At 41.3% G+C, this 72,089-nt stretch overlaps 2 protein-coding genes and 3 pseudogenes across 4 annotated transcripts; 1 reads left to right on the forward strand and 4 right to left on the reverse strand.

The window, feature by feature from the left end:
- Positions 1-7,772: 7,772 nt before the first annotated feature.
- Positions 7,773-8,281, reverse strand: LOC149447881 (syncollin pseudogene; annotated as a pseudogene).
- Positions 8,282-18,108: 9,827 nt separating this feature from the next.
- LOC149447882 (uncharacterized) lies at positions 18,109-20,630 on the forward strand. Its single transcript, XM_089651913.1, has 2 exons — positions 18,109-18,749; positions 20,521-20,630. Exons 1-2 carry the CDS (start codon positions 18,191-18,193, stop codon positions 20,628-20,630), a joined length of 669 nt encoding a protein of 222 aa, XP_089508039.1. The 5' UTR covers positions 18,109-18,190.
- Positions 20,631-23,286: 2,656 nt separating this feature from the next.
- Positions 23,287-23,725, reverse strand: LOC149447884 (syncollin pseudogene; annotated as a pseudogene).
- DHX34 (DExH-box helicase 34) lies at positions 23,287-52,260 on the reverse strand. 3 transcript variants are annotated; one of them, XM_089652005.1, is made up of 18 exons: positions 52,220-52,260; positions 49,533-49,695; positions 48,607-49,307; positions 47,324-47,635; positions 46,993-47,247; positions 44,430-44,532; positions 42,706-42,923; positions 41,051-41,225; positions 40,602-40,795; positions 38,727-38,828; positions 37,055-37,288; positions 36,325-36,498; positions 35,890-36,001; positions 32,627-32,736; positions 32,109-32,378; positions 29,482-29,658; positions 27,353-27,482; positions 23,287-24,066 (listed from the first exon to the last, which is right to left on the reverse strand). In XM_089652005.1, the coding sequence occupies exons 3-18, from the start codon at positions 49,288-49,290 to the stop codon at positions 23,930-23,932; spliced, it is 3,387 nt and encodes a 1,128-aa protein (XP_089508131.1). In that variant the 5' UTR covers positions 49,291-49,307; positions 49,533-49,695; positions 52,220-52,260; the 3' UTR covers positions 23,287-23,929. The 3 variants fall into 3 exon arrangements, with proteins under 3 accessions (XP_089508131.1, XP_089508129.1, XP_089508130.1); XM_089652003.1 differs by having other exon boundaries at positions 48,607-49,312; XM_089652004.1 differs by lacking the exon at positions 49,533-49,695 and having other exon boundaries at positions 48,607-49,312; positions 52,220-52,254.
- A 13,869-nt stretch (positions 52,261-66,129) lies between these two features.
- LOC149447885 (C5a anaphylatoxin chemotactic receptor 1-like) lies at positions 66,130-67,105 on the reverse strand (annotated as a pseudogene).
- Positions 67,106-72,089: the final 4,984 nt, after the last annotated feature.

Raw genomic sequence — 72,089 nt, forward strand, 5'->3', positions numbered from 1 at the left:
TGTAAACAGTGTTCGCACCACAGATGTGAAGTATTGCCGCAAACATTATAGTGGGAGCAATATTTCTAGTGCTAGGCCTCATCTGTAACTTTACACTAGTAACCTGTAAAAATTTTAAAGTGTTACATTTGGAGATTTTTTAAGTACTTTTTTGCACCATTCCACAAGCGTGCACAATTTTAAAGTGTGACATGTAATTTTACACGTATTTTATATTTTACAAAAAAATTGGGTTATATATTGTGTTTTTTGCATTAAAATTAATTAAAGTGTATTTTTTCCCAAATATGCTCTTGTTCAATATCCATTAGGACATTCGCAACCCCATAGTTGCATACACACAATGGGACAGAAATGCTCATGACATCATTGAACTAATAGGGCCACATTATGGGTCAACAATATGGTCACATATTATGTCCAACCAAATCTGACCAAACCTGAGCTCATCCCTAGTCACAGGGCAGGAAGTGAGGGAAAATCTTGCTAACAGATCCCTGGATAGCAGTAAAAACCTGACTGGAGTTCTAATCCTTCCCCACTGTATCCTGAACTAGAAAAAAAATTGTTTGACTTACCTTTTAAGGTTAAACACGTTTTAGCACACATTATCAATGCGTAGGGGGCCTAAAGTTTTTTTTATACTTGTTCTCCATGTGTGTCTCAGTTTGATAACTTCCATTAGAAAAAAAGGGAGAGGTCTTGCACTGATTGGCAGGTCTATAAAATGTTAAAGTATATCTAGATTCTAGAGTAGATTCTAGAACATTAAATAAAGTATATCTAGAACATTTTCTGCAAGCACGGAAAAATGCCTGTTGATCCTTAAAGAAATCTTGTGTCTCTGAAATGTCCTATATACATGCAATGTTATCAGCTTTCCCAGCTATCTGCGGTGAATTATAGAACACCTCCTCCTATGTAATAGAGATGGGGAACAGTTGTCGTCCAAATCCAGAGAGCAATCTATGATGATAATGCTATCCCTCCATAGATACGATATATGGACTAAAAAAGGGAGAGGTCTTACACTGATTGGCAGACTTATAAAAGTTAAAGTATATCTAATCCCAAGAGCAAAAATAGTAATATAGCAGCTTACCAGACCTTATATGTGGTGTCCTTCTTTTTTTTAATTTTTTTTTTTTTTTAGACTAAGAACATTTTCTGCAAGTACAGAAAAATACCTGTTGATTTTTAAATGAAATCTTTTGTCTCAGAAACTTCCCATATACATGCAATGTTATCAGCTTTCCAAGCTTTTTTCGGTGGATTACAGAATACCTCCTCCTATGTAATAGAGATAGGGGACATTTGTGGTCCAAATCAGGAAAGCCACTTATGAAGATAATACTACTCCTCCATAAATACAATATATGGACTAAGCATTGTCAACCTAAAACAAGAAGCATGTTACTAGCAGAATCACTATGTGAAAACAAAGGAGAAAACTCCACAAAAAAGAACACTAATGAAGCCACCGCATCAAAGGATTGGTAAACTGCAATATATAAAATTCTTGCTCTTGGATTTGGATACACTTTAACTGATTTGTCTTTTTTCAGCCAGGCTAACTATGAAAAAACTATGAAAAACTCAAAAGTCCATCCAGTTCACCCATTAAAAAAAAAAAAAAGTGATAACCCTATCCCCACAGTTGATCCAGAAGAAGGCAAAAAAACCCAGCAAAGCATGATCCAATTTGCTCCTGCAGGGGAAAAAATTCCTTCCTGATCCCCTGAGAGGCAATCGGATATTCCCTGGATCAACTTTACCTATAAATGTTAGTATCCAGTTATATTCTGTGTATCTAAGAAAGAATCCAGGCCTCTTTTAAAGCAATTCACTGAGCTGGCCAGAACCAACTCTTGAGGGAGTCTATTCCACATTTTCTATATAAAAAAATGTATATATATTCAAATACATATACAGGTGCCACGCTCCATAATATAAACATAAAATCATATACAAGTGATCATATAAAATAGTGATGTGAAAAACTTTTGTGCTTCAAATCAGTGCAGTGTTTCGTGCTTTTCAAATATATTACTACTTAAACACTCAAAAATAAATTCATAAATAGTCCTCTTTGTGCTTTAATCCTTTTCAGTGACAAATACAGTGTTGTGCCACACTCCCCGTGCTCTATAGATAGGTGTGCGCTCACCTCCTTAATTAGCCAAACAAAGTGGCTAACAACACTTTTGTCCTATCAGGACTGGGTGGTAATCTTCATGCTATATATATATTTCCATCCATGCCGTGTGAAAGTATTAAATGGAATATAACTGAATCCATTTTGTATACACTAATACAAGATGCTAGTTTAACATACATATATGAGATATGTGCACACTAACAAAACTGTCTATGTCAGCTTCATGTAGAAATGAGTGTTTTTGCAAACCGTACAAAAAAGCAGATAAGGTTTACTCTCACTTCTGAAAAGTTTTAACCACAACTTGGGTGTTAGGTCAGATTAGAGCCATGGTCTGGGCGTTGGGTCAGATTAAAGCCATGGTCTGGGCTTTAGCGCAGATATGGTATGATAGATAAAGCAGAAGAGTGAAAATGCAAACCTCATACAAATAATTGTTGAGTTAAGGTAAAACAATGTACATGTATTTGATTGGAAGGTCTGAGGGTGTGTTTGCCTAAAGACTACAGTATAATAACCCTGATGTTATGCCAATAAAACTGAAGTGTTTGCAATCGCAACTGAGGTGATTTGAGTGCATTCACTTTCCGAGATCTCGTAGCTGTGTCCAGGTGTGACCGTTGGTATCTTGAGGGGGCCCCCAAGGAACAGGAAAAAGACCACCTACCTACTTTCACCGTGGATTTATATTGCCATTCTCCTGCCACCAGAGGTCTCCCTTATTCCTCCTTCCACACTGAGCCTCAATGGATAGTTAGGGATGGTTTGAGTGGTATTTCATTATACAGTGTCCAACAGAGCTGTGCCCAGATCCTGTGCTTGTAAATGCCGCTCGTCCACCGCGGCGTCGTGACGTCAGAGCCCCTCCCCTACGCGTTACGCCACAGGGTCACGTGGCTTCATCAGGGGGAAAACAATTGGACGTCACTACACTCTGCTCTATTTATATAGGCAGTCGGCGCCATTTTCTTGTAGACCGCATGTGCGCGGCCATTTTCCTGGGGTCTATATATGCTAATCAACTTCTGATATGTATTTGAATATATATACATTTTTTTATATACTTTATGTTTCACACAGATAATGAGTATTGTGTAAAGTGTTGATGCACCATAATTTGATGAAATAGTTTGTTAATTAATTTATTGCACAAGGAGAGTATCACATTTTGGCTCACGAGTACTATTAATTTCATCTATTCCACAGTTTCACAACTCTCACTGTGAAGAAGCCTTTCTGTGTTTGGAGATTACATTTCTTTTCCTCCAGACGTAAAGAGTGCCCCTTTGTCCTCTGTGATTACCTCAGTTTGAATAACTCTACACCGAGTTCACTATATGAACCACTGATGTATTTATACATGTTCATCATATCCCTCTTCATCTCCTCTTCTCAAGAGAGAATAAATTCAGTTCCTCTAATCTTTGCTGATCTCCTCCATGCCTACTATCAGTTTGGTTGCCCTTCTCTGTACTTTCACCAGTTCCCCAATGCTCTTTTTGTGAATTGGTGCCCAAAACTGAACTGCATATTCCAGATGAGGTCTTACTAATGATTTGTACAGGGGTAAAATGATATCTCTCTCTCTGGAGTCTATACCTCTTTTAATACAAGAGAGGATTTTGCTCACTTTAGAAACCGCAGCTTGCCATTATTAAGCTTGTGATCTACCAGAACTCCCAGATCCTTCTCCACCATTGATTCTCCCAGTTGTACCCCCCCCCCCCCCAGTATGTATGATGCATGCATATTCTTAGCCCTCAAGTGCAGAACCTTACATTTATCAACATTAAACAGTGCATTGAGGTCGGCTTGTGAGTTGAAGATATCCTCTAAGGACGTTATTCCACTGTACAGCTTGGTGTCATCTGCAAAGACTGTATTAGTATATTTATTATGAAATTGTATTTTTAATCCCAGACCCTATATTGTTTATAAATATATTAAAAAGTAAGGGTCCCAACACTGAACTTTGGAGTACACCACTGACAACCCTAGACTATTCAGAGTATAAATCATTAACCACTACTCTTTGAATACGATCTTTTAGCCAGTTTTCTATCCATTTACATACAGATTTTTCCAAGCCCATAGACTTTACCTTACACATTAGCCGTGTGTGGGGAAATGTGTCAAACGCTTTTGCAAAATCCAAGTATACCACGTACACAGCCACCACTCTGTCCAAGGTTTTGCCCACCTCCTCATAAAAAAAAATCAGATTTGTTTGACAACTTCTGTCTTTCATGAATCCATGCTGTCTGTTGCTTAAAAACTTATACCCCCTTCTTTACCAGGCCAGTTTTCAGCGCTGTCGCACTTTGATTGACAATTGCGCGGTTATGCAAGATTGTACCCATATGAAATTTATATCATTTATTCTCACAAATAGAGCTTTCTTTTGGTGGTATTTAATCGCCGCTGGGTGTTTTACTTTTTGCGCTATAAACAAAAAAAGTGCAAACAATTTGAAAAAAAAAAGTTTCTTTGTTTCTATTATAAAATTTTGCAAACAGGTAATTTTTCTCCTTCACTGATGTGCGGTGATGAGGCAGCACTGATAGGCAGCACTGATGGGCACTGAGAGGCAGCACTCATAGGCAGCACTAATGAGGTGGCACGGATAGCCGGCACTGATAGGTGGCACTGATCATGGGTACTGATAGACAGCACTGATAGGTGGCACTGACTGGCATCACTGCTGGGCACTGACTGGCGGCACTGTTAGGCATTGGCTGGCGCAACTGCTGGGCACTGACTGACACAACCACTGGGCACTGACTGGCAGCACTGCTGGGCTGCACTGATGGGCACAGGTGGGTGGCACTGGTGGGCACAGGTGGGTGGGCAGAGGTGGGTGGCACTGCTGGGCATAGGTATGTGGCACTTCTGGGTGGCACTGGTGGGCACTGCTAGGTACAGGTGTGTGGTACTGCTGGGCACAGGTGAATGCACTGCTGGGCACACATGGGTGCACTGCTGGGCACAAGTGGGTGGAACTGGTGGGTGGCACTGCTGGGCACCGATCATCAGGGCACTGATCATCAGTGCCCTGATGATCGGTGCCGATCCCTGCTCTGACAACTGCCAGTTCTTGGCAGCACTTTCCTCACGATCTGACAGCGTGAGGAAAGTGCAGCCGAGAACCGGCATTTTCATTTCCCTGTGATCAGCATGTCATTGGACACAGCTGATCACGTGGTAAAAGCCCGCTGTGATTGGCCTTTCACCACATCCCATGATCAGCTGTGTCCGTAGGACACAGCGATCATGGAGATCTCCAGGGGGTGTGCAGAAGAGCACATTCTGGGAGGACATCATATGACGCCCTCCCAGAACTGACCGGCCACAGTGTAGCCGTCATTCGGCAACTGGTTAAAATATTTTTTTCCAGCAAGAACTCATCTATGTGGTCTTTTATTAAACTCTCCAGTATTTTCCCAACTATAGAAGTTAAAATAACAGATCTGTAATTACTTGGTAAAGATTTTGACCCCTTTTTAAATATTGGCCCCACATTGGCCTTATGCCAATCCAGTGATACTATGCCAGTCATTAAAGAGTCCCTAAAAATTAGAAACAATGGCTTTGAAATGACAGAGCTCAATTCTTTAAGGACCCATGGGTGTATGCCATCTGGTCCAGGTGCTTTATTCACCTTTATACTGTCTAAATATTTCTGGATCATATCTGTTGTGAGCCAATGTGGATCCTCTGGAGCTGTGTCAATACCATGCCCATTATAGACAAGAACTCCTTTGTATACACAGAGCTGAAGAAGGTATTTAATATATTTGCGTTCTCTTTGTCCCCAGTCACCCACTCTAGATTATTTTGTAAAGGGCCTACATGATCAGACCAGACCTTTTTACTATTAATATATTTGAAGAATTTTTGGGGGTTGGTCCTGCTATCTTTTGCAATCTGTTGTCCATTTTCAATTCTTGCGGCCTTTATTTCCTTTTTGAATTTTCTGTTATATTCTTTTTAATGTTTAAATGATGATTCCGTTCCTTCATTTTTATATTTATTATTATTATAGCTTTTTTTAACTTTTGCCATAAGCCACATAGGTTTGATTTTTAGCCTTTTAAACTTGTTGCCCATGGGAATATATTCTGCAGTGTGTTCATATACAGTCTTTTTGAAGAACTCTCATTTCTGTGTTGTGTTCATTGATGCCAATATTCCCTCCCTGGTTTTACACTTGTCATATAGTCTCTGGCTTGCAAAAGTTAATAGCACAGATATGAATGAAGTGTTCGCTTTCTTCTCTTTTGGTGTTTTAACTGAAATTGTATGAATACAACAACAGAAAAAATTGAATATTTGACATTGATGCATCTACCTGCTGTTGTTTACTGATGCTACAACATTGGAGTTTTCTCTTTGCAGCCTAAAAAGCATTGAAAACTCACGAGTGTTCAGAATCTTCATCTGCCAGCCAAAACACATGGCTAAAAATAAAGGATAATACAATGAGCTGGGAATGCTTTCTCCTGGCAAAGACAGTTTATAAACCACTTAAACATAGTGTTTCCAAGCAGATAGGAAAACAACAAAGGAGCCTAGAAATGCTAATACCAATAAAAAGAAGAAAGCATTTGCTAAGTCAGTGTAAAAGGCACTTAAGAAAATACTCTTAAATTTACAGTTTACTTTCAATTACAGCTCACTCCATAGAATGTAAACACAATTTAAATTCTGACCCAATAAAAAGTCAATTTGGTGGTAGCTCACTACCATCTAGTGGTCAGTAAGAGTAACACTTTAAACTTCACAAAGTACATGGAATGCAATTTGTTAAAGGAAATGTACAGTATATGGTGTGTGTTATATGTGAAATGTGTATATGAGCCAGTCACTGGCTCTCTGCTCTGCCCCTCCAGTGCTCACTGAAGTGCCAGGCTGTGGAGGTGGTGGGAGCTTCTAACTCAGGCTTTCAGTGGTGTGCTGAGAATCTGAGACAGCTGTCGGTCAAGGCATCTAGTTGGATCCCAACTTTCCAGAGCATGGACCAGCTAAGTGACATCGGCCAACAGAAGGCTTTAGCCCACTGTCAGCTGAAAACCAGTCACAGGGGTGTAGAAGGGGGTGCACTCCTGCGACCTACAGGAGAAGGAGGACCAAAATAGCTTTGGTCCTACTTCTCCTTTAAACCAAAAAATACAGCATTTGGCCACTATATTGTGCAAAGCATCCCAGGAAATTCCTAATATACTTGATGCAACCTAGTGGTCGGGTACAGTATTTTACTTTTTGAATTAAAAAAATCATTATTCTAACCCAGTAAATAGCCTAATAACATTTGGGGTTTTTTTTCCCCCATTTGCACAAAAGAAATGTACATGCACTTCTACTAGGCAAATTGCTCTGCAAATGGTTTAAAAATGAATCCCTTAGTGGTTGATCATTAGTAATTTTCGTAGCCTGACTGAATCAATAAAATGTATGCACTCATAGGATCATGAACTACTTTCCTCAAACTCTTGTATATATCACTAAACAGTAGTGTAAACTAGCATATACAAACCCCCAGTTGTTAATAAAAATAGTATACTCCTGTGCACCATCAAACATCTGGCAAAACAAAAGCTAGAAAGAGATTAGAACATCATGAATAAGTAGATGAATTTTAATAGGAAACATTCATTCTGGCATTGGTTATTACACCACCAGAGTCTACTTATGTGCAGGTACAGTAATAAGAGCTGATGGCATCATTCCAGTTTCCAAATAGTCCATTGGTATAGTCCTTTAACTGGTAGACCACTCCAGCGTTGAAGGAACGGTTGTTTCCAGTTTTACCAGACTTGCTCCATATCTTCAGGGTGCAGCGGTTGCCTACAACTAGAGATGAAATCTTGTTACCCCATCCAGTTGGCATGTAGGGGAAGTCATCTCCATTTTTGACATCGAGGGAGACCCCTCCACAGGACTGATCAAAGTAAATGTTGCTGTGTTCATACATGCGTGCACAGAGCTTTTCCCCCGCATCATTCACCAGTTCAGAGGTTGCAGGGCATTGAGCCATGAGGCCCTCAAGGAACAGAGGGAGAAGAAGCACAGAAAAGAGCAGCTTCATAGTGACAGCTGAGTGTTGTAGACACTGAGTTTAGTAAACCAACCCACCCTTGGGTTTATATATATTGAAGTTTTCCATCCAAGGCTGTTGCAGCCTTGATGTAGTCAACATGCTGATATCAGGTTAAATAATAACATCTGGGAAAGTACACGTGTCTTGTATGTGGAGAAATAATTAGGTGTGACAATTCCCAAAATATGGTTTTCTAACGGTTCAGATTAGGCCTCATGTGTTATATATCTTAGCGGTTGTGATGTCCTTGCACAGAAGAATGATTTATTCCTGTTCAGCCTTCATATTGTAATACGTGTTTAAAGTAGAATTGTAGGTAAAAATAAAAGTGGGCAGATAGGCAGGATTGTTAATGCAGAAGGGACAGTGTAGGGACTTTACACCTGAGCTGCTACCTTGAACCTCCTTTCTTCTGCCTCTCGAGTGCCTTTGTCATCACACCACCTACCAGTCACCTACTAATGTATTTCCTATCATATTGAGGATATGTACTACGAGTTCTTCTGTAAGATACGTCCGTACTGGGGTTGGCCATGACACTCAGGCCCTGTTTCCACCTTGTTGGAAATTTGAGTTAATACATTGTGATGCCATCATTGGCTCCATGTGCATTTATCCAACTTTGGGTACCAAACATCTGGCCCCTCGTACACTCTTACTACTTTTTTTAGTGTTGTATGTAGTTTCTATTGGTTGACCTAGATGGACTTGTGTCTTTTTTTAACCTATGTAACTATGCCAAAATTCGGACATTTCACAAATGATGCAGTAAATTTAAGGTAAATTTGCTCTGTCCATCTGCAAGCATGGCTACCAAGAAGCCAGTGGTAATTGTCTTTGTCTTCCAATCAAGACATTTGTCCAGTACTTGTACTCTGGTATAGGCGAAGACACATTGGGGATTATTTACTAAAACTGCATGGTGCAATATCTGGTGACGCTCTGCATAAAAACCAGGTTTTATTTTAGATGCTGATTGGCAACCATGCACAGCTGCACCAGATTCTGAGTGCAACAGTTTTAGTAAATCTTCCTCATTGAATTAATATACAGTCACCAGCTTAAAATTCAGCAGATACTGTACTTTTAAAGTGACCATGTGAGTCACTTAATAGGACAATATATAAATGTTTTCACAGGAATTTGGGATTTTGTCAGGGCTCCATCCTCGGCAGAGGTATTAGGAGACCTGGCACCCCTGCCAGTACCTTGCATGGCCGCAGAAGTTCACATTGGCTCAAATTTTGCACCAAATGGTCTTTATAAGGAAGCCCTGCACTACTCTCAGGTGCTGGTTGATCTCTGGCTCCCCAGTATCTTGTTCCTGTTCCTGTGTTACTGTGACCTGTGATTTTCTGCTCCTGTGATCTGTGATTTCCTGTTATCGACTCGGCTTGCTCCTGGACCTGTCTTCTCTGCTTGAACCCTGACCTGACCTCTGTTTGGCTAATGGATATTCTCTCTTGCTCCTCTGTGTATGACCTCGGCTTGGCTAACAGATATTCTCTCTTGCTCCTCTGTGTATGACCTCAGCTATCCCATCTGACTACGTCTGCTCTGATCTCCACCCAGTACCAGACCTTGGCTTTGAACCTGCTATCCAGTAATCCTCTGTTCCCCAGAAGGGCTTGCATACCTCTCACAGGCGCCACTTGTCTGCAGACCTCATCTCAGTGCATCAGCTGTGCTCCTGGATGGACCACCAACAAGCACCCCTCCAGGTGACCTGTGCCACTTTGGGCCTGCCTCCTGCTGTCCCACTCTCAGGGTAGTCTGGAACTTAGCCGCAAGGGAAGCCCTCTCTCCAGTACGTGACAGATTTGCTTCTGATGTTGGTTTGACAGCATTTTTTGAATAGTCTTGAAAACAGTGTTGTTTAGTTTTTGTAAATTATGCATGCCAAGGGGGCAGATATTGACAATGTTTCCAGGTATAGGTAGTGTGCATGCTTAGAGCTAATTAAAAGGGGTGATCCAGGGAAGATAGGCTGCTGCAAAACTTTGCCTCTGGATGCGGCAGTATCTTCTGTGGGCGCATACAAACTGGAAAATTAGCTGCACCCAAAAACATCATCCCTTAATGCAAACTGTTTGTATCCAAGGTCAGTCAGAATCCCAAATGGCTGTTCACATAAACTGGGGGAAATTCAATAAAGTTGCTGTGCCACTTTTCTGGCGTTAATTCCTCTTGTTAATGGCCCTCTGGTGAAATGGAAGAAGCAGGGATTGCCTATAATGTGATCCTGTGTAACAGAACCCTGTGCAATTGTAATCTGACCAAGGTGCTTTCCAGCAGGTTGCTATGCAGAACCAAGGCAGAGGCACCAGGGAGGGATAGAGGACCTAGTCCTTGAGGGTTTTTTATGACAATGCCCGCCATGATGGGTGAAGATTGGACTCTTGGTTTATGAACAAGAATCCTGTACTGAGGATTGGTAAGTTGCTCCCTCTTCTCTTTAAAGGAAAAATATATACATATATGGGTGTATAGTAAGAGGGGTGCTGGTTTCAGCGTGTTCACATTCTGGTCACCAGAGGGCAGGAAGCTGACATTGTGTATTCTGTACAGAGTGCTTGTTGTGTGAGACACTGTTAGGGCGGTCCCGCTTGCTCTTGTCTTTCCACTCGTGAGTTATCAGTGGCCCCACCTCCATTGCCGGCGGTTGCAGCATTCCTGTCCCCATGAGGCCTCTCCTGTCAGTATGAAGGGATGCAGAGTTTCCAGCTGGTTGCTTGGGCAACAGAGCACATGCAGGAAATTGTGCGCACAACTGGCATGCCTGGAGCGCAGCCACGCTTGCGCAGGAGTGGGTGGGCAGCTATCTTTTTTAAGGATGTGTGTTTACATGTGGATTCTGGTTGGCTATAGGAGGGGGAACCAGAGCAGGCTATTGCTGGGACATGTACTGTAAGTGCATGATACTGGTGGCCAGGTGGACTGAGGGCTTGTCTAGTACACTTTTGGCAATTAGGCTGTGATAGCTGCTATTGCTGAATCACAGTCTAGCCGGGTGGTACCCTGCTAGGAGAGCAATTGTGATTTTTTACAAGCAGTTGGGTCTGTTTCTAACAGGTGATGTCTTCCAGAAAGTGGAGTGGGGGAAACGCAGCAGGAAGGGGAGCAAGTGGTTCCTCTGAGATCAGAAGGTAAAACCAGTCTGAGCTGCTACATTTGTCTGGCATTGTGGCAATGTCTGGCGTATCCACCTCAGCATACGTTACTAAAGACTATTTAACATCAGCGTTGGCTGGTTTAGAAAGTAAGATTGCTGGTATGGTTGCTTCTGTAACACAGGCATTGGATTATTGTGTCTCTGACCCACGAGGTTCTACGGAGTCTGAAGTGGTGGTTAGGGATTCCGGATCTGGAGAAACGGAAGGCTTTTCTTTGGGTAGTTTGGAAAATAGTGACTATGGATGCCAGTTTTCAGGGTTGGTGGGCTGTTCTGGAAGGAGCCACTGTCCGGGGAAGGTGGTCTCATAGAGAGAACAGACTGCCTATCAATGTCTTAGAGCTATGGGCGGTACACATTACTCTGGAATTTTCACAGTTGCCAGCAGTTGGCTCCAGGGGAGTGGTCTCTGCACTTGCAATTTGCCAGCAATGGGGTACCCCGGATGTAGATCTGTTGGAATCCAGGTTCAACAACAAGTTGGGAAATTTGTGTCCAGGACAAGGGAGCAGCTTGCGATCGGAGCAGATGCCCTGGTGGTCCCTTGAGACCAATTTTCCCTGATTTATGCTTTTCCCCCTGATTCAGCTGCTTCCTCATCTCTTATGCAGGATTCAAGAGGAAGTGAGTTAGGTGATATTGATTGCTCCAGCTTGGCCCAGGAGAGCTTAGTATGCAGTCATTGTGAGGATGGCAGTAGATGGGCAATGGACTCTTCTGGTCCAGCCAGACCTACTGTCTCGATGACCAATATTCCACCCTGCTTTATGTTGGCTAAATTTGACGGTATGGCTGTTGAAGCCCAGAACTTCAGGGACTGGGGAATTTCAGGTTGAGTAGTCTCTACACTTTTGAATGCCAGGAAAGCACCTATTATAGAGTGTGGAAATCTTACATTACCTGGTGTGAGGCCAGGAAATGGAATCCCAGGGATTATGGGATTGGGAAAATTCTCTAGTTTCTCCAGTCAGGGGTGGACATGAATTTGGCCTTAGGAACTATCAAAGGTCAGATTTCAGCCTTGGCTGTATTTTTTCAAAGACTGATTGCATCAGATTCTTTGATTCAGACATTTTTTCAGAGGGTACTACATATGGTCCCGCCCTGTAAGACCACCCTTGTGTCCTTGGGACGTGAATTTAATTTTGGGAGTCCTGTGAAAACTGCCCTTTGAATCTAATGGCAACACTTCACTAGTCCTTTTAACAAGAAAAGTGGTCTTATTCATTGTAATCACTTTGGCCAGGAGGGTGTTGGAGCTGGTGGCTCTTGCCTGTAAGGAACCGTTTTTTATTCCACATCATGATAGTGTGGTCTTGCGGCCTCATCCATCCTTTTTGCCTAAGGTGGTTTCTAAATTGGGACATTGCCCTACCTTCTTTTTTTTCTCGAATCCTTGCACGGCAAGAGAAAGGTCCCTGCATTCCTAGTATAAGCCATGAGGGTTTATTTAACCGCTTCCATACAGGACACGTTTACCCCCTTCCTGCCCAGGCCAAGTTTCAGGTTTCAGCGCTCTCACACTTTGAATGACAATTGCGCAGTCATACAACATTGTACCCAAACTAAAATTTTATCATTTTCTTCACACAACTAGAGCTTTCTTTTGGTGGTATTTAATCACCGCTAGGGTTTTTACTTTTTGCTAAATTAACAAAAAAAGACAACATTTTGAAAAAAAAAAACACTTTTTCTTTGTTTCTGTTATAAAAGTTTGCAAATAAATAATTGTTCATAAATTTAGGCTAAAATGTATTCTACTACATGTCTTTGGTGAAAATAACCCAAGTTAGCATTTATTATTTAGTTTGTAGGAAAGGTATAGAGCTCACAAACTATGGTATATATCTGAAAATTGATCAATCCTGAAGTACTGACAGCCAATCTAATTTCTTGAGGTCCAAGAACGTCAGAACAGTACAGATATCCCCCAAATGACCCCTTTTTTTAGTGTTTTGAAGTTGTCAATTTTTTGTCATAATTTTTTGGAAATGAATAAAAAAAATGATTTTCACTATTTTTTTTTTTACATACTGTCACCAGTGCAGTACAGCGTCATCATATAACTGGCATGGCGGTGATCAGGGACACTGACTGGTGTCAGTCCGAAAAAAAAAATTGATAATTTTTTATTACTTTTTTTAAGATTTTTTTTCATATTTCACTATGACCAAAGTAGTATAATGTTACCATAATAACATTGTACTACTTTGGGGAAGTGATCTATATATATATATTTTTTTTTTTACACAATTTGCTTATAGCAAAGAATTACTTTGCTATAAGCAAGCATTTACCTGAATGACATCGATTAATTCAGGATTTTTTTTTTTCCTAACTGTGATTTGGCCAAAGCTAATCACATGACACAGCTGGGCTGTGATTGGCCCAGCTTGTGCATGTGATCGCTGTGACCATTCACAGCTAGCCACACTTGTATACAATGGATGTCATGATAGGAAGCTGTCATGTGCCCTGCTGTGATTGGTCACAGCAGGTCACATGGTACCGGCAACGGGGCCGGTACACAGCTCTGTTATCGGCCGTGTCCGAGGTACATGGCCGGTGACAGATCGCGCCGCTGCGCTGCTCTGCTGGCATGCAAACTACGCATGCCTGAAAGGACGCCATATGGCGTCCACCCAGAGGGACAAGGGTTTTTGCCAGTCGCCATTCGGCCATAGGCCGGGTGGGAACCGGTTAAATAGGTCAGCACAGTTCAGAAGATCAGATTCCTTGCTTGTGCTACTGGAAAGACCCAGAAAGGGGCAGGTAGCATCCAAGACAACTATTTCTCATTGGATCCACCAGGTAACAGTTCAGGCTAATGGATTGAAGAAGAAAACTCCACCCTTTCAGGTAAGGGCACATTCGACCAGAGGTGTAGGAACCTCTTGGGCAATTCAGCCTCAGGCATCAGTGGCTCAGGTTTGCAAAGCAGCTACCTGATTTTCATTGCATGCATTCACAAGGTTGTACTAGGTGGATGTTGAAGCTACAGAGGATACCGCCTTTGGCCGCAGTGTGTTACGGGCAGCAGAGTACGTCACTGGTGATGGTTTTTCTGAGATATGTGTCTCTCCCCTCAAGGGCACTGTTTTGAAACATCCCAGATAGTAATGAATATAGCCTGCTCTGTTTCCCATGATGTTTGATAAAGAAAAGTGGATTTTTTTCTACTTACAGGTAAAATCAATTTCTTTGAGTACATCACGGGACACAGAGGTCCCTTCCCTCTTTCTGGAATGTTATTGCTTGCTACATGGCTGAGGGACTGCCTTTAAGGGGTGGGCTTCCTCAGGTTCACCTGCCCTCAGCCTATCCATTAAACACATGTGCCTCTACTATGGGGGCTCTCAAAATTTGTTGCGAACTAAACCCGTTTTTAATGCATACTGTTAGACAGATTAATTAGGTTTGTTTGCAAGCTGGCTGGTAAGTTGAGCTGGGAATTTTTTCCTTTTATTGTTTGACATGCATCATCCTTCCATGTGCTCCTTGCTTTGTGAAGGCCAATTACAGACAGGGGCAGTGGCCATTTTTTGTACTGTTGACTTGTTGGTGAGGGGGTGCACTGGACACTTTGGCTGCCATTGTGTTATATTCTCGGTGTCCAGTGCACTCATGTACCTATAAAGAGGGGTAGGCTCCCTCAGGTTCACCTGCCCTCAGTCTATCCATTAAATAAATGTGCCTCTACTATGGGGGCTCTCAAAGTTTGTAGTTAGGAACTGCAGAATACCGGGGTGCCATGACGAGGCTCTGCAGATTACTCATGTATTTGGAAATGTGTGCACTCATACTGTTAAGACAGGTTAATTCTGTTTGTTTGCAAGCTGGTTGGTAAGTTGACCTGGGAATTATTTTTCCTTTATTGTTTGACATGCGTAGCACTTCCATGTATTCCATGCTGTGAAGGCCAGTTATAGACTGGGGCAGTGGCCATTTTTTGTATGGTTTTCGTCTTACTTACCTGTAAAATCCATTTCTTTGAGTACATCACGGGACACAGAGGTTTCTCCCCTCTTTCTGGAATTTCATTGCTTTGCTACAAAACTGAGGGACTTCCTGTGTAGGAGGGGTTATATAGGGGAGGACTTTGTCTGTGTGTCCATTCACCTATAGGTGGCACATAACCCAGATAGTAATGAATATAGCCTGCTCTGTGTCCCGTGATGTACTCAAAGAAATGGACTTAACAGGTAAGTAAGTAGAAAAAAAAATACAATCTTTAGACATCATTCGTAAAATCCCTAATGGTCATTGTATAAAGCAGCCCTCCAAGGTATACAGAGGTAGCTCTATTTCTCTATACATTATATAGTATATTGATCAGCTCTATATGCCAGATCTTCAGAACAAAACCTTAGTAACAATGGGCTCCATTCACTAAAGCAGATCGCATGTGGCATTTAGGTGATCTGACACATTTTCCCCAAATATCACGTGATGCAGAAAATATCAATTCACTATCACCAATATGCGGTATTTATCTCTAAAAGCAAAAAGGCTCGGTAAATACCTCATGAAATGGTGTTAAATTCAGTTCAGTAAAGGAAATAAATAAATAAATGCACAAGTTAAATAAGTAGTGGTCTAGGCATGTGGTATTTAAGGAATGTAAAAGTATATTAGCCATTTTGAATTGTCTCTACCTTTTTGGATCAGTCCCTCAACATAACAATGGCTATTCTCTAACAAGACAAAAAATACTTTTCCAATGATATAGCAATGACTTCACCAAATATCACAGCAAAAATTACTTTAAAGTGTAACTAATGGCAAAACTTTCCTTTTCATTAAGGATATAGTAAGGGAGGGTTAGAACCCCTGTCCATTTTTATTGCTAATAAAGAGGTAAAATAGTTTAAACCGTAGAAATATGCCAGATCACCAAGTCCTTGCAGCAGGAGTATTATTACAAAAGAAAAAAGGTTACTGGAATACTAGTCAAATGGAAGCTGTTTTCACAGCTACAGTTGTGACCAAAATTATTCAACCCCCAATGCTGTAAAGGGGTTTAGGGACTATAGTGTACATTTGGAATTGTATTCAGAATCAAATCCTACAAGGACGTTGTAACTACCCAAATGCAACTAAAATGACATCAATTGTTTATGTAATACAGTAGTAAATGGTTCTTATGTGGTTTCTTCATTGCCACAATTATTCAACCCCTTAAAGACTACCACTCTGAAGAACAGAGGTTCATACAGGTGCTTTCCATCAGGTATTGAAAACACCTGTGGATGTCACCGAGCAGCAATCAAGCATAATAAGCACCAATTAGGCAGCTTTAAAATGACTGTGATACTCAGCTCCTTCTAGACATTTACTGGTGTGGTTACAAACATGGTGAAGGCAAGAGAATGGTCCAGGAAGACAAGAGAAGAGGTGATTTCTCTTCACAGGAAGGGCAATGGCTATAAGAAGATTGCAAAGATGTTAAACATACCAAGAGACACCTTAGGAAGCATCATTCGCAAATTCAAGGCAAAGGGCACTGTTGAAACGCTACCTGGTCGTGGCAGAAAGAAGATGCTGACTTCGACTGCTGTGCGCTACCTGAAGCGTAGAGTGGAGAGAAGTCCCCGTGTGACTGCTGAGGAACTGAGAAAAGATTTGTCAGATGTGGGTACAGAAGTTTCAGCCCAGACAATAAGACGCACACTGCGTAATGAAGGCCTCCGTGCCAGAACTCCCAGGCGTACCCCCTTGCTGTCTCCAAAGAATAAGAAGAGTATGCCAAAAGCCATGTGGACAAACCACAAAAGTTGTGGGATAGTGTTCTGTGGACTGATGAAACAAAATTAGAACTGTTTGGGCCCATGGATCAACGCTATGTTTGGAGGAGGAAGAACAAGGCCTTTGATGAAAAGAACACCTTGCCTACTGTGAAGCATGGTGGAGGGTCAATCATGCTTTGGGGCTGTTTTGCTTCTGCAGGTACAGGGAAGCTTCAGCGTGTGCAAGGTACCATGAATTCTCTTCAGTACCAGGAGATATTGGATGGAAACGTGATGCAGTCCGTCACACACCTGAGGCTTGGGAGACGTTGGACCTTTCAACAGGACAATGATCCCAAGCATACCTCCAAGTCCACTAGAGCATGGTTGCAGAGGAAAGGCTGGAACATTTTGGAGTGGCCATCGCAGTCACCAGACTTAAATCCGATTGAGAACCTCTGGTGGGACTTAAAGAAAGCAGTTGCAGTGCGCAAGCCTAAGAATGTGACTGAACTGGAGGCCTTTGCCCATGAAGAATGGGCGAAGATACCCGTAGATCGCTGCAAGACACTTGTGTCAAGCTATGCTTCACGTTTAAAAGCTGTTATAACTGTAAAAGGATGCTGTACTAAGTACTAAGATTGAATGTCACTTGGGGGTTGAATAAAACTGATAATGCTGTGAGCACAGAAAAGACATTTGTGGTTATTTCATTATAACTGTTATGTTATATTTGTCTGACCTACAAGTGCCTCTTTAATGTAAATGTAAGCAAGATGACTGAATGATCAAAAGCAATGTCAAACTGGCCAAAACACTCAATTTCAGTGGGGGTTGAATAATTTTGGTCACAACTGTATATAGGTACCCTTCTTCCACATGAATGTGGCTTGAGATCGGCTTTTTATTTCCTTGATAAAACATACCCCACTTTGGGAGGACAGAATGAATTTATTAGTGAGTTGCTGGACTTTGCGTTACGACATAATTTTTTCCAATTTAATAATACCTTTTATCAACAGATCAGAGGTACTAGTATGGGAGCACCGTGGGCTCCAGCCTATGCATGTTTGCATCTAGGTTTTTGGGAGGAGCAGGTCGTTTTCAGATCAACAAGGTTCCGTGTTAATGTCCAGATGTGGTTAAGATACATAGACGATGTGTTCCTCGTATGGAGAGGAACATCAGAGGAATTAAAACTTTTTATGGAGGAGTTAAATCAAAATCCCTTTAACATTAGACTCACGTATGTGTTTGATGAAAGGTGTATTTCCTTCCTGGACTTGGAAATTAGACTTGAGAACGGAAGACTCCTCACAAAAACATTTAGGAAACCTACTGCTGCCAATACTTTACTAGAGGCCAGAAGCTATCATCCACGTTCACTGATTTCAGGAATTCCAGTGGGACAGTTTCTGAGATGTCGGAGAAATTGTTCGAACATTCATGACTTTAGGATGGAAGCACAGGATCTCTATAGAAGATTTAGGGAACGGGGATACTCTCACTCTCAAATCAGAAAAGCTCGGAGACGGGCATATCAAACTGACTGTAAGGATTTATTATCTCCTAAAAAGGAGGAGAAGGTCAAATTAAGTGAGCAACCTGTTAGAATGATAACTCAGTTTGGAGCCCAATGGCAAGCGGTAAAACAAATATTAGAAAAACATTGGAAGATCTTAACTCAATGTCCCAAATTGAATAAAATTGTAGGTGAGCGCCCCCAAATGGTAGCAAGAAGAGCACCAAATCTTGGTGACCTCCTTATTCATTCTGACTATCAACCATTAAAACAGACAACATGGTTAAAATTACGTACTAAAGGGATGTTTAAATGTGGAAAATGTCAAATCTGTAAATATGTGGATCGTACAGACTCTTTTTTTGATTCAAGGAATAGCACTCATTATAAAATTCAAAGCCTTATAAATTGTTCTACAGTGAGAGTACTATACATTTTGACTTGTCCCTGCAAGAAGATGTATATTGGTAAGACCAAAAGACAACTTAAAGTACGAATAGGTGAACATTTCAGAGATATTTGATCTAATGACCCTGAAAGTTATCTTGCCCAGCACTATGCTAAATCTCATGGAGGTAAATTGGATGGTACAAAAGTGAAAGGTTTCTATGCACTGCATTTTCCTCAAAGGAGAGGTGATTTTGACAGAGAACTGTTAAAAAAGGAGAAATATTGGATATATAAACTTGATACATTGTACCCTAAGGGGTTAAATGTGGAATGTGATCTCCAAGTATTTTTGGATAAATAGATCTGTATGGATATATTTTCTTATATTGCCACATGTTGGTTAATCTGTGGTTACTCCTCACTCCTGTTAATGGCTGGACAAAGTGTTAATGGAATTATTGAGGATAATATGTTAAGTAAATAATTAAGGTAAACCTTCTCTGGGGAGATATTTAATGACCTGATGGTACACATTGGAATATAGGTCTAGAAATGTAGAAGGGTTTAATTTTTGAATCATTTTCCCCTCCTTTGAGATTAAATGTACACTAATAAGTGGTTAATTTGAAGTTTAGGAACCCTGGGTAAAATAACCCATAGAGGGATTTGTTAATTAACATCGCCATCTTGTGGTGGTTTTGCGGTAATTGTGACTGTGTTCCTGTGCATCTTTGACCTAATTAATATATTTGAAGACTTTTTCATTAATACTGCCATCTTCTGGTGAAAGTGTGGTAATTTTCAATTGAATATAATTTTTGTTTTCTACTTTTGGGTGCATTGCTGCAATTGTCAAGTCTTTCCTCTCTCTGATATTTCCAGCCACCTCTCTTTTTAATTTTAATTTAACTATGACCAGCGGTTGTGCTAAGTATTTAGCCTTTTTCTTCCATTGGGGATAACTGCAATGTAATTTTTGCATAAGTGGGTGGGTCTTAATCCACTATAAATAGAGGGTTGAAATGCAGGAATCCCATTGGTCCTGACGAAGCTGAGTGAGATACGCCCATCGGCGAAACGCGTTGACGTCATACGTCAGATACGTCACTTCCGGTCATGCGCACTAGGTGGAACGCACGCTGACCTACAAGGAGGTAGCCATCTTCACATGCTATGAGGCATGCTTAGGCGGCACAGGCGCCATGGAGAGGTCGGAACCCGCGGTATGTCGGCTGATGTAAGCGGTGGTTCCCTGGTTCCATATAGCAGTACGTTTTGAAGGGCAGTACTCATGAAGGATATCCTTTTTCTTTCCTACTACCCATTGCACAGGTGGTGAGTGGACTGTTACAGGACATTAGATTAAAGGTCCCTTGTGACCTATATGGCATTAACGACCATTATAGAGTGAAAGCTCTTACAGTGACTTCCCTCATATTGTTTGTCTCACTACAGGATGGGGACATCATGGTGTTTTCTATAGGAAACAAGGCATGCCACATATATTTCAACGGGCGGAGGAGCCGCTGGGCTTTATCTTGTTTTCAACAAAAAGTGATGTGTAGTCCACATGCTGTGGTGAAGAAATCACTTAAAGCAGTGTTCTGCTACTTGCATCTGTTTCTCCATCCAGGCGACAATTGGGGCGTTATTTACATCTAAGAGTCCTAAGAATCAGTCATTTATATTACAGATGAATGGGCCCCAACCACACGTGCCGGCATGGGACTGTACTGTATTTCATATGTGATATCCTTTTGCTGCCTAACATAGGCTTATGGCTTTGCCTCTCTTTTGACGCACACTGTGCTCGCTGCATTGCATACATGTGATATTTCATACCTTTGGTATAATTTTTGGGAATTCCCTTCTATGGGATAGAACCTATATGGTTATGACACAGGTCTTTATATTCATTACATGTGACACTGTATACCTATGGTATAGTTTTTGTGTACACCTCCTTCGGGAAGTGTTAACCTATGTGCCAGTGCTGCAAAGACTTTAGACTTCTTGTGGTCATTGTCTTTGCAGCACATCTATTCAGACCGGTTTTGGTGTTATTTTATATGGTTTTAGGTCTGTGTGTATTGTCTCATACTGAGGTGATGGTAAACCAGGGCGATTGCCCATATGTCAAATATTTATATGTAATAAAGCATAATTTTTGGAAATTTTTCTGAGTATCACATTCTGTTCATAATGTAGCCGCTTTCCTGTGAATTCCTTTTCACAAACCCTTCTTTTTTGTATGCCTTTTTGGGCAACTGAATGGAAGCCATATATTGAGTGATACAGTAATTTATTTTGTAACCTCTTAAAAACTATCTTTAGTCAACCCTTCTTCCACTGCCCTGTGTGCCCTATGAAAGCAGCTTCCCTTTGACTGGTATGCCAGTCACCTTTTTTTTTTTAATGCATCTGCTGCACTGACCTCACTGACTTAGTGAGTTGGCATATTTCTATGGTTTCAACCATTTTACCTCTTTATTAGCAATAAAAACTGACTGGGGTTTTAATCCTACTCCACTGTATCCATCCCACTGGATACTACATCATGATTTAAAATACAGAAAGATTTCATAAGATAAATACCACATGCAACATTTTAGAAGAGTTTTTTAATGAATGGCAAAAAAAAATGTTTGAAAAACACTAAGGGGTACTGCAGTTCTTAAAGCGGTACTGCTTGTGAATCAAGGTTATAACCCAGAATTCTCAACTAAACAGGTTGAGAGGCTCCAGAGGGTTTGCTTAATGCAGAGGAAACTGGCTTTTCAGTTTGCTCATTTGTTTGTAAAGTCCATTTTGGGACCTGGAGCTTTGAGATTTCAAGGTGATTTGGGAGGGATGAAGGCGCTGCTAGCTGTGTACACAGAGCCATTTAGAAAAGTCTGCAGAAGACAGCTGTGAGCCTGAAGTGGAAGGCCAGAGTGGCAGAATTGTATGTACAAGCCAGGAGGCTAAATATCTGTGTTTGGAAGAGTAAAATACTGAAAACCCTTGTGAGGGAAATCTAGGGTTTAGGACTTATGGAACTTTCTTTTAAAGAAAATTGGGCAAAAATGGCCCTTAAAAAAAAAATTGAGTGGCTGTGTACTTTAAAGCTCTACCCTTGATGCTAGTTCTCACAATACACACACACAGTACTGTGCAAATGTTTTAGGCATGTGTGTAGAAATGTTGTAAAGTAAGAATGTTTTCAGAAATATATATTTTTATGATTTATTTTTATCAATTTAAAAAATGAAAAGTGAGAGGACAGAAGAAAAACCTAAATCAAAATTTGGTATTTTGGCTTCAGACAGCATCAATTCTTACACTTGCACAAAGTTAGGCATGTTGTAGGCTTAGAGTCAAGTGTATGATTAACCAATTATTCCAATCAGGTGCTAATGATCATCAATTTCATATGTCGGTTGAAACGCAGGCATTAACTGACCTGGCTGTATAGGAGTCTGAAAACTGGGCAAGAACAGCCAAACTCTGCTACTAAGGTGAGGTTGTGGCAGACAGTTTAATGTCACGGGTCATATACCATGGTGTGACTGAGCACAGCATCAAGACACAAGGTACTGCACACAGTAGTTTATACTGCATCAGTAACATTTTTCCCAGGCAAAGATTTCAAAGCAGACTGGGGTTTCAAGATATGCTGTTCAATCTCTTCTAAAGAACAAAGAAACAGGCAATGTTGAGGACAATAGACACAGTGGTGAGCCAAGGAACTTAATGCAGCAGATGAAGGACACATTATGCTTACTTCCCTTCAACATTGGAGGATGTCCAGCAGTGCCATCAGCACGAAACTGGCAGAAACCAGTGGGACCCAGGTACACCCATCTTCTGACCAGAGAGGTCTGGCCAGAAGTGCTCTTCATGGAAGAATTGTGGCTAAAAAGTCATATCACCTATGTGGAAACAAGGCTAAATGACTCAATTATGCATGAAAACATTGGAACTGTGCTGCAGAAATATGGCAGCAAAGTGCTCTGGACTGATGAGTTAAAACTTTAAATATTTGGCTGTAACAGGAGGCAGGGTGTTCACACCAAATATTGATTAGGATTTCTCTTTTGTTCATTTACTTTCCATTTTGTTAAATTATAAAAAATAAGCTATTTCTGAAATCATTATATATACGGGTCTCAGTACTAAATAGTAACATAATGCTCCCCATAAAACATATGCCAAACCTGAAAGTTGGAATGAGACAAAATATTGAATGCTTAAATTACCTTTTATTGACAAGCAAGCATTCTGGCTTGAGTCAGTACACCTGCAGGGTCTACTTATGTGCAGGTACAGTAGTACGCATTGACAGAATCATTCCAGTTTTCAAACAGTCCATTGCACTGAAGGAACGGTTATTTCATTTCTGCCCGACTTACTCCACAATTTCAGGGTGCAGCAGTTGGCCACAACCATAGAGAAAATCTTTTTACCCCATCCAGATGGCATTTGGGGGAAGTCATCTCTATTCTTGACACCAAGGTAGGCCCCTTCACAGGACTGATCAAAGTACAGTACATGTTGTGTTCAAACATGCGAGAACAGAGCTTCTCCCCTGCGCCATTCAAAGATCAGAGCATGCAGGGCATTGAGCCAGGAAACCATCAAAGAACAGAGGCAGCAGAAGTACAGAAAACAGCATGTTCATGACGACAGATGGTGTGAGTCCCGTAGACCACCCATCCTCTCAGCTATTTATATATTTAAGATATACTTGAGGAAACCCAGCAAGGCTGTGCTGATATTGATGTTTTTTCAGGTGACAAAATGCCTTGATTATAGCTAGGACAGTAAATATATGCAATGTAGGTGCAGGTACACTCAGGTGTGTCAATTCCCAGTACGTGTTTTTCTAAGAGTTTAGATGCAGCCTCTTGTGTTTGAGAATCTCAGTGGGGGTCAGGGAGAAGTCCTTGTCACATACATCACAGTGATATTTCTTGTGTAGAGAAGTCAGTGAAGAGGGCTTCATTCCTTGTTCTTCAGTCTCTGTAGAAGAACAATATTAATACAGTTAAAATGGTTCTAAAGGGTAAACGTGTTTTACCTTAATGCATTCCCTGCTTTATGCTAAAAGCATTTTGCTACTTACTGTGCACTTCCCCCCCTATGTAAATACTTCCCTGAGCTCTGTATCGATCCAGCGCTGTGCCCATCTATCGTTCTTCTCTCCTCTCTCCCTGCTCTCACAAGCTTGGCTGACAGCAGTGGGAGCCATTGTCAGTCAAATCCCGTTAGTAAAGAGCGGGAGGCGGGGCTGAGCTGCTCTGTGTGTGTCAATAGACGCACACAGTCTGGCTCAGAATTCAGCCCGCACATTTGCCCCATAGGAAGCACCTGCTATAGAGGCAGACATAAACGAGGAAGAGCCAAGACTGATGGTGATGGCAGGGGCCCCAGAAGAAGAGGATAGGGGCTGTCCTGTACAATATCATTGCACAAAGCAGGTCAGTATAAAATGTTTATTATTTTACTTTTTAAAGCACTTTAACAATTTTCAGTGTAACGTACATATGTGGACATTGTCAAGTCCTGTCTAGCGATGAAATATAGCCAATATAGCATGCATGTCTTTAGGATTACAGTGTGGCCAGAAGAAACTGTCACCTCTGCCCAAGCAAAATATATGTTCAGTTTTGATCATATGTTATCGCAGGGGTTGTCAGCAGCTTTTAAGGAGCCAGGTAGCATGAGGTTTCATGGAAACAAAATATAAGACTCTGAATCTATCCAGTGTACTTTTCCGAAAGACTAGGGTAACCAACAATTACAAGGAAAATTATAAATGGTACCAGGACAGTAATTTCTTTTTTTTAAGATTTTGAACCTGAACTCCAGGCAGATGTAAAAGGCAAAAATTATGCAGCGCTGTATTCATTAATACATCATAAAAGTGGAATTATTCATGTCTTGTCCCCAGCACTGCGATGTCCCAGCATGTACCTGAATCTGACTCTTGCAGTTTCCTGTACAGCAGGGCTCTGACTGGAAGAGGGAAAAGAAGCCCAAGAAGTGAATCAGTTGTGCTTCAGTGCGTATGTGCTAACAAGAGACATGCTGGTTGGAGGAGAAAGCAAACGGACAGGAACAACCATAATTTGGGCTTAAAGTGTTACTAAACCCAGGACCCTGTATTCGCTATATCTGGTCTCCCACAGTACACAGAACATGGAAGTGCAATTATTTTAGTAAATATAAACTGCAAAATACCTTTTCTCATCAGCAGTTAGAGAAGTCTTGTGACTTCTATCAGTGTTCAGCAGAGCACATCAAAGCTTATAGGAGGAGTTTTCATTCTGCTCTAGGAGGATGCAGAACCCCTGGCCTCTGTCTGGACAGTGCTGATTGGCCCTGTGCTGATCACATGCACTCTCCCAAGAAAAAAAAAGCTTTCTAGCAATACACACCAAATAAAGCATATGGTGTGGAGTCATTCTGCAAATGCCCAATCAGGAGATAAGAGGGGGGGCACTGGAAGGAGGGGAGGATCAGAGAAGTCAGGATCAAACAGCCTTTTTACACAATGCAGAGGATTAACCCCTTAGGTTCCACAGTGAGTATAACAAGCATGCTTTACTGCATATACAAACTGATTTTACTGTTATGGATTTAGTAACACTTTAAGAATGGGCTGGAGCTACTGTCAGAAAAAATGCAATATGCAATTGGTCCCCTTGAGGATTAATTAAAAATTAAAAATATGAGAGTTCTTTTTTACATGAAGCCTGTCACTTAAAAAAAGATGATAAATACTTACCTTTTCAGTAAGCAGTATATTAAATTATACTTCTCTTTCTGAACTACAACCACCACTGCTATCCAACGCTTCCAGAGTTGTGTCAGATGTGTGTCCCTTGCTGCGTGCTGTGGTTCCTTCCACCAAACCCCAACAACAACCCCCTACTGTGTCCTGTAGTAAACTAGGGGTCAATAGGAGGAGCTGTAGCATGCGGCAAAGAACACATATCTGACACATCCCCAGAAGTGTTGGATAGTAGTGGTGGCCATACCTCAAAAACCTTTAACCTAATGCCTTTTGCAAGGGTAAGTATTCCTTTTCTTCTTTTACAGGGTTATTCTTGTATCAATTCTGCAAGCTAACATCAGGGTCACTCCTTTACCATTTCTTCGCTCTTCCACCATGCTGTTTATCTGCTGGGAGTGAAGAAAATGCTCCTAGGTTTGAAAAAGCATGTGATTAACCCCGTGTGACAACGCAAGTGCTTAACGATTGACCCAGTGCTGTCACAAGGAGTGTCCAAAAGGAGCTTACACAAGGCTGCTTTCCTTCACTTTTGATAACTTAGGAAAACCATGGAGGAACAAAGGAAAGGTGAGTATGGGCTGATGGGGGGCACTGAAATAAGCCTGCAGCTTTGACTCTTAAATTCTCTGCTAGCAAGTTTTTCTCAAAGGTCTTTGTGTCTCTACCACTTCAGAGAAATTACCAAAACAAAAGGTGTCACTCCCATGTATCAGGATTTTATATATACAAGTGTACCTCGTTTTACGAATTTAATGTGTTCTCCGGGACGTTTCGTATTGCGAAACATTTGTAAACTGAAACGTGGTTTCCCATAGGAATGCATTGAAAACCAATTAATCTGTTCCAGAGGTCAGAAAAAAGTAAAAAAAAAAGTTGCTGTCACTATAGGACAGTGCTGGTTTTTAAATGTAATTACCGGCTTTTTTTTTTAATCACTATAGCTCAGAGAATCAGCTGGTACTTTCCCCCCAGCTAAAAGAGAGAAAGTTTCCTTTTAGTTTATTTCCCCAAGTTAAAAGAAACAATGTTTCCTTTTAGTTTGTTTTCGGAGATAAAAGAAACAAAGTATCCTTTAGCTCCAGGGAAAGTGACAGCTAATTCTGTGAGCTATAGTGAAGAAAAAAAAAGCCGGCAATTGCATTTAAAAATTGGAACTGACATACACTTCGTATCGCACAAACAATTCATTAAAAATTTGTCAACAGAGGCATTATTTTCATTCGTAAACTAAAAATTATGTTAACCGAGGCAAACCTGTGTGTGTGTGTGTGATGTATATATATATATATATATATATATATATATATACACACACATACATATACACACACTGTATATATTCTCAACATTCTCAGATGACTGTGACACAAACACTTGGCATTGGGATGGACACAGCAGTTGCATAGAGTCCGAAAGCTTGAAGGGAAGATATCAGAGTGTGTTTCAACAGTTGTGAAAACTGAAACTCTATTATATACTACTACTACTGATTTTCCAATGTTAACTTACCAGTTTTCTCTTCTTCTATACAGCTGTTCTGATGTGCCATGCGTTCTAAAGGTGTAAATGGCATGTATAGGCCACAGCGAGGACAGGTCCAGAATGTGCGCAAACAATCACTGTACAAATCAGCATCGCTCTGCATGAAACAAACACAGTATTTGCCACATACTGAAAACTTCATGAAAGCTGCTATATAAAAAAAATTTGATTTTATTTTTTTAAAAGAAAAAACATGAGAAGGTTATGAGCATTTAAAATGAGGGTGGCATAGTGCGGAAAGGAACAGACTGTAGAATGGGCCCATGGGCACATTTCCTGCAGAAGGCCAAAACCTGGTAACTTTTGTTTTGTACCCCTTCCTGCCTCCATTAACGTAAGCAGCAACTAATCTAAAGTAAATAGCTGCAAGAATACTAACCAATATCAAATATCTAATTTTCTAAACATGAACATTTTAAAGTGTTGGTTCAGCTTTTCAGGAAAAATGGAAAGGTGAGCACCATATACCCTTCCAATGTATTGTAACTCTGTGGATGCTGTGCCCATGCAGTCAGTGTAGCAATCCAGGGATGTGAAATCCCTGTTCTCCCCCCCTTCTCTCTGCAGTGCTTCCAGGATGGATAAGAGCTATTCTGATTGGTCAATGGTGGCACAGAGCATCACTCTGATCCATTCCAGAAGTGCTGCAGAATTAAGAGGGAGAAGAGCAGCGGTTTCAAATCCCTGGATCAACTAAGTGGGCACTGACAGCTTAACATCCACAGAGGACCGGGGAGGTTGTATGATGTTAGTTCACCTTTTCAGTTTTTCTGTTAAAGGTGAACTAACACTTAAAATATATTAAGTTGAATATAACAAATAGCTATTTCATTATAGTTACCTTTTTGTTTTACATTTACCATTCTTTTAATTTAATAACTTTGTACCTGAAATAACTCTGCAAAGGAAGAGGCAGGTTTGTTGGATTTCACTTTGGCGTGTTGCATAGTACCATACACAATGCAGCAGTCTATCTTTCTTTCTTCCCAATACCTAGAGGCACTAACCTACTTTGTTTCTTAACTTGCAGTAAAGGAGATTTTTAAAAAAAAAACATAAAAGAGCTTTAAAACAAGCCATCGCTGAGCTCTCTAGCTGAATACACTGTAATTCATTCTCTAAGATCCTCCAAGATCAAAAATCAGTTTCCAACAGCTTAGAAACACCGACGGTGTGTTTATATTAGGCTGCCACAATTCTGCTGCAACAGAAAATTAGGGGAAAGGAGCCTCTCTTGTGAACTTTGAAGATTAATTTTCCCACAATGTATACATGTACATAGTTGAAAAAGGGCTCGTATTAAAAGGCTTTTACTGGTTAATCAGGCTATGTAAAAACTTTAGTGTGCACAGGTTCATTTTAAGAGTAAAAGTGGTAAAAGGTATTTTTATTTTTGGTGTTAAACTGGTGTGTAACTTTTGGCCTAGGACCTTATTAACCTCTCCTGTGCTACATTTGGAGATACTCCTGACCTTTAAATAATTATTTATTTCCTGTTAGCTGCTGGGAAATAATACTGTAAATTATGCCCTTAGAATAAAATCCATAATTCCACAGCTCTGCATTTGGTAAGAGGAAGAAAAAGGTCCCTTTCACACAGGTGATCCAATCAGGTCAGCCTGTCAGTATTTCAGGAAGACCTAATCAGATGGTCCATGTATCCCTATGGACCAGCAGGTGTAAATGGACTTGTGGTCATTTACACCCACCTACCTCCAATCCGATCTGGTTCACTAAGAAAAAAACAGAAGGGGATCTGTTCCCCTCTGTCTAGGTGGATCAGATCAGAGGGCAGATGGGTGTAAACAGACAGCTGGTCCATTTACACCCGACTGCTCATAGAGCAGGGCAGGCATGGTCCATGTCAGCTCTGCATAAACCGAGTGGACATGGACCGGTTATCTGCCTTCTCTTGTCTGCTCAGCAAGGAATCAGTTGACAGATCGCCTACTGAGCAAAGAAGATTCTGCCCTGTGTGAAAGGCCTAAGAAATAAGCAATGATGCCTTCACCATTACCTATAAATGTAGGGAGATTGTATGTAACTATTCTAAATCTGGGTGCAAATGTCTGATGCATATCAGTATACCCACTTACCCTCAAACAGTTGTAAGTCAGGAAGTTGGTCACAGTATATCCACCTTTCACATTATCAGGCATCACATCATCATTGCCGAACACACCCTTTAAGCTGATGGTATCAGTGACTGGCTGAGGACCGACGTACAGGTTCTGCATTTCTAAAACTGCCAGGCGCCTCATACTATACCTTATCTGTCAAGGAATGTAAACACAACATGATCAGAGAACTATAGAGTCTACAAAAGGTTTATGTGATGTGATTTGATGTATTGCAGGTTTTTGCTGCTATCCAGGGCTCCATTAAAAAGATTTTCCATCACTTCTTGCCCCATTGACAGCAATTTCATCAGAGTAAGGATACATTTCTAACAACAAGGCTAGAATCCCTGTCAGCTTTTTACTGCTGACTTGTTACAGGAAGGAAATGATCCTGGGTATAGGTACTTGATCATTTTCAATCACATGTTTGGGTAGCAAGCGGCAAGGGGGAGGTCTGAAGTGTAAATACAGCTTTTTTTTTCTTGCTTTAGCACAGTATAAAACCCAAAAGCAAACATTTAATTATATTGCTGCTTACCAATTCTTAGATGTGATGACTGCATTTGTCTTCTTTTTATACTCTCTTTACCTTATTTTCACCTGGTGATCTAGCCAGTAGGTCTGTTATTTTTCAAAAGAACAAGCTCTCTTGCAGATATATCAGTTACCAAACCATTTAACACCAACAGGGGTCCTTACAATGGTCAGCCTTTATTTATGTAAAATCTTTATCTTAAAAAGGAAAAAAACTGCTGCTGTAACTGCTTATAAAGTGTGTGCTTGAGTTTGGCTTCAATATGTAGTGTATCTAAATTTGCCAATACATCTAAAATTACCCTCCTCCCAGACTGACAATGCTGCTGTCCAAAAGGTGTCCATGTGCTCATTCTAAAAGAGTGGAAGCACTCTAATACAGGCCAGATCATCAAGTGAAAACAGAGGGAAAAAACGTACAAAAATAAAACAAATGCAACCAGCACATCTAATGATTGGTAAGCTGCAATATATTACATTTTTGGGTTTGTGTTTAATACTGCTTTAGGTTAGCTACAATCCCTGCATTCTCACTGCAACTATGTAACATTAGACCTCTATGCCTGACATCTCTGCAGCAGTATCATAGTTTTGAACTAAACAGCATGCAATTATGTTAACATGGATCATGATGATATGAAGAGAGAGAGCAGAGGGATGACCTTTTCAGTCTACTGCTGCTATTTTTTCACTGCTCAGTCAGCAGGCATGGGGTGTAGAGAAGACAGCATTGTATTTATTTTACAGCAGAGTTAGAAAACCTTTGAGAGGTAGAGATCTACCCAAGGCCCTTTTTTTTTTAAGAAATTAACCAGCAAGAAAACAATAAAAAGAATGGCATGAAGAAAACCTATAAAAATCTAAATAAACAAATGTCATTGTTAAAAAAACAAAAAATCTATAAGAATGCGTATACTTACCCATTTTCATCTTGCCCCAGACCGGTCATGTGCTCTTCCCTGTGATGGCCAGCGGCGGCTGTAGAGGAGAGAGTGCTTGACAACAGTTGGTAAAACCTGGAGTGGTGGTGTCACCCATAGGCTCCTGTGTCTCAGCTGTTGTTAGTACTCCCTCTTCTCCCCTACTGGCTCACACAGATGAGATAACGTGACCAGATTGAAACAGCCTGAAAACAGGTTAGACACCATAGGTGTTAGGAGGGGAATTTTTAAGGCTAGTTAGGTTTGAGCTCAAAATTCCCTTAACACTGGCTAACATACATTTACATTGCCAGTTTAGAGTGGAATACCAGGATGATGCCTGCAGCTACAGAAATCATCCTGGTATTGGTTTTTCAGGCAGGTGAAGCTTTTTGTAAAAGCAACCCTAGTGGCTAATTAGCTGCTGGATTGCTTTTACAGGTAGCGGAAGGGGATCCCTTCCACTCCCACCGCCCTCTGGTGCCTCTATGCACTGATGGTCAGCGGTAGTGTTATTTCAAACTACCCACCCTGTTGGTGGGAAGTGACAGTTAATTAATACCTTTGTGCTGCTTTAGCAGCCAGTGGCACTGTTTAATAACCCCTTCATGCTGAACCATAAAGGACTTAATGAACACTGACACTGGTGCCACTAATGCAGCATAAAGGGGTTAATTAACTGCCACTGGTCACTAATGCATCAGTGACTAGTGGCAGCACATTAACCCCTTCATGCTGCACATTGCTAATTTCATTAACCCCTTCATGGCCCTCTCTTCATCTCCCGCCTCCCGGCCTCTGAATGACAGCAAGTCAGAGGCGGGGACTAGAAAACATCTGTCGGGTGGAGATCACTCCGCCAGACAGAATGTATTCCTTCTACACTATTGCGAGTCCAGGACACAAGTTAGCCAAAAACAAAGGAACTCTAAGTAAGAATGGGCAGTAAGAGATTTGCTCACCTTCATTTAACTCTGGATAAAGAAGAAATAGATGTTGATCAATGCCAGAGATCATAGATAATGCCAGAGATCATAGATAAGCTAAGGAAGGCCAGGTCATCAGAAGTGACACTGAAAACAGCAAACAGTAAGACATATAAGGCCACCCCTGCACCTGAAATACATCTTATAGTAGTACCTGACCTACCTCTGAGCGCACATAGTCAACCAGACGCTGCCCTAAGCCATCAATCTCTCGCCTCCATCGACGCTTGTCATCTTCATCAAAATCACGTCTGTTCGATTTTTCAAGCCTGGAGCGCAATACCTTTTCCCACGCCAGACGCACTTTTACAGCCTCAGAAATAAGATGCAGGGTATTTTCAGGATCTTCCATGTTCATTTCTATCCAGCCATCACACACAATGCGGCAGCAGTCAGTGTTGGTGTCCAAGGAACGAGCCAAAAGTAGAAGACCCTACCACATAGACAATGAAGATACAATGACAGCTGTATCTATCCACTTGTCACTTGGTTTATGCACTCAATACCCTACCGCTTCTCTATCCTTCCCTAATAAATAACTCCAATACTCAAGTAGACAAGTAAGCAGCAGATAGCTGTGATCCCTTGGACAGTGCTTTACTGTTAAAGATTGATAATGTATTATGGAGATAGAAAATCAATGAAGTTCTCTGTTTGCATTCTGAGTAATAGGCAACTTACCTGCAAAGCTGGCAGTCTCACACAATTCACCAAATAAGGTTTGTTGGTCTCTAGTAGTGACACAAATCCTACAATCTGGTGCTTACTGCTCAGCCCCCGATTCTTTGAATCTGTAGATCAATGAAAACATGAAACTAGTTAAAATTTTACCATTGTGCTTGCAGGAAACAAACATTTTTTTTATATAATTCTTTATTTAAAGCTGAACTCCACAATTTTTGGTCTTGCAATGGTCCAGCTTGGCACAATGTAAATATGCATATCTCACATACCTGATGAGTTGCTAGGAAGCTGTAAACTACTGTAGTAGTTGGTGCTACTATAGTGCTAGCTGCAGTCATCCAGATCCTGCTACGGTTCTATGCAAGCAGCTGCCCCACTGTACAATGACCACAGGGGGATTGCTTGCTCTGTACATCCATAGAACACCTTGTGTTTTTTTCAATAAATACAAGGTGTTCCCTGATTGGACAAGGTGGAGAGGACGGACAAAGACATCACAATCCCCACCAAACGCAATCACTGTACTTCTTGACATTGAGAAAAATGCAGGGCATTCTACAATGTTGAGAGTGCTGAGCAAACATGGGTCCTCCGCATGTGTGAAATTTAACACACTTCTGCCTCTGACTGTTCACCTCAGGAGATTCAGAGTAAAATTTGGCGATGCCACTACTGTACTGCTCACTATTGTTCTTACTTAAGCTTTGACATGAGGAAGCAACAGCCCTGCCTCTACCAAGATAGCCACTTCCACACAAAGATGCAATGCACAACAAATCATATTAAGTCAGTAAGGAGAAAACCAGCTGCAGGGAGACCACAGGCAATACCAGTAACTACTTCCTTGCCTTCTAACTGCTTTTTTGTGGTTACAGCTTACATAGTTCATTTTATCTTTAGGACCAACATATATCATTTGGACCAATACAGTTTTCTCTGTTACTAAGCCACTACTATTTTTTCCTTCGGTATCTGAGGAGGCACAAAGCATCACTTACTTGTTCTCGTACCTTTCTGTTTGTGTCTCTAGATTGGGACCCTCTTTGCTAATATATCATCTTCTTTTTTTTTAACCTCTCAGGGTGATCCTATCACTACAAGGTCACTTTTAATAAAAACGGATTCAGTGCAGACTGAAAAGAGTCCTGTCTGATTTCTGAGCTGTGCAGTCCAGTTCAGGTGCGATTACAAGCTGTTGACTTCTATGGGAACAATTTCTAAACCGCATGTTATCAGTTGCGAACAGGACAAAATACTGACCCGAATCTGATGTAAACCTGAACTGAACCGCTGAAGAACTACTGTGTCAATTAACTGTGTATCCTGAGCTTCAAACCAAACGTGTGAATCCGCTGTTATCCATAACAATTTCCTTTATTGAATTAAAGTGATATTAAAGTCTTCAACTTTTTTTTGGAGGGGGGATCCAAATTTACAATGTATGATGAATTTTCTTTTTTTCAAACTGTCTCTTTTTACCTCCTGAGTGCAAAGTCCCAAAGCTGTTAGCCACCCATTAGCCAGTGCTTTGTGCATCCATAGACACACATAATGCCCACCAAGCCATGCCCCTAGCGACTTCCTTCTCCCAGCAATTCGACTGAGAGGAGAACCTGCCTCTAGAGCCTAGAAAATCAGGGAAGCGGCACAAATCATGGGGACAAGCAGTGGTGACAACAAACCACAGGTAAGTGTTTGGGGAAGGATGGGGGAAGGGTAGGGTGTTTGCACAGACAGGCTCTAGAGAGCTTTCACTTTAATGCAAAGAATGTGTTAAAGTTAAAAAATAAAAAAAAACACCCAGGATTTAGTAGCACTTTAACCACTTCAATGCAGGGCACTTTTACCCCCTTTCTGCCCAGGCCAATTTTCAGCTTTCAGTGCTCTCACACTCTGAATGAAAATTGCGCGGTCATGCAACACTGTACCCAGACATAAACATGAAGAAACACGGCTTAGGTAAGTGAAGTGACCAGTCCCAATGCCTATTCCACTGACATGTACCAGCCCAGCTTGCCACCGTGCTGAACTGTAAAGAAAAGGAAGGATGGCCTCACTCCGCAAAGTGATACCGAAGATAAAATGTCTTTAGTCTAGATGGCAGTACACAGGATACAAGGAAGTGGTTGACCGGTTTCACACGATTTCAGTGCCTACTCATAACCCAAGACTGTACCCCAACTAGATTATTATCAGTCTGTTTATACAACTAGAGCTTTCCTATGGTGGTATTTGATCACCACTGGATTTTTAAATTTTTCCTAATACACAAAAAAAGACAGAAATTTCTGAAGAAAAAAAAAAGTCTTTGTTTCTGTTTTACAAATTTAAACAAGCTTTCTTCATATATTTGGACCAAAATGTATACTGCTACATTTCTTTGGTGAAAATAACCCAAATCAGTGTATATTATTTAGTCTGTTGGAAAGATATAGAGTCCACAAACTATGGGATATATATCTGAAAATCAATTAATCCTGATGTACTGGCGGCCGATCTCATTTCTTGAGGCCCTAAAATGTCAGGACAGTACAAATTACCCCTTTTTGGAAGGTAGACAGTCTATTTAGCATGGGGAGTTTTTTTAACTTGTACTTTGCCATCATTTTTTTTTTCTTTACATACTGTCACCAGTGCAGTACAGCCTCATCATATAACTGGTGTGGAGGTGATCAGGGACACTGACTGGTGATAGTACAGAAAATAAACGTATTTTATTTTTTATAATTTTTTTTTTTTTTTAAACACACTGTGACCAGAGTAAAATAATGTTACCATAGTAAATTGATCAGTATTTTATTTCAAGCATTTTACTAAATAAAATTGATGTGTTTGTTTTTTTATTATTAGCTGTGATTAGCCACAGCTAATCACATGACACAGATGGGCTGTGATTGGCCCAATCTGTACCATATGATCACTGTGACCAATCACAGCTAGCAACACAATTGTATACAATGGATGGCATTAAAGGAAGCCATCCATTGTTTACAATTGTCATGTGACCTGCTGTAATTGGTCACAGTAGTCAAATGGTACTGATGACAGATTTCTCTGCAGTGTAGCCCCACGGGCGTGCACAAGACGATGATCCGGGTGGACGTCATATGACATCCACCTGGATTGACGAAAGTCCTGTTCAGTCATCATTTTACTATAGGCTGGGCAGGAACTGGTTAAGTTGTTTTACGTTATCCTATATTTTTGAACAATTAGTTGTACCAGGTCATAGAAGATGACGTTACAATAAATAAAAATACCATTCACATTGACTTCCTCTTGGTCCTCGTCTACTTGAAGGAGCTCTGGATTACTGGAGAAGACAGATGTTGGGTGGAGGACAATCCCCTGCTTGCTTTTTGTGTGGAAGACCTATATACAAAGATTGAGCAAAAATAATTTTGAAAGTTTCAAAAGGCATCCTAAAATTTATGTAAATCCAGAAGTTTTTAACTATTTTTTTTACTTCAAAAAACGGAGATAAAATATGCTAGAACGGGGTTTTTAATGCTATCCAGGGCTTTGTTGGAGATATTTCCTCTAGAGAGATGTCCGCTAACAAAGATGCTCCAGATAGCAATAAAATCCTCAAACGAGTTCTAACCCTTCCCACTAAATCCAAAACTAGCAAAAAAAAAAAAGTTTTGGCTGGACATTCATTTTAAGTAAAAGAAAAAAAATACAACAGCACTCACCTGGTCAGAGTCCTTTCGGCAGCTGTTAAAGCTATCTGGTAGTGCCAGTTGCGGGTACAGTCCATGGCACACGATAAGCTTGAGCAAGGAAAGTTGTCTGCTTGACAGCTCCTCTCCAGCACCAGACAGTTCTCGCAGCTCATCCACATTGTGTCTTAATTTAAACTTCACATCCTGCAACATGATATTAAGTTTCCAGTGCCAACAAGAAATAAACAGCGAAGCTCTCATGGATACAAGAACATTAGGAAGGTAATGTATCATGATTTGCATTAAGAGCCCATTCACACTTGTGCAACTTGTTATGAGACTTTGGGGTCCAAAGTTGCATGACAAGTCGCATCCCATGTTTCCCAATAAGTACCATTAATATATGTGCAACTTCAAGTCACAGCAACTTGAAAGTAGTTGCTGCACTACTCTGGTCCAACTTTCAAGTGACTTGAGGGCCATAGCCTTCAATGTAAACCCTCCAAAGTTGCATGAAAGTCGCACCTGAATGATATACATGCAACTTGTGTTCAACTTTGCAACAAACAATCATACTTGGTCAAAGTCGTGTCAAAGTTGAATCAAGCCGCAATGTAAAGTCACAATGAAATTCGCACAATTTTGAAGTTGCACAAGTGTGAATGGAGCCTAATGCAAACCCTCATAGTAGTTGCTATAGTTAAGTATAAGAAAATGACTAACAGACCTATGCTGAGTGAAAGCTAGATTGATTACTTGCCTGGATATCTACAGAATTGTTCCTTTCTTTACTAGATTTTTTGTCCTCATCACTGGAGGTTCCCAATTCCTCATCCTGCAATTTAAGCACTTTGCGTTTGCGTTTCTCTGTGCGCTCATGCTCCCTCTTCAGCTGGTGAAGCTCCTTGCGTTCCTTGTGTTGCCGCTGACGCCTGTATCGGTCAACTGTTCGGGTTTCACTCTCCTGCAGCATTCCATGGTCCTTTAGTAACTCCTAGAGAAAGAAATTAACCCAAGGGATAAATATTACTTCAGGACATTTGAGGAAACTCACAAATACAGTCACAAAACAGTATGGAGAGGGTTACAATGATTGTTAAGGAACCTGCAGATAGTTCAAGTTACACCTTACATGCAGGCATCAGACTTCATAAAATTAGAAAAGAAAAAAAAGTCTTCTACAATTTAGTACCAGAGTATGTTATATGGCCATCCATTCAGGCTATACTAAAGCAGACCTTGCACCTAAATAGCAATGACATCTTTTTATGTGTGCCCCCTTCTTTCCTTGCTGAAACACTGAATACAAATTTAAAGAAAGTTCACCTTAAAAAAATAAATAAATAATAAATGCCCACTTTTTTTGCAGGTAAAAAAAAGTGAATTTATTTATTTATTTTTAGGAGCCTATACATCACTGCACCCATGATCAGCAGATTGCAGGTGCAGTGTCAGACTCCTGCAGACTGTGTGTAGCTGTCTGCCCATACCTACAATACAAGCAGGCAGTTACTGAATGACAGGAAGATCAATGAACTACCAAAGTGCTCATTAGCGCCCTCATGCTTCATTAAGAACTACAAACTGCCAGCTGCATGGATGATATTACCTGCAGTTCTTTCATTCACAGAACTCTGCATGAATGATGCGGCTGTGTGGGCTGACCCCCACACAGCCATATTCTTTTTGAATTATGACAGCAGGTGAAGATCCCTGGCCCACTGACACAGGGAGATGCTAAACATGTAAATGTTACACCCTAAATATGGGTGTAACATGTTCACAAAGGTGAACTTATCCTTTAAAAAAAAAAAAAAAAAAACACACTTTTAGGGGGAAAAAACGTTAGATAATATACTTGTCCTTGCCCCAGCTTCTGCCCGGGGCATCTAGAGGAGGGTGATATCATCACCCTTCTGGCAAGATCTAGGGATTGTAGAGTAGCCAAAATCTCATTGAAACCGTGTTCCCAGCACTGTGCTGCAGAGTCTTCTCAAGAGATTTGAAGTGGTCCCCATTCCCCAATTCTCGATGACAGGAGGAGGACTTTGATGATGCACTAGAGAAGTCGGAAAAAAGGCGACTATAATATCTAACTTTCCCCCCCTACAGGTTTTCTTAAACTTTTATACAGGGTTTCATCAAGGGGGAAATTAGCGCATTAAACATAAGAATTTGCATAAAGTGCAAAATTTGCTTTAATAAAGCAAACGTAATCAGTAAAAATGGAATGACAAATCCAACACTCCAACAATCCAACACACCTGTACTAACTAATTCTATACTGATAAAAGGTAAGAGCTGGTAAGTTGCTATGGTTTACTGCACTAAAACATTATTACTACATATTTGAATGGTCTAATTACATAAATCTGTTTGTCTCCACCCTCACCAATCAACAAGGAAACATTACGAGAAAAGGCATCACTTACCTTAAACTGACGCCGCAGGTTTGTCATCTCATATAACCTTTGCTCCTCCAGCCCCCGCCTTCTACACCACTTTCTGGAGTTACTGCCACGATTTGACTTGATCTGGTGCAAAACATTTCAAAAATATTCCTCAGTAGGTTCCTAAGCCTATTTGTATTTTATAAAGCCAAAATACAAACATTTGAACTATACTGGGAAACACATTTTAAAAGGCATCAAAAACAAATCTGGTTTTCTCTAAAAAAAAAAAAATATTTGGACAGTGTCTAGCACATACAGTAAAGGTAATGCAGAGAAACATATTGAAAGAAACAATAATTGTTTTTTTAATGGTTACTGCACTGAGAAAATGTTAAAGACTAGAAGCTGTGTTGTTTCACCTTCTTACTTCCATACTATGGGCTAGTGGCTGGTTCAGCCACTCATCTCTACTACATCTGCGGGTTTAAGGAGCTTTCCATCAGCTTTCAGTTACTGAAACTGTCACACGTTTGGAAGATCAGAGGAAATCTGCCACCAATAGCTTCAAGCATCTAATTATTAAAATTGCAGTGGAGGTCAAGTACATCCATCTTGATACCAGAAAAAAATGCATTTCCAATTCAATTTTCACCCCAGTTTTAACATTTTAGTCCAATGAAATCAGAAAACTATCACATTCCTAGGGGGCAACATACCATTGACTGGTAAATTCCCATGCTAACGTTTTTGTAACTCAAAAGCAGATGGAAAGCAGTGTGTTATTTACTTATTTAATATGGGCTCTGCAATTTGATTTTCAAAATGTCTTCAGAATAAAAATCATATGTAATTAACACCATGTAAAGTATTTATCAACAAACTCCTTGAACCAAAAATAAACTAGCACTTTCCTTCTCCAAAGGTGCCCCATGCCCCTTCATCAAGAGTGGAGGCCCTCTAATACAGGTGTGTTACTGGCCAAATCACTAGGGGAAAACAGGGGAGAAAAAAGCCTATAAAAAGAAAAATGAATACAGCCACCACATCTAATTGGTAAGCTGCAATATATTGAATTTTTGGTTTTGGGTTTAATACTGCTTTAACAGTCCTTAAATGAGGTGGCTGCATTGGTTTTCTTTTTTCATTCTTTTTGTCTTCCTCTACTTTGTGAAGGTAGCAATGATTGCAAGCTAGGCTTATGTCTGCCTTTGGTCTTCTCCATTCCTTGGACTAAGAAATGGGAAATTAGAAGTTTACATAAATGAAAGAACATTTTTTTTCCCAGGCCAGCTCACAGAACGTGACAAAGACACTGCATTTCAGGCGCATCAACAAATATTTCTGTACTTGCTAAAAAATATCTTAGCTTTTAAAAAAAAAAAAGCTAATGCAGCCACCACATCTAAGTACATGTATGCTGCTATATATTACATATTTATTATTTTATTGGGTTTAGTAATGCTTTGGCATTCAATGCTGCATCCCTTTTAAGCTATTTCTTTTTCAACAATCAGTCAAGTTTTGGCACAAAATAATGAAATACTGTTGCGACTCGGGAGTTTTGTAATTCTGTGTCCATTGATCTTGTGCCAAACTTTGTCCCTTCTACTATTTTCCTGAAATCAAATTCAGAAGAAAGAAAGCGGTCATAATTTTCTCCTCAGAAGCCAACACCATTCATTCTCCCTCCAGAGCTGAAAAACAATCATTTCCAACACAGAAATATATTGACATGAGCACAAGGAGTAATAAAAAGCACTTAACTAACTATTAGCAATCTACTGATATTGTTTCCATGTTAGGAAGGTACATTTTTAAATGTGATTGGAAACAAAGTCTTTTAAATCAGAACTGCACAACTACAATGTTATTACACATGTATAGTTATAATGTTTTTATATTGCACTCAGTCACCTGGAGCCACTCATTGAAGACATTGAGCAAAGTGAATGGATCTCCATGATCACTCTCTAAGGGTTTCCTGGCTGTGGTGCATTCTGGATTGTTGGTTGCATTTCGTAGAAATGGAGACTGTACACTAAGGGCTGCTGCTATAGTCAGAACTGGTTCCACAAGGCTGAACAGTGAACCCAGGATAAGCATCTTTCCTGCAGGGCAATATTAGATAATAACAATTATGTAATATGTTAGAGCAAGGATGACATTCAAAGTTCATTAACCCATAGCAACCAAATAAGATTAATTAAAATCAGTTAGGCCAAGCAAAGAGGATCTCTGACTGAATTATATGCACTACTGAACTTTTCACATTCATATTTTTTATTAACAAACCATTATATAGTGGAAGACTTCAGATTCACAATAAAGATACAAAAATAGTTTTTATCAAATGCCATTATTACCAATAACTACATCCACCGGAAGCTTTGCCAGCAGGTTACCAATCGGTGTGAGCTCCTCATAAACATCCAATGCGCCTTGGTCTTTCAAGTACAGAATGGCTGTCTCTATACTTGACATAGGAGGCTGCTCAATAAATGGAAAAATACGGGGATCTCCCAGGCCCATGCTTTTCATCTGAAAATATCACAGCGAAGATGTGTTACAACTCTAACCAACTGGATATATCAACAAATAAAACACATATAAGAAAACTGATAATAGGAGTACCCTCGAACCCCTCGTGTATTGTTTTGTTACTGTATTGTCTCATGTACTGTCCCTCACTACAATGTACAGCGCTGAGCAAACCTTTTGGCGCTATATAAATACTGTATAATAATAATAATAGATGTTCAGCGCAGAGAACAAACAGAAGTCTTGTGTTCAGAGACAGTGAGCACATGGGCTGATGTAAAGATCATGGAGCAATACAAACAAAGCAGGGGCTAAGCTGCAGGTCAATGATCAGTGCAGATGAAGTAGGGCATGGAGTATAAGTCAAGGACTGGTGCCAACAAAGCAGGGACTGGTTGTGGAGATTAGTGAACAATGCAGGCAAAAAGCTAATATGCCAATAGTTGTCTAAGGACAGACAACAGGATGCAGTGCCTGGTCAACACCAGAGCACCTAGGTGAGACAGTTTGCCTGTGACAGCTGAGACTACAGACAGGATTAGGAGTGGCATCAGTTATGAAGTAGAGTTGTAGTTGCATCAGGTAAAAGATTAGAATTGGCAGCAAACATAATCAGAAAACTAGGCAGTTAATAAGGGCAGAGAGGATCAGAATCCAAATAACAGTCCAAGTCGGGAATCAATAAACAACTAAAGCTTAGACATTGTCCCCCTTTTTTTTTTCTCTATGAATGGAGGAGAGAGATACATTGTATCTCTCTCTCTCTCCTTGCATAGAGGAAAAAAAAACCTGATTGTTAAATAAATAAATATTAAAAAATAAAAGAAAGAATAAAGAAAAAATACCTAGATCAAGGTCTGATCTAGTTCAGTGCCCGGGTTAGCTTTTGGGTCAAGGTCAGGGTCAAAGGTCCGGATTTTTTTTTTTTTTAAATCGGTATCAGTTTCAGTTAGTGTCAGTGTGTTTTAGGTAAAAAAAAAAAAAATGCGCACTATTGTTTCTGAGCTGTACTGTGGGTACAAACAACAGATAACATACATATATGGTATTGCTGCGATTGTCAAGAGCTGGAAAATGTATTTTGGGTTCTTTGGTGGTAGGTTATGGTAGTAACAAGAGACACAGAGCTAAATTAAAAAAAAAGATTTCTTTTTTTTTACTATTATGGGCCAGTTTTCCTTTGATAATAAAAAAAAAAAAATCAGGAGATACCCATTACCATTTACCACCAAATAAAAGCCCAAAAATAAGGTATAATCCACCTGGATGTACAAAGTAGTTGTGATGATATGTATGGCATTAAGATTTGTTATACACTTAAGCGTAAAGGGGTTAAAGAATACATAAATAGGTTAGACAGTGCTTCTTTAAGTATTGGTCTTAAGTTCAGCTTTAGAAGTGTTTTATAGATCGGCCTGCACATGCTCTTTAATAGCAGTCACTAGCTCATTAAAGACATACTGAATAATTCAAAAGACACCTGAAGTACAAGAGCATCCAAGGCCACACGCTGGATCTCTGGCACAGGATATGCCGCAAAGGCATCATAATCCGATTCTGCATACAGACGGTAACACACACCAGGACCAGTTCTGCCTGCTCGTCCTTTTCTCTGCTCAGCACTGGCACGGCTAATCCAGAATTCCTGTAGTCGCTGCATCTTAGCCTTGGGATCAAAACTCATCTCCTTCACTTTTCCTACAATACCAAAAGTACCAGTTGTAGCCAACAATATATCAGGGGACAAAAAAGATCTAGTTATTAAACTAAGAATGCTATGTTTTGAAAAAAGCTCTCCTGACAAGGAAATGCTGCTGCCTGTACATGGTGATTATTATCTTTTGCAAAAGCAGCACAAATAAAGCCAAAAAAGTACTCATCAAGTACAGATCATCCAGTAGTGTGATACCACTTTCTGATCAATTCAGGAGGACAAGTTTGCAAAAATTAGTGTCATCCAAATCCATCAGTGTTTATAAACAATGACCACATGTCTCATCTGCCACCAAGGTAGGGAAACTATGTAGAGCATGAGAGAGATCATTTTCTGTGCTGGGCTGAAAATATTGCAAGAACCTGTGCATTGTAGCCACGACACACTGATCACGGGTGCAATGCTCTGCAAACTTCATTGCAAAAAAAATGAGTAAAAGCACATTGATCATACAATCAATGTTGCTACATTTGCTTTTTTTTTCCTCTTACATCAAGGGTGGACTTTAACTTTAAACTGTATGTACACCCAATGGAACTACTTATTGCATATAAGCATTGCCCAAAACCTTATCAATAAGTGGCTATAAATCACATAATTTCAATAAGTTCAAATACCTTTTTTGGCCTTTCATCTTGCGATCACATGATGAAGTTCATGTACTTCCACACCTCGCTATCTTGAGACTCAGGTGGGTATTAGTTTGTGAATTAGTGTGTGGTGATGCTCTGAGAATGAAAGAACACATCCCCAGGATCTCTTTAGACTTGCATGGTCTTCCCTGTTGGCTACTGGGTGGTTGACTTTAGCTGTACAGTTTGCTGATCAGTTGCATGATTACACTGTGTTAGACCTGCTTCTGAACAGATCTTGCAGCCAACATCTTCAACGCCCAGCGACGAACAGTGAGAAACAAGTGCATTTAAAGGGATACTGGGGATGTGTTCATATTACTCTCAGGTTAAGAGCTGAGCACAGCTTCCTCCCTGGGGGAAAACTGAAGCATGCGCAACACTAAATACGTAGATTGACTGGATCAATGTTGCCTCACTGAATAAAGTAGTAGAGAGAAATAACAGAATCAACGAGGTATTTACTACCTAGGAATATAGCAATGGAAGAAATATTGAGCACACGGAAAAAGCAATTCATTTTAGAGCCAATGACAGATAAAAACTTTTTGGGGTTTAATGACACTTTAAGTGTCTTTTAGCATTTGCAATCTTGTAATTAATAAAAAAATATATATTTTTAATAAAATTTATGTTAATTGTGCACACTCTTGTGATCATAGTTCAGTTTTACCATTGTGTGGACATCATTTGCAGGACACCTTTGATCCAATAGACATGCAGTCAAAAATATATACATATAGCATGTAAATGAAGTGAACCACATTGAATTTCCAAAGAACAGTCTACTCTGCACAGGTTCAAATACCAAATGTAAAAAACACCCCTACCGTAAACATTTACCCCATAACTACTTACCGGAGTCTAGAACAAATCTTACTCCATCTATGGTGACAGAGGTCTCGGCAATGTTAGTGGAGATTATACATTTTCTGACTCCTGGAGGAGTCAAGTCAAAAACCTGTGGGTAGGATAAATTCAAGAACAAAGAACTTGCATTAAAAACAATGATACTATATTTTCATATTCTCATCCCTTACAAATCACGTTCCAAGCAGTGTATTCAATTAAAATGAACTTTTCACAATGCCGGAAGAAGGGGGATGTGTCTCCACTGGATTATCTGTACTGCAGTTCTGCCTGAAGACCCAAAGCTGAATAAAGATGTAGGGATTTTTTAAGCTAAACATCAGCTTTATGGAAAAACTCACTATGTGTTGCATTACCAGCGACCCCACCGCCTCCCCTTTTTTTTGCAAATAGATTTGCAAAAAAAGAATACAGCTTTAAAGAGACATAAAACAAATGCTGCAATATAAAATATAAGCACCTAAAACTAAAACCTTTAGCAGCCTCTAACACCCTACTTTTATGGCCGAATCTTTGTCCGTTCTGACAGGCAAAGTTCCAACACAAAATTAGTGTTAATATTAATAAAAACTTGTAGCACGCTGGGGTTGATTTACCAAAGGCAGGTAGATTTCACTTTGCAAAGAAAATTGCGATTTTCAAGCAAATTTTCTCCAGAGTTTATAAAATGAGATGAAGCTCTGTTGATTTATATTATCCAATCATATACAAACAAAAGTGTTGCTTTTATTTCCCTTGCATGTGGTTGGGTATTTTTTTTTTTTGCAAAGTGAATTTTTACCATATTCACTAAACTCCGGGGAAAATTCTCTTGCAAAGTAAACAGCCTATTTGTCTTAACAACTTGCCTACTGGGCACTTTTACCCCCTTCCTGCCCAGGCCAATTTTCAGCTTTCAGCGCTGTTTCACTTTGAATGACAATTGCGCGGTCATGCAACACTGTACCCATTTTTTTCACACAAATAGAACTTTCTTTTGGTGGTCTTTAATTGCCACTGGGTTTTGCAAACATTTTGAAAAAAAAAGGTTTTCTTTGTTCCTATTATAAAATATTTCTCCTTCACTGATGTGCATTGCTGCACTGATAGGCAGCACAGATGGGCATTGAAGAGGAGGCATTGATGATGCTGCACTGATATGCAGCACTGATGGGCACTGATAGGCAGCAATGATAGGCAATAATAAGCAGCACTGACTGGCGGCACTGACTCATGGCAGATTGGTGGCACTGACTGGTGGCACCCTTGGGCAGCACTGCTGGCCACTGATGGGCAGCACTTTTGGGGCTGCAATGATAATCAGTGCCCTGATTATCAGTGCGGATGTCTTCTGTAACACTTGCCGGTTATCGGCAGTACTTTCCTCACGCTGTGATAAACGGCAACTGTATTTACTTTGTGATCAGCTGTGTCACTGGACACAGCTGATCATGTGGTGAAAGGTCGCTGTGACTGGCCTTTTACCATGTCATGTAATCATTTGGGGCCAAAGAGCACAGCGATCACAGACAGCGCTTGGTGCGCTCCACTGGGGGCGCGCAGGGGCACATTCTGGGAGGACATCATATAACGCCCTCCTAGAACTGGAGAACAACGCTGTAGCTGTCATTCGGCTATAGCGCGGTTGTACAGTGGTTAAGTAAATCAACCCTACTCCTATAGGATGCATAAAAAGTTCCAAGACACTGTTCCCCACCTTTCCCATAGTTGGACTTCTTCATTTCATAAGAAAGGTACTAGCTAATACTTTCCTAGTTTATCCGCCCATCAGGGCCGGATCTAGCCTGTCTGATCTGGGGGTGCAGTAAAAATGGGGTATAATGTCTGCACACTAGCATTTTATCCTCTCCTCTCTTAGCTCCCTACATCTCCATGTTGCTTCAATGAAAAGCACATGTATTAGACCAGCATTTCTCACGCATAGCAGGAATAGGATGGGAGGCGGGGCAGGTGCGGCCTGCTCCGTCCTATCTATTCAGCACACTGTACTGTGCACTGACTACCCTGTCTCTCGCTCTATCTCGCCGACAGGATTGGTGTGAGATATTGAGTAATAGGATTGACACAGCACATTGCACCCGCCCCCAGCTCCCAGCCTGAAACTCCAGCAGTGACAGGGAGATGCTGCTGCGCAGCTGACAAGTTATGGATTAATCTGTGTGCAGTGTGTGACAGGGCACACTGTGCCCTACACACGATGATGTGTCACTGGTCCTGAGGGGAGGCACCACTGTAATCTAGGGGGGCAAAGCCCATCCCAGCAGCCCCCTATATGCAGCCCTGCTGCCCGTGTCTTTACCGTTCCCAATTTTTCAGGACACCAGTTTCAACTCAAATATTGACTGGCTGGGAAAGACAATTAAGTTGTACATTGGACTGCACCAAGCACATGGTCAAATGCAAAAAGCATGGCGTGCTGTATGACATAATCTGTCTTGATATGTATAGCTCTAATACTGATAATTTGACCCCAAACCAAACACATTAATCTAGCAGCATTAAGACAATGATTTGTAAAAAGTTAAGAGAATGGGCATTTTAATAGTCCCACCTTATCTTGCTCTGCAATTGACAAAGTGCTGTGCAGAGGAAGCACAATCCAGCGTTGGGTGTGGGTGGCATAAACCTGTATTGCCTCTTGCACTGTGCTAATCTCAGTCACCCCACTCAGGAAGATAAGGAGGTCACCACGTTCATCTGTGGGGTATTTGTGATCGATGGCTTGTACCACACGAAGATAAGGCCTGGGGTCTAGTTTCTCTGATTTTGACACAGCTTCTTCCTGAGGAATCGGCTGATAAATTACCTGAAATAGAATATCTGTTAAAATTTAGTGTAAACCTATTATGTTGACTGAGCAGAAGAACCAATAAAGCCACTACCTGTATAGGGAAAAGTCTTCCTGGAACCTGCAGAACTGGGGCCTGGTCAAAATATTCAGAGAAGAGTTTGATGTTTATTGTGGCAGACATAAGAATGACTTTCAGATCAGGCCTCTGAGGAAGCAGCCGTCGCAAGACTCCCAGCAGAAAGTCACTGTGTAGATGTCTCTCATGAACTTCATCGACAATAAGAACCTGGTATTGAGGGATGTCAGAATCTCTCTGGATCTGACGTAGTAATAAACCTTCTGTAAGAAATACAATCTTTGTGGCTGGAGAACGGCTGCTCTCAAAGCGAATTTGGTACCCAACCTAACAGAGAAGAGTCAAGAAAACTTATTACAAGCAGCAAGTTAAAGCCAAGCTCTACTCAAATATTAAAACACAAATTAATGAAGCTCTCTTTATATTAAAGTGATATTAAAGCTTATTTTTAATTAAAATAAAAAATGTGTTATACTTACCTTCTCTGTGGATTGATATTGCACAGAGCGGTCCCTTACCTCTTCTTTGGAGGTCCCCTGCCAGCGCTCTCTGATCCTTCTTTTGAGTGCCCCCATAGCAAGATGTGAGCTGAGGGGGAGTCTATGCAGACTCCCGAGCTATGCTATGTGCTTCCTAGAGAAACACTGCTGTTCTCAGTGTAACCCATGATTTCAGTAAAAAACAGAAAAGGGCTACAGCCGGGACAGTGCTGGGGTGTGAGAGAAGGCAGGTATGCGTTTAGTGAAAAGGGAAGGTGGGGGAAGAAGTGGGATTTTTTTTTACCTTAATGCAGGAAATGCATTAAGGTAAAAAAAAAAAAAAAGTTCTGACTTTATAACCAATTTAATACATCTTATTTTACATTGAAGCAGTGTAGGTACCTGAATTTTGCTACATCATTTACTCAACTTTTTATCATTATCTTGCAGTCCCCAGTATAGCATAGATCGGGCTAGATCGAAACACAAGAAGCAAATTGTGCTTCAGTTAAGGGCATGCTGACAGTAGGAGGGAGCAGAGTGACATGGATCAGCTCATCAGTCTGCTACTTTTCCTTTCACTGTCAAGTCACAGGCTGGGGGAGGGACAAGACTTGTAGCAGTTACTTAACAGCAGCAAAGAAAAACCATAATTATGGTCAACCAAACAGGACTGTGCTGTGTGGCTGATCTGTGTAAAAACCAAGAATGGATAAGCAGAGTAATTAGCTGACTGCCTGAATTTTAGCTTCAATAAATTGCCAAAAATAACATTCTGTATTAGATACATAATTGGTTTCCTTAAAAATGGAATCTCACCTTTGATCCATACTGGTTAAGGCTCTCAAATCCAACTCGCTTTGCTAATGAAATACAGGCAATCCTACGAGGCTGAGTACATGCAATGTGTCCAAACCCAGCTGCAAGTAGGTATTGAGGAACCTGTGTGGACTTTCCACATCCAGTGTCCCCCGCTACCACCACAACCTGATGGTCCCTCACCATCTGCACAATTTTATCTTTGTATTGAAAGATAGGCAAGCTTGACCTTTCTTTCCGAAGCTTAGTCAACTTCCCAAAACTTTGTCTCTGGTTAAAGTCCAAATAGTGCAGGATGGCTTTTTTGAATTCAGTCAATTTGTCTATGGGTATATCTTCATAGTTCCTGGATTTATGACCTTTCTTCTGATGACCATGAAGAGCTCTCTCAGCCTCTCTGCTTAAAATAATGGACATGTTAATGCGATATCTTGGATCATATTCCTTTGGAAGGTCAGCAAGTTTCTTTTTATGCCCTTCTTCCTCTCCCACGTCACTTCTTCTTGTTTTTTGCTTCTGAAGAACTTGAAATCGTTGAAAACGTTCAAAAAATACCCAAAACTCTTTGCTTTCTTCTGACTTAGATTTGATGTAACTACGCTCATCAAAGAACAGGTCTTCCAGACGTCTACGTGTTTCAGGATTGTTCCAGTCCCAGTGATTGCTGCTTCCCTCTCTTTCCATTCTACAGATTCGTGGATCTAAACTTTAAAATAACAAGAAAATATTTAGACAATAACTTCTTGTAAAACTGGCCTAAGTTGTTTATAATGTCATGGAGCACCTAAATCAGTGCCTTATGATATTTTCAAATAGTTGTGTAATTGTTCAAATAAATCCTTGTGTCTCTTTGGAGTCCTCTTGGATTTTTGAGCCAAGCTGTACATAGGTCACCAACTTCAGCCCTGGTCAAGATTAAGACCCACCTCTCAATTTTCAAATGCCGCACTCTACTGCTCACTGAAGATTTTCCAGTCAACGTTTCACCAAGGAAACACAAGGTTAATTGGTATATTAACTCCTAAACCAGTTTTTCTCAGCCAGGGTTCCCCCAGAGGTTGCTAGTAGTTCCTTGAGCATTGCCATTGTCTAGCAAGAGATTTTGAATTTTGTTAATGAAAAAACACAAAACGAGAGACTATAAAAAACAGTAAAGGAAACTTTGCTAACTTTGAGAACCATTGGAGTGTGTTATTTCATCTTATACACTGTGACCTATAATCTTTTTAGCTATGAGCAAGGCAAAATTCTTCCCATTGATCACCATACTAACGTTTTGTAAGAAATAGATATAGTATTATTTGCAGAGGTTCCCTGAGACCTGAAAGGTATTTCAAGGGCTCCTCCATGCAAATCATTATCACTGAGAATGAAAATGAAAGAAAATCCCAAATTATGAGTTGTCACCAGAATAGGAATAGAGGGGCAATCCTCCAATGGCAACAAAAAGGAATTTCACCACTTCTTGTTGTAGCAATAGGACAGGAAGTAAAGGGAAAGCTTCCAAATGATAAACAAATGGCAAAAAACTGACAAAAGTTACAACCCTTCTGAACTTTATCCAAAATTTAAAAAAAAATTGTCTTTGGTTCTACTTTAAGGTTTGTATGAGTACTATGTGAACTGGTGTTATGTTAATCCAAATATTATAGCTCATCCATTGGCAAGACATTAAACATTGAGATGGCACGCTCATCTGGACAGAACTTTCCTCTTCTGTCATGTGTATGTACTTGTTTAGGCCTTGTTAACACAGGACGATTACATCCATGCTGTGCCATGTTTTACCAGCATTGGGATGAATAGGTGTTCTGTGCATCCCCATGTGGGTAGTCCTATCCATGTCTATTGGGACACAGCAGTTGTGTCCCAACATGATGTATATGTGGGTGCATGTCCCCAAATTCACCCTGGGCATGTTCAGGGCCATGCACCCACATGAAAGACACATCCTATAAATACATCAGTGGTTCATATAGTGAACTCAGTGTAGAGTTATTCACACTGAGGTCATCACAGAGGACAAGAGGGTACTCTTTATGTCGGGAGGAAAAGAGATTTAATCTCCAAATACAGAAAGGTTTCTTCACAGTAAAAGCTGTGAAAATGTGGAATAGACTCCCTCAAGAGTTGATTCTGGCTAGCTCAGTGGATTGCTTTAAAAAAGGCCTGGATTTTTTCCTAGATACACAGAATATAACTGGATACTAACATTTATAGGTAAACTTGATCCAAGGAATATCCAATTACCTCTCAGGGGATAAGGAAGGATTTTTTTCCCCTGCAGGAGCAAATTGGATTATGCTTTTGCTGGGTTTTTTTTTGCCTTCCTCTGGATCAACTGTGGGTATAGGATTATAACTTTTTTTATAGTTTAACTAGATGGACTTTTGTCTTTTTTTAGTCAAACTATGTAACACTGGGAGCAGTGGCTATGTCTGTGCAGCTGCTGTGTCCCAATATTATTATTATTATTATACAGTATTTATAAAGCGCCAATAGTTCACTCAGCGCTGTACATTACAAAGGGGGACAGAACATGTGACAGAACAAAACCAATACAATACAATACATGAGGGGTTCGAGGGCCCTGCTCTTTCGAGCTTACAATAGACAACAAAGAATCTGCCTGCATGGGAAAAAAATGCAAAACCTTTGCATTCTTGTGTTGGTAAAACTTGGCCCTGCCCAGGGATGTTATCCCCCCAAGTAAATGAGACTTTATATGTGAATTATGTCATTTTTGCCATCTTTTTCCATGTAATGACCGTTGGTTTGAATCCCAGCCACGGCAATACCTGCCTGGAGTTTGCATGTTCTCCCTGTGCCTGTGTGGGTTTCCTCCGGGTACTCCGATTTCCTTCCACACTCCAAAGACATGCTGGTAGGTGACTTGGCTCCTGTCTAAATTGGTTCTAGTATATGTGTATATATGAATGTAAGTTAGGGACCTTAGATTGTATGCCCCTTGGGGGTTAGGGACTGATGTGAATGCACAATATATATGTAAAATGCTGTGAAAAATGATGGCGCTATATAAGTACCTGAAATAATAATAATAATAATGACTTCATACGGTTATTGGAACACTTTTCACAACACTACCCATGTCACTGACACTTACTGGTAGTGGTGAGCTTGGATGTGTGAGGATGTGTATCTGAACCCACGTGAGCGAGCCCGCCAGAGAGTTGTCACCTGTATGTGCCAATCATCTGCAACCACGGCATCCCCCTTCCCACAACTGCATGCATACAAGGAGCATGAATATATGTGGCTACATGGCAGGGAATGCCCCAGCCACAGATAATTGGCCCATACAGGTGACAGCTTACTGGGGTCCAAGCCCTAACACACCCAAGCTCACCTCTGCTTACCAGCTCGTTCCCACAGTTCCCTGCACACAGAATTCTACAAATGACAAGTGCAGCTTACAGATACCAGCTCATCAGCAAACCTTCACAAGGGAGTCCTAAGGGATCACAGTGACACAGCACAGGTGTTCTTCTGACAATACGTGTCTGTAACGCTAGGTACAACTATAACGTGGAGGATATAGCAACAAATAGCACAGAAAGTCACAGGAGAGCAGCTAACCCATCCATACACTTACCTGGTCACATGGAGGCAGAAACTTCCGGGTTTGCGTTCCACCAGCAGTGAGCCGAAGTGAGGCTTGGATCGTGAAGTCATTTCCGCAAACCGGTAATCCGAAAAGGGGTGTGTTGTAGTTTAGCGCGTCACATGACTGGACTGTTTACATGTGATCAGCGAGGGTCAGCCTGAGGAGTTGCTGCTTGTGGTGACACGAGATGTACTCGTTTCTAATGGTTATTGCTCGTTGTTGTAGGCAGCAGTGTTATGGATGGCTAGCTTGAAGTAATTCTAAGGACCCACTGTAAGGAAATTGGGGGGCTGGGCATAGAAAAGCAGGAGCTCAGGAAGCAGCAGAACACATTTTGACCACCTCAATACCGGGCACTTTCACCCGCTTCCTGTCGCACTTTGAATGACAGTTGCATGTGCGCGGTCATGCAATGTTTATCCTTTCTTCCACACAATAGAGCTTTCTTTTGGTGGTGTTTAACCGTTTCAATACCGTGCAATTTTACACCTTCCTGCCCAGGCCATTTTTCAGGTTTCAGCGCTCTCACACTTTGAATGACAATTGCGCGGTCATACAACACTGTACCCAAACTAAAATGTTATAATTTTCTTCACACAACTAGAGCTTTCTTTTGGTGGTATTTAATCACCGCTGGGGTTTTTATTTTTTGCTAAATTAACAAAAAAAGACCAAAAGTTTTGAAAAAAAACATTTTTCTTTGTTTCTGTTATAAAAGTTTACAAATAAATAATTGTTCTTCATAAATTTAGGCCGAGATGTATTCTGCTACATGTCTTTGGTGAAAATAACCCAAATTAGGATGTATTTTTTAGTTTTTAGGAAAGTTATAGAGTTCACAAACTATGGTATAGATCTGAATATTGATCAATCCTGAAGTACTGACAGCCAATCTAATTTCTTGAGGTCCAAGAATGTCAGAACAGTACAGATATCCCCCAAATGACCCCTTTTTGCAGAGTAGACAGTCCGACGTACTTCATAAGAGGCATGGCGCGTTTTCTGAAGTTGTATTTTTTTGTCATAATTTCTCGGAAAATGAAAAAATGAAAAAAATTATTTTCACTATTTTTTTTTTTTACATACTGTCACCAGTGCAGTACAGCATCATCATATAACTGGCATGGCGGTGAACAGGGACACTGACTGCTGACAGTATGAAAAAAATATATATATATATATTTTTTTTTATTATATTTAATTTTTTATTACATTTTTTTTAAGATTTTTTTTCATATTTTACTATGACCAAAATAGTACAATGTTACCATAGTAACATTGTACTACTTTGGGGAAGTGATCAGTATTTTTTTTTTTTTCTTTTACACAATTTGCTTATAGCAAAGAATTACTTTGCTATAAGCAAGCATTTACCTGAATGAAATCGATTCATTCAGCTTTTTTTTTTTTTTCTTTTTTTTTTGTGCTTAGCTGTGATTTGGTCACAGCTAATCACATGACATGTGCATGTGATTAGCTGTGACCATTCACAGCTAGGCACTAGTATACAATGGATGGCATCATGAATGAAGCCATCCATTGTATACAACTGTCATGTGACCTGCTGTGATTGGTCACAGCAGGTCACATGGTACCAGCAACGGGAGCTGGTACTCGGATCTGTCATCGGCCGTGTCCGAGGTGCACTCCCGGTGACAGATCGCACTGCTGCGCCGCTCTGCACTAGCGCAAACGGCGCATGTGCGGGAGCACGCCAAATGGCGTGCACCCGGAATGCAGATACACATCTGAAACCACCAAACGGCCATTGGCCGGGCGGCTAATGGTTAATCATTGCTGGTTTTCAAATTTTTGCCAAACTAAAAAAGAGCGGAAATTAAAAAAAAAAATTTTTCTTGGTTTCTGGTATAAAATTTTGCAGATAAGTAACTTTTCTTCTTCAGTGAAGTGCACTGATGGGCACAGGTGAGGCTGTCCTGATGAGACGGCACAGGTGAGGCTGCCCTGATGAGACTGCACAGATGGGCACAGGTGAGGCTGCCCTGATGAGACTGCACAGATGGGCACAGGTGAGGCTGCCCTGATGAGACTGCACAGATGGGCACAGGTGAGGCTGCCCTGATGAGACTACACATATGGGCACAGGTGAGGCTGCCCTGATGAGACTGCACAGATGGACACTGATAAGTTGCACTGATGGGGCTGCAGTGATAATCAGGACTGATTATCAGTGTAAACAATGTACTGACAGGCTTGAGGATTATTGGCTCCCTTTTACTCGCACAGAAACAGCGTGTGAGGAAAGGAATACTGATAACTGGCAAGTCTGTTTACTTGTGACTAGCTGTGACAGGCACAGCTCCATCCACCAGCACTGCACATCATCTTTGAGCGGATGGGCCATCCACCTGACCCAGGCACTTCTTCCAAGCCACAGGCTTAAGTGTTTTTAATGTCCTATTGCTTATCCTAACAAAGGTACTCCCCCTAGTGGGGTTTTTATATTACTACCACCACAGCGCTGTGTTCTTCTATGAAGCTCCTGGATTCATCTATCTGATGTTAACAGCAGCAGTGGTAACTTTCCTGGTGAATGCACTATTTACTGTGATCTTGAATGTACTGGGCCTTCATTGTGCTTCAGAATATTGTATCTACCACGCTGGTTAAGCCCTACCATTGGTATCTTCCAGCTGAATGCCATGGAAAGTGAAAATCTTCCCTTGCAGTGGGGCTGTCCTCGCATTGCAAGTGTTAAATGTTTGTATACATCTAGGGGGCTGGATAGAGTAGTTTTACTTACCTGTTCACCTGCTCCTATAGTCTCCAACATGCTGCAAGGCAGGTCCCTGCAGCTTCTTGCTCTAGTGCAGAGGTGTCCAACCTTTTGATTTTCCTGGTCATATTGAAAGAAGAGGAATTGTCTTAAGCTCCATGTACACGAGCCTACCTTGACCTCCGGCCGTGGGAAAACATGGTGACCGCGGTACCACGGTTTTACATTTACCCGTGGTCGGCAGTCAAAATGTTCCTATCCTGAACGCAATTCTTCCATTTAGTGAGGTTTAACCTCACATAAACGTGGAAGCTCCTAAACTCTGCTAAAAGCCTATGTGTACATGGACACATCGTTTTTTATGGAGTTAGGTTTAGGAGCTTGGCAAGAAAATGCCAAAAGCTCCTAAACTTGAGTTTAGGAGCTGCTTGTGTATATGGAACCTTAGACCATACATTGAATACACTAACAATAAGGATATCTGATGAGCAGAAAAGTCAAGCAGTTAACAAGTTAACGGTCACATAGATAATGTACCTATCTGTGTAATAAAACTTAATTTTTTAAATATTTTTTATATTAAAGTAATAGAGGGCAACATAAAACTAGTGCAATATTTGAAACTGTTTTTGATAAATTAACGCATCAATATCTGGTTCAATAGAATAGTGTTTCTCAATGAATTCTCAAGGTGCTCATCAGACATTTTGGTTCCAATTTTGCCCTTTGTGTGCTTCATCCTTGAAAATAGTTGCTCACATTTATAGATGCTGCTGAAAACTGATGACATGAATAAGGTGTGAAGAATGGGAGATTCTTTGGGAAGATAACACTTCTAAAAGTCCACTAAAGAACCATTCGGCCACGTGTTCTCGAAGTATAAAATGCATTTTTACAAAAAAAGTTTTAAAAATCAACATTTTTAGTAAGTTGACAATTTGTGTTGGGTTGCATTCATACCTGTCTTGACCCGCAGGTTGGACACCCCTGTTTTAGTGATTAGATGCCCCTGACATCAACAAGAGCAATGTAGGAACCATAGCTCTGCATTGGATGTGAGGACAAGGGTTGAGCTCTGTCTGCTTTGACATCTTCCCCGTAGGATATTTCAGGCAGGTTCAGACTTGTGACCTGACAAAGATTGTGACACCACTCAAGCCGAAGGGGACAGCTTCCCTGGATCCACTGGAGGTCAGGGTGACTGCATATCCGCAAACTGCTCCAGAAGGCTAATTCATATGAATGGAAGGATCGCCATTTTCCCAATCAGCCCACGGAAACAGTAGATGAAAGGCAGCCTCGGCCTACATGACTCACATAATATTTGTGCAACTGTTTATTAAATGCAAATTTAATAAAATGAAGTTTACCGCAAACACAATATATTACCCATTTTCTTAGTAAAATATAAATGAGGTTGCGCCGCATAAATGGATACCAAACATACCAAGTCTTAAAATTGTGTGGGCATCACAAAAAACTACGATACCAAAAATTTTCCATAGGTAATGCTTTAAAACCATTGACAGCTCATTAGTTTAAAATTAACCAGACGCTCTTGTGCTACAATTAGTGCTTTCTTACATTTGCAGTGGTACGCCACAGATGAGACCAGTGCAAAAATTTCCCTCACTGTCACACCATTGTCCATCCTCAAGCTGGTGCTTGTGGACCCAGGCTCCCAGTAAGAGTGGGAGAGCCTGGGAATCGCAGGGGAGCACCATGCCACCTGCTCTGTGAAAGTGATTGGTGGCTATAGAGCCACCACTTCACTTTTTCAAGCCAGGAGTTTCATGCATGATAACTCCTAGATAACGTGCTCGTGCATGAAGCGTGTTAGGGAGGAGCCAGGGTGTGCTGTCACGCCGCTCGGGCCATGTGTCAGGCTGGCGGCCATATTTGATTCTCTATTCACACTAAATTTCTGTTTGTGCTCGTTTGATTGCGAGCCCCCCCTTAAGGTGGATTTTGCTACTGCTCTGTCACCTGCCATTGAGAGAGGTCCCCCTGGTGGCTATTCATGATACCTGGAGTGTGATCCCCCTGGTGGAGGGCTGAGTGATTCCTGATCCCTGGAGGCTGATGACCCTACGATTACTTGTCCTTCTGCTCGTTGGCCAGTTGATCTGTGGATGTTCATTTTTCTATACCCAGAGGACCAGCAGTGGTTTAAGTACTCAAATGCGCATATGATTGCACTGTCTGGTTAGTGCAATCTACACTTATTTATACATCACTGGAGTCACGATCTGCACTTCTATATGGAGTTGGGGACTTATGTGCTTATCTGTAACACTATAATATTGAAGTTCGTCACCTGCACAATATAACGTCCGTAGACGTTCATTGCACTTAAATTTAACTTCAGCGCCTCACAGTGCTAATATATCAGTTTATATCATTTGTGTTATTTGAATTTTAGCGCTGCATATTTATTATTAGAGCCTGTTTAATGGATCCTCTGGTCCCCATATCCTTGTGTGTACCCTGGACTGGGGGAGAAATATAGGCTTCCCAGATTTTCCCATTTCCAAAGGGAGGTTCAAAAGTGGGTGGCCTTGGAAAGGGAATGGGACAACTCCTATGTCCCCCAGGATGTCGTGGACACTGTCGATAGATCTAGGCAGCAACGGCAGGATGACCTTGTCTTGGACTATCTATGTGTCTCCAAAATTTTAAGGGGGCCTTACTTAATCAAAGCCTGGAACAGGTTCCAGGATACCAAACAGGAGTAGAGCAGGGGCCAGGCCACTTACAAGGACTGGATGGTAGTTGTCAAAGCTGGAAGGCGAATGTTAAGCTACTTCATAACTGCCCGGAGATGTGATGACACCATAGTCAAACTGCCCAGCCCACAGCAATACTGACCTGGCTGATGTAGGATCCCAGCCTAGCAGATTTCGCAGCTTCTTTAACGGATTTGTTTGCATGCAGACTAGGCCGGACTCCATCCCTGATGTGTTTTTTTCCCCAGATATGCTGGTCTGGGGAGTTTATTAGGAGATTGCCTAGCCTTACCATTTTTACTGGAGGGGTTCCCATCCCAGCAGTGTGTCACCAGAGCCCATAGTCACCACTATGTCTAAAAAATTATTTACAAGTGAGGAGGCATACCAAATCCTAAGTATCACCAACAAGAGCAGTGGGGAGCTTTCTGTGTCTGAGCCTGATTATGGTTCAGAATACGAACCTGTGTTAAGCAGAGGGACTGTAACAGGATCAGGGGAGGAGGAAAGTGTACCCACCAAATGAAGGCATTCTGGTGAGGAGCAGGCTACCATCAGTAGCGCAGTGGCATCCAGCAGTAAAGCAGTGGCAGCCACCAGAAATGGAGCATCTCTGCATGAAAGGTCAGGTATTAATGGGGTGTCACATCAGCCCCAAAAGGGATAGGACCCATGTCAGTTTACCAAATGCACTTCTAAAACCCTCTATGGCTTCCACCTAACTCAGAAGCAGCTAATATCCCCCCTTTTACTGCACAACCAGGTGTCCAGATCAACACGGAAAATTTTGCCCCCATTGATTATTTTTAGTTAGTTTTCATGGATGACGTATTACGTTTAATTGTGGACCAGTGCAACCACTATGCTCAACAATTTATAGCCAATGACCCATCTTCAAGTTATGCTCATCCTTATGAATGGAAACGGTTGACAGTGGAGGAATTTGAAATCTTTTTGGGCCTCACATTTGATATGGGACTCACAAAAAAAACAAATTACACTTTTACTAGTCCACCCACCCCATCCATCATATGCTCATTTATTCATCCATTATGCCAAGAACACAATATTTGATGATCATGCACTTCCTCCATTTTAATGATAACAGCCAGTGCCCTCCTTGAAATGACCCTGCATATGAAAAACTTTTTAAAATTCAGCCACTTCTTAATTTTTTCTCAGAGAAATTCTTCCAATTATATATCTCGAACAAAAACATCTGTGTGGATGAGTTGCTTATCCACCTCACAGGCTGAGTGGAAAGGTCGTTTGTGACCTTTTATTGCCACTTCTTGAAAAGGGTTATCATCTCTGCGTTGATTATTACTACACTAGCTTGCCCCTTTTCCACAATCTTTACCGGAAGAAAACACTAGCATGTGGCACAGTAAGGGCTAACGGGAAGGGCTTCAGTGAGTTTGCGAAACGAGGAAGTACTGGATATGGAGTGGAGAGACAAATGAGACATTTATATACTGTGACAGTATGAACGGCAAAGTGTTGGATGGACGATATGTGTCACCTCGCATGAGATCATACGGTGAGGTGTAAGGTGGAGTTCCACTCTGGGTTTTTGGGGCCACAATGGCAGAGGTGGTTCCGGACCAGAGTTTGGGCTCCACTGATGTCCACCAACAGGTGGTATAAATAAGACAGGGCTGGAGCAAAGAGTTGCTTGTGGCCTGGGACTCAGAGAGGTATTCTGAGAGAGCTGTGTGTATGGACTATACCTACAAGAAAAGGTTTGCTGTTATTTTGTTTTGGTGACAGGGAGAAGCCCTTCACCTCTGAGAGAGGAATCATCTTCTGTTTAGTTAGTGCCTGGATGGCAAGGGTTTATTTTGATGTTTTGTTTATTTTGATATTTCTTGCAAACCTTTTTAATAAAACTGACAACCAGTCAGATTTTGACGAAAGCCTGCTGTGCGGTCTACCTTTGTCCCAGGGAAGGAGATCCCCCACCTGAGCTAACCCTCACATATGGTGGATTTGGCGGGCAACTACCTGAGCAAGTGGGAAGATGGAGGAAGTTATAAGAGCCTTGCTGCAGGCCAACGCAGCACAACGGGAGACGAATCGCCAGTTGGCGGAAGCCCAACAGGCACAACATGAAGCCCAACAAGCAGACCGAGAGCTCCTTAAGCAGGTGGCCCAACACCTATTAGAATTAAAGAAGGAATCTGCAGATCCGCTGCCAGTGGAGCAGAAAATGGCGCGGGCCAGCTATGTTTTGCAGAAAATGACACCTGCGGATGATGTGGAGGCCTACCTCACAACTTTTGAAAGGGTTGCTGTTCGGGAAGGATGGAAAAAGGAGCAATGGGCAGGACTGCTGGCACCGTTTTTGACAGGTGAATCCCAAAAAGCCTATTATGACCTGGAACCAGGGGATGCCCAGGACTATGAGAAACTGAAGGCTGAGGTCCTTGCACGCCTGGGCGTCACTATTGCAGCCCAGGCTCAGCGGGTGCATCAGTGGCATTACAGCGCTGACAAACCCCCCAGATCTCAGATGTTCGATTTGATACATCTCTCCAAAAAGTGGCTCCAGCCAGAGGTATTGTCAGGCCCTCAGATTGTGGAGCGTGTGGTCATGGACCAATATTTGCGTGCACTCCCTGCCACTTTGAGGAAGTGGGTCGGCCGTGGAGACCCTAAATCTGCAAACGAGCTGGTGGACCTGGTGGAGAGATATGTGGACTTTTTTCATTCACCTGGGCCGTACCCCAATGTCACTAGGGGTGGAAAACTATCCGGAAGATCCAGTAAGACTGTTCCATGGGCCAAAGGCTCAGGAAAAAATGATAAGACTATTGTGTCAGATAATGAGACTGTAGGCTTAGGACCTAGAGACTGGCCAAATAGGTCAGGAAGGTCCCCAAAGCCATTTAGAGGTTTAGGTACTGAACATATCAAATGTTATCGGTGTCATGCGTTAGGTTATATTGCTGCAAACTGTCCTTTAAATGATGAACCTATGCAGTGTGAAAATGCTTATTTAGGAAAACGCTTGTCTCTTTTTGCACAGGTGGTATGTACTGCAGCATGTCAGAAACGCATGGAAAAGCAAATGTGTGTGATTGCCATTGATGAAAAGCCAGTAACTGCTCTGCTAGATTCGGGTAGTGTTGTGACCTTGGTTAAAAGTGATTTGGTAAACCCTGCCAGCCTACACCCTAGCACGATTGGGGTTATTTGTATTCATGGTGATACACGTAATTACCAGACTGCTCTGGTGGAGATTGATACTCCCTGGGGCCCTGTGACCCATTCTGTGGGGGTGGTGCCCTCTCTGCTTCATGAAGCCATAGTGGGGAGAGATTTTCCCCATTTCTGGAAGTTATGGGATAAGGAAGGGAGTCAGGAAGAGCGAGCTCCCCCTGCTGGGGAAACGCCGGAAACTCCTGAACTCACTCCTGACCCCTTTGACTGCCGAGTGGAAGTGGAAACGGTGGGTGTGTTTTCGAGGAAGGCGTAGATCTTTTCCCTTTCTCTGTAATGGCTGGGGAGCAGGAGGAGTTGGATCCAACCCCAGACATTGAGGATATAGAACAAGAGATGATCGCTGGCTCTAGTGAGAGTGGACAGAATGTGGTGCCTGACCTAGAGGTCAGAAAAGAGGATTTTTGTACGGAACAACTGAAAGATTCCACACTTAATAGAGCCCGTGAAAACATTAAAATGATTGATGGGGAGCCAGTGGAAAATGATGTAGCGGTGTCTTTTCCCTACATGGCTCTTAACAATAACTTGCTGTATCAAGTGGTAAAGCAAGGGGAGGAGGTGGTAGAACAGTTAGTGGTCCCCAAACCCTTTCGCCGGATGGTACTGGATTTAGCCCATGGGCATATAATGGGTGGACACCTGGGTGTAGAGAAAACAAAGGAGAGAATAACCCAGAGATTCTTCTGGCCAGGTTTACATGGAGACGTCAAAGCGCATTGTGAGTCGTGCCCGGAATGTCAATATTCTGCACCCTCACCCCATTTTCGCAGTCCGCTAGTACCTCTACCCATAATTGAAGTACCGTTTGAAGGAGTGGGCATGCACCTAGTGGGTCCAGTAGTAAAGTCTGCCCGGGGCCATCAGCACATACTAGTGATACTTGACTATGCCACCCGGTATCCTGAAGCCATCCCCTTGCGTAATACCTCCGCTAAAAATATCGCCAAAGAGCTTGTCCGGGTGTTTAGTCGTGTAGGTATTCCAAAGGAGGTGTTAACAGATCAGGGCACACCATTTATGTCTAGAGTTATGAAAGAGTTATGCAAATTGTTCAAAATCTCCCATCTCCGTACCTCGGTCTACCACCCCCAAACTGATGGGCTTGTGGAAAGGTTTAACAAGACCCTTAAGAATATGTTAAAAAAGGTGGTGGACAAAGATGGGAGAAATTGGGATTTTTTGCTACCATATCTCATGTTTGCTATACGAGAAGTACCTCAGGCATCTACAGGATATTCACCTTTTGAATTACTGTATGGTAGACATCCCAGGGGATTGCTAGATGTTGCAAAAGAAACCTGGGAGGGAGAGTCCACGCCCTATAGAAGTGTCATCGAGCATATCTCACAGATGCAGGATAGAATCGCAGCTGTCATGCCGCTTGTACGGGAACACATGGAGCAAGCCCAGGAGGTCCAGAGAAGGATTTATAACCGGGGTGCCAGGATCCATACCTTCAACCCTGGGGATAGAGTTCTGGTGCTAGTCCCCACCGTGGAAAGTAAATTCCTCGCAAAGTGGCAAGGTCCCTTTGAAATTAGGGAGAAAGTGGGAGAAGTAAATTATAAAGTTTACCAGCCAGGAAAAAGGAAACCCGAACAAATCTATCATGTTAATCTCTTAAAACCTTGGAAAGACAGGGAAAGTTTGTTGGCAGTACCAAGCCCCCAAAAGGACGTGGTCCCCGTGGCCCCTCAGGTACCTATTACTGAAACCTTGTCAGTAGTCCAGCAAAATGACGTTAAGGAGTTTGTGAGGAAAAATGGAGATTTCTTCTCCCACCTACCTGGACTGACAACGGTCATACAGCATGACATAGTTACCCAGCCCGGGGTCCGCGTAAATGTCAAGCCCTATAGAATACCCGAAGCCAGGCGGGAGGCGGTGGCAAAGGAAATAAAAGACATGTTAGAGTTGGGAGTGATTGAGGAATCTCACAGTGAGTGGTCGAGTCCCATAGTGTTGGTCCCAAAACCAGATGGAACCATTCGTTTCTGTAATGATTTCAGGAAACTGAACAGTGTGTCTTGATGCGTACCCGATGCCTCGGGTGGATGAGCTCATCGACAGGTTGGGAACGGCTCGGTACATAACCACCTTAGATTTAACCAAAGGCTATTGGCAGATTCCTTTATCGGAAGCTGCAAAAGAAAAGACGGCATTCTCCACCCCCGAGGGGTCCTTTCAGTATAAGCGGATGCCATTTGGTTTACATGGTGCTCCGGCATCATTCCAACGAATGATGGACAAAACGCTAAGACCACATCGCCAATATGCAGCTGCCTATTTGGACGATGTCGTCATCCACAGTCCAGACTGGGAGTCTCATTTGTCCCGCTTGCAAGCGGTAGTAGATTCGCTGAGGGAAGCAGGTCTTACCGCCAACCCCAAAAAGTGTGCCATAGGCTTGGAGGAGGCCAAATATCTTGGCTACATTATTGGTCGAGGACTCATTAGGCCTCAGATAAATAAAATCGAGGCAATTCAAAAATGGCCCCAACCGGTAAATAAAAAGCAAGTCCGGGCATTTCTTGGGATCACAGGATACTACAGGCGGTTTATCCCCAATTTTGCCACCATTGCAGCCCCACTGACAGATCTGACGAAAGGTAGGGGGTCGGTCATGATTAAGTGGAATCCCAAGGCGGAGACCGCATTTCAAAGGCTGAAACAAGCTCTCTGTGCCCAACCTGTGCTTGTGACTCCAGATTTCACAACAGAGTTTGTGGTACAGACTGATGCCTCTGACGTGGGACTTGGTGCGGTACTGTCCCAAATCAGAGATGGGGAGGAGCACCCTGTGGTCTACCTAAGTAGAAAGCTCAACAAACATGAGAGAAACTATGCCATTGTGGAGAAGGAAGGTTTGGCCATCAAATGGGCCTTGGAGGCCCTGAAATATTACCTGTTAGGAAGGCAGTTCAAGTTGGTTACTGATCATGCCCCGCTCAAATGGATTTGCGATAACCAGGAGAAAAATAGCCGAGTGACAAGGTGGTTTCTTGCGCTACAAGCGTTCAGATTTACGGTGGAACACAGAGCGGGGAAACTGCAAAGCAATGTAGATGCCCTCTCCCGGGTCCATTGCCTGGTTGGGACAGTTGCTCAGCCGCAGGGGCTTGAGCAGAGGGGGGGGATATGTGACAGTATGAACGGCAAAGTGTTGGATGGACGATATGTGTCACCTCGCATGAGATCATACGGTGAGGTGTAAGGTGGAGTCCACTCCGGGTTTTTGGGGCCACAATGGCAGAGGTGGTTCCGGACCAGAGTTTGGGCTCCACTGATGTCCACCAACAGGTGGTATAAATAAGACAGGGCTGGAGCAAAGAGTTGCTTGTGGCCTGGGACTCAGAGAGGTATTCTGAGAGAGCTGTGTGTATGGACTATACCTACAAGAAAAGGTTTGCTGTTATTTTGTTTTGGTGACAGGGAGAAGCCCTTCACCTCTGAGAGAGGAATCATCTTCTGTTTAGTTAGTGCCTGGATGGCAAGGGTTTATTTTGATGTTTTGTTTATTTTGATATTTCTTGCAAACCTTTTTAATAAAACTGACAACCAGTCAGATTTTGACGAAAGCCTGCTGTGCGGTCTACCTTTGTCCCAGGGAAGGAGATCCCCCACCTGAGCTAACCCCCACAATACCTTTGGAAATTCACAATGCTACCCCCATGCAAATCCCTGGAAGAAATGTCCAAGTCTGGAAACCCAAATGTGTGCATGAATACAATTTGTTTATGGGGGGAATCAACTACAATGATCAGATGATCCAGTCCTTTCTTGCTTCAAGAAGAACCCACCAATGGTACAAGAAAGTTTCTATTTATCTTTTCAATTTAGCCATTTATAACTCATATGTGATCTACTGCAAATCCACTGAGAGATCCATATCCTTTCTTGGCTATGAAGAGAAAATTCTCACTGACCTTTTGTACCCACCAGAAGGCCCACCAGAAAGCATTCACTCAGATGCAGTGAGGAGACTCCACGAACACGATTTATTGTTTATTGACCATGCCTCTGTCTGCTACCTGTACTGTCTATGAACCATACTGCCTACTGCCAGGACCAGTATTTTGGCTGTGCTGACCATGTTTCTGTCTGCCGACTGGACAATTCCTTTGGCTGTTGCTGACCACATCACTGCCTGCTGCCTGGACCAATGTTTTGGCTGTGCTGACAATATCTCTGCCTGCTGTCTGTACTGACTATTGACAGTATTCCTGCCTGCTGCCTTTCACTGCTTCCTTTCACTGTTGCTTACCACGTTCCTACCTGCTGCCTGTGTACAACTGCACTACTAAAATAGCAGGTAATCTTTTGTTTACTGTTTTCTCAGCAGGATGTATTTTGGGGTGTAATTCTTGGTATGTACATGCTATGTGTTAGAAATATGAAGGGCCTTCAAAAATGTCATTTGTGAGCATTTTTACTGTCCTGGTGTTCCAGGGCCTTCAAAAATGTGATAAGCAGTCAGGAAATTAGGTGTGTAATTTATGCCCCTAGAACACCTGAAGGTGCTCCTTGCATGTTGGGCCTCTCTATGTGGCTAGACTGTGAAAAGGTCTCACATGTGGCATGCTCACACTCAGGAGGGGTAGCAGAATGCGTTTTCGTGTGTAGTATGCCTATGCCGTGTTAGGGAAATAACAATTTTGTTTAATTTTTCAAAGAATTGTGATAAAAAATTACAACTTCAAGAAACTCACTATGCCTCTTACTAAATACCTTGGAATGTCTACTTTCCAAAATGGGGTAATTTAGGGGGGTATTTGTACTGTCCTGGCATGTTAGGTCCTCAAGAAATGAGATAAGTAGTCAGTACGTTGGGTGTGATCATTTTTCTGTGATTGGTACCATAGCTTGTAGACTGTATAACTTTGCACAGACCAAATAATATATGCTGATTTGAGTTCTTTTTACCAAAGCAATGTAGCAGTATAAATAAAAATATTTTAAGCAGTTATAGAGGGTAGATGAGTGTTATTATTTGTACAAGTTGTACTAACACTGTAGAGATAGTAATGGTAACACCTGAATGGTCACAATTTGGGGAATGCAGTGCTGCTCAAGGTCTGTCTTGCAATATTAATGTTATAATGTTATTCTGAACCCTCTGCATTACATGGCCACATCTCTTCCCCGTCACTTCACTATACAAAACCAGATGTTACCACCTCACAGCACACAACATAAATGGTTTTGACAGACTATACATTGCCACTAATGCGGTTTACAATTTCAGCTGTACTATAAACTGCAGAGTCTGTGTTTATGGTTTTGGTGATTGTCATCTTATATTCCAGTGCCTCACTCATAGATTCTACCAGGACTTTCTTAATAGTAAGGCATATGTATTTTTAATTTCCTTTTGAAGTTCCAACCCATTAGAACATAAATGACTGTGATAATACGACTGTTGATGAAGGCTACAGAAATGAAAATATTGTTCACCTTAGTGGTAGATGTGAATATGACCGAAGTGGATGGGTGCACAGCTAAAAGAAATGCTACATGGAATGGAAGCCAACAAACAAAGAAGCCAACAATTACAAAAAGGATCATTTTTATTGGTCTCATTGACTGAGAGAACTGGCTTTGCACACCTCTAAACAGCACACTATAACAAGCAGTGATGAGCACAAATTTGGTAACAAAGTCTAACAACAGCAATCAAATTCTCCACCTTCTGCTTAAGCTCTACTAGCATAACATAAATGTATGAACAGCTCTCTGTCCTATCTATGCTTTTGGTACTTGTATACCGGAAAACAAAAGAAGGACTGCTTAGTAGAAAGGCCAGGATCCATATATTCAAACATGCCACATATGATTTTTTCACAGTTTTCTTGTTCTGACACCACACAGGCTTGATGACCAAGGCACAACAGTCAATGTTGATCATAGTGAGAAGAAGGACACTAGCATACAGGTTGAGCAGTAGCATGGAAGGGATGAGCTTATATGTGAAAAGACCCAATGGCCAGTGTCCTAGGACTATTGTCATGATAGAAAATGGGACAAAGAAACAACACACAAGGTCTGCAACTGTCAGGTTGAGGAACCAAGCTGAGTTCACTGTCTGTTTTATTACAAAATGGTTACCCACACTACTAAGCCATTGCCAGTATCTCCAAGCAGAAACACTGTGATGTACATGTAGATATCAACCCAGTCAATGATTAACAATTAATGAGGTGTAGGAGGTTCCCCATCAATATACAGTAGGTATAATTGTAACTATAGTTGCCATAAGTAGAGTAATTTAAAGAATCCATGTAAAATAAACCATACCATTCTTTGTTTTCTCTTTGGTGACCTGTAAAACATAGGGATACAGCAAAGTATAGGGGTCTGCACACAACCAGAAAGTAGCCATTAAAGTAGAAGTAAACGCAAAACTTTTTTTTTTTTTTTCATTTTGTATAGTGTAAGGGAGGGTTATGACTTCTGTCAGTATTTTGTTTGTTATGACTTCTGTCAGTATTTTTTTTTGCCATCCGTGAGCCATCGGGGAAATTTCCCTTCATGTTGTGCCCCATAACCAAAACAAGAAGTAAAGGAAAATCCTTTAAAGTTAGGGAATCTCTGTTTGTCATCGGGATCACCAGAAATAGTGTCCCCATTGGATGATTTTCCCTATATTCCTGTTCTGGTGACAACCCAAAGTTTGGGCTTTTCTTTCACATTTTCATTTGGTGATAACAATAAACAGGACAAATAGAGAGGGTGAATCTTCCTAACAGGGACACAGACAGTATTGCAAACCTGGCAAGTATTCTAATCCCACTCCACTGTATTCAGATTTAAAAAAACGTTTTGTCTTTACTTATACTTTAAGTTAATGCAAACTGAAAAACATAATGTTGGAATCTTTTTAGTATTTCAAGTACTGCATGTTTTCAGCTGTAGATGTCACCATTACCATGCAATTCCCTATATTTTAGTTAATACTAAACAAACATACTAAAAATGAACATTGCGCATTTTGATTCATAGTGAACAAATTAAACAATATTACCTTCTACATCCCTTCCCTAGGGGAAAATTAAATGAAAAGTACACTTAAAACTCAAATAGTAAAACCCAGTATAAGATATAAAGTCAGGTCCATAAATATTGGGACATCAACACAATTCTAACATTTTTGGCTCTATACACCACCACAATGGACTTGAAATGAAACGAACAAGATGTGCTTTAACTGCAGACTGTCAGCTTTAATTTGAGGGTATTTACATCGAAATCAGGTGAACGGTGTAGGAATTACAACAGTTTGCATATGTGCCTCCCACTTGTTAAGGGACCAAAAGTAATGGGACAATTGGCTTCACAGCTGTTCCATGGCCAGGTATGTGTTATTCCCTCATTATCCCAATTACAATGAGCAGATAAAAGGTCCAGAGTTCATTTCAAGTGTGCTATTTGCATTTGGAATCTGTTGCTGTCAACTCTCAAGATGACATCCAAAGAGCTGTCACTATCAGTGAAGCAAGCCATCATTAGGCTGAAAAAACAAAACAAACCCATCAGAGAGATAGCAAAAACATTAGGCGTGGCCTAAACAACTGTTTGGAACATTCTTAAAAAGAAGGAACGCACCGGTGAGCTCAGCAACACCAAAAGACCCGGAAGACCATAGAAAACAACTGTGGTGGATGACCGAAGAATTCTTTCCCTGGTGAAGAAAACACCCTTCACAACACTTGGCCAGATCAAGAACACTCTCCAGGAGGTAGGTGTATGTGTGTCAAAGTCAACAATCAAGAGAAGACTTCACCAGAGTGAATACAGAGGGTTCACCACAAGATGTAAACCATTGGTTAGCCTCAAAAACAGGAATGCCAGATTAGAGTTTGCCAAACAACATCTAAAAAAGCCTTCACAGTTCTGGAACAACATCCTATGGACAGATGAGACCAAGATCAACTTGTACCAGAGTGATGGGAAGAGAAGAGTATGGAGAAGGAAAGGAACTGCTCATGATCCTAAGCATACCACCTCATCAGTGAAGCATGGTGGTGGTAGTGTCATGGCGTGGGCATGTATGGCTGCCAATGGAACTGGTTCTCTTGTATTTATTGATGATGTGACTGCTGACAAAAGCAGCAGGATGAATTCTGAAGTGTTTCGGGCAATATTATCTGCTCATATTCAGCCAAATGCTTCAGAACTCATTGGACGCCGCTTCACAGTACAGATGGACAATGACCCAAAGCATACTGCAAAAGCAACCAAAGAGTTTAAGGGAAAGAAGTGGAATGTTATGCAATGGCCAAGTCAATCACTTGACCTGAATCCGATTGAGCATGCATTTCACTTGCTGAAGACAAAACTGAAGGGAAAATGCCCCAAGAACAAGCAGGAACTGAAGACAGTTGCAGTAGAGGCCTAGCAGAGCATCACCAGGGATGAAACCCAGCGTCTGGTGATGTCTATGCGTTCCAGACTTCAGGCTGTAATTGACTGCAAAGGATTTGCAACCAAGTATTAAAAAGTGAAAGTTTGATTTATGATCATTATTCTGTCCCATTACTTTTGGTTCCTTAACAAGTGGGAGGCATATATGCAAACTGTTGTAATTCCTACACCGTTCACCTGATTTGGATGCAAATACCCTCAAATTAAAGCTGACAGTCTGCAGTTAAAGCACATCTTGTTCGTTTCATTTCAAATCCATTGTGGTGGTGTATAGAGCCAAAAATGTTAGAATTGTGTCAATGTCCCAATATTTATGGACCTGACTGTACCTTGTTAATGTGAGCTCAAAAGTTGCCCACAGTTTCTTTAAATATACAGCTTTTATTAGAATTATTTCCAGTAGTCCTGCCTTGAATGTCCTTGTTCAGGCACTTTCTGTTATGAGGTGAAAACTGTCAATTTGAAAATTGCATTGCCACCCTGTCACATGCTGTTAATGTGGTGACTACAAGGGGATGTGTTGACACACATTGCTGAGGTATGTTGCACTATTGTCAGGAAGCCAGTGCAGAGCAATGATGTGCAACTGATGCTGTAGCAAGTGCATGTAGCCAGGAAGTGGCTGAAAGACATTGGAGGAGATTAGCAAAATTGAAAAAATTTTAATAAAAAGTTGAAACAAATAAAAACTGTACTTTTTTATTAGTAACAGTAAAAAAAAATTGGCCAGGCAGGTGCTTTCTTACTCCGGGTGGACGTCATATGACATCCTGCCACTTGCACACCCCGTGCATGCCTTAGCAGGGCTGACAAACTGGCGGCCCTCCAGCTGTTGCAAAACTACCAGTCCCATCATGCCTCTGTCTTTTGGAGTCATGCTTGTAACTGTCAATCTTGCAATGCCTCATGGGACCTGTAGTTTGGCAACAGCTGGAGGGCTGCTAGTTTGACACCCTTACCTGTTTGACATACACCCTTCACACAAGACACAAGTGCAGTTGTTGGTTTGGGCTGTCAATGACAGGCTATGTGCTGGAGCCCCCCTTCCCCCCCCTCACCTTTTTTCTCTTGGTGTCAGGAAAACTTGTCAGAAGTGACTCAGCAGAGGAATGAAGCAGCAGACAGAAATTACACTCAGTGTTCTGGATTGAGACATGTACACACTATAGAGGGATGTGCTTTGTTCATATTTCATGCCTGAGGTTTACAACCACTTTACTAATATGATATATTAAATGGAGAGAAAAAACTAGAGTGAAACCCCAGCTAAATATTTTACTTCTAAATTTTGGACAGAATGAATAAAGGTTAGAACATTTGTCAAGTTTATGTTGCTGTTTGGATCGACTTTCTATGGTGTCACATGGATAAGAAGTAGTAGAATCTCTCAGACAGGGTTATAGACAGCACTTAGAACCCCATTTAAAACTCTGTATTTTTATGTTTTACATATGCTCATTGTGAATAGCACCCCAACACACTAAGGCAAAACACCTGCATTTACGCATACAATAACACATAACAATGCGTGGTATTGTCCTGCAACACATTGCATGAGAAACTAATAGGTCATCCAATTTTTTTTTGAGAAGTTCATTGGTAGCCCATTGATTTTAATGAGCTTTCTCAATACAACTCTTGTTATGCGTGACATAATGCACGTTAAAAAACATTTTAAAGCACCACAAAAATGTAAATGGGCCCTAAAGTACTTTCACAGAGAAGTACAGCATTAGACTTCCTCTGATGTTCACCATACTTTAAAATCTGATTGTATAATCTCCTTTAGATCTACCAACTTTTTTTGTAGTGCAAGGGCCTGCCTTATTGGAAGAAGGTTGGTTGGATAGTCTAGGCCAGATTGTACCATTTATGGTGACCCTTGGCATTTTTTTTCCACATATGTCTCACTGGAAAAAGTCCCAGTGTGTTTCCCAAATCAGCACCTAAAGAAAGTTCTAGCTTCTAACTATATAACTATTAAAACGCTCTAATTGGAGAGTGACCACTCCACCGAGAGTTAAGAACCCAAACGCTGGTAGACGGTTTACTGTGTTAACAAATCTCTTTCTTGAAGGGATCATTGTTTGTCTTGAATAAAGCCCAATTTATGCTACTGGAGTGCTGGTGAGTTCTGAGTCATCGCAGGGCAGGTCATCACTGAGAGCGACAAGAAGAGCCAAGCAAATCCAGTGGCTTCTAAGGGGGAAGTGTTACATATCCAATATGTGTGTGTGTGTATATATATATATATATATATATATATATATATATATATATATATATATATATATGTATGTGTACCACTACTCCCTTAGGAGTCGCTAGAAGATTTGGGTCTCCCTATAGTCCTGCACAGCCAGGCATGACACATCTTCAGAGAGCTTGCATCAGCTGGACCGCTCCTTCCCTGCCATACAAGTGGTCCTCTCTCAGGGGATCATGAGCTCTGAGCTTTCCACTTTTACAACTCCAGGCCTGCAGGTAGACCCCATCCCACTGGGCCTCCTCGCAGCCTCCTTCCTTCCTTTCCTCTTTTATAAAGACCCTGAAGAGTACAAAGTTCAAAGATTGTGTCATATTTATTTATTATTTACTGTATCTATGGCGATTATCTTACGCTGAAGCAAAGCTGTGCTCCCACATATCACTTTGCCCTGAGCTATTGGGTAAAAAATCAGTAGTATCAGACAACATAAAAGAATAGAGGCAGACATTCTATAGGCAACAGAAAGAGAAAGAAGATGTC

Source organism: Staurois parvus, unplaced genomic scaffold, assembly GCF_062004578.1.
Source record: "Staurois parvus isolate SC_StPar_1 unplaced genomic scaffold, SC_StPar_1.0 ptg000668l, whole genome shotgun sequence".
NCBI lineage: Eukaryota > Metazoa > Chordata > Amphibia > Anura > Ranidae > Staurois > Staurois parvus.

Excerpts from the sequence above, each read along its gene's own strand:
- LOC149447882 (XM_089651913.1), top strand. The coding sequence starts at position 18,191 with ATGGGAGCACCGTGGGCTCCAGCCTATGCATGTTTGCATCTAGGTTTT. Across the intron at positions 18,750-20,520 it reads GGAGGAGAAGGTCAAATTAA|GATGGGGACATCATGGTGTT; the intron begins GTGAGCAACCTG and ends GTCTCACTACAG.
- DHX34 (XM_089652005.1), bottom strand. The coding sequence starts at position 49,290 with ATGGAAAGAGAGGGAAGCAGCAATCACTGGGACTGGAACAATCCTGAA. Across the intron at positions 44,533-46,992 it reads CAATTGCAGAGCAAGATAAG|GTTTTTGACTTGACTCCTCC; the intron begins GTGGGACTATTA and ends TCCTACCCACAG. Across the intron at positions 36,499-37,054 it reads ACAATTCTGTAGATATCCAG|GATGTGAAGTTTAAATTAAG; the intron begins GCAAGTAATCAA and ends ATCATGTTGCAG.